The sequence below is a fragment of the Pongo abelii genome, chromosome 4, assembly GCF_028885655.2.
Source record: "Pongo abelii isolate AG06213 chromosome 4, NHGRI_mPonAbe1-v2.0_pri, whole genome shotgun sequence".
NCBI classification, from domain to species: domain Eukaryota; kingdom Metazoa; phylum Chordata; class Mammalia; order Primates; family Hominidae; genus Pongo; species Pongo abelii.
In genome coordinates, this window is record NC_071989.2 from 153868383 (window position 1) to 153940471 (window position 72089).

The window sequence follows — 72089 nt, forward strand, 5'->3', positions numbered from 1 at the left end:
AACCTTAAAGAGGCCTAGAAGAGCCATGGCAAGATGAAGGCATTTATAGCCCTATCTTATCCATATGGACGGGTGCCCCACATGCGTCCGTTTATAGGCTCTCCACAAGGGTCGCATTCCATTCCCAGAGCTATGAACACCTGCTTTTCTGGGATAGGAATCTTGGTGATGTGAAACCTCCCTGACTACACATCCATTCATAGGCTCTCTGCAGGAGGAAGCACATTACGCACTGTTGGCTCGTTCTGGCAGTCCAACCTGGCATTGTCTTTACACAATCCTGCATGCAATTTTGTATTTGCAATAATCAGGTGCATTTCATCTTTTATTCCATAGCAATAGTTTCAGGGGGTCTCCCTATATCTCTCTGCTCGGCTTCATGTTTTATACCCTGACAGATTACATTCCCAAAGGCAAAAAACTTCCCTTTCCCATCACCTCCCTCCATATAAACAAGAAATAAGTCTCATTGTCTTGGCCCAAGTCATATGCCTATCTCTGAAACAATTCATGAGGCCAACATGATAGAAGGCTCAATTGGCCAAGCCTGGGTCATATGATTACTTCTGGAATTTTAGAAAAAGACAACTGAGCTGTATTGACTTAAATAAAGGAAGAAACATTCTAAAAATGAAGCCTAGGGTCCTTTGCTAAGAATAAAAGCAGTAGAAATGACATTGGGCATGCAAAGTTAACAAATGCCTACAATGTAGAGCACAGTTCCACCTCTGTTTAGCATTTTCAGGATTCCAAAGTGCTTGAAAACAAATTCAATCCTTTGAGCTCTCAAAAATGCCATCAGCACAACACAGCTTTATCTTTACAGGCAAGAAAACTGAAGATCAGAGAGGGTAAGTGACTTTCCCAGGCTCACATAGTAAGACAATAGCAGAGCCAGAAATTAAAGTTGGAGCCCCTATTTTTGCCCAGTGTCTTTTTTCCTGGACCCTGGGAATCTATGAAAATATGAGAGAGTGGGAAATTATTAGCCCTCTTAAGAGCAAATAGTCTTTGAACTAAGGAAACTGTATTCAGGTAGCACATTTATTATGAAATGTTTTATTTTCCTTAAAATAATCCATGTCATTAATTTAGATCACCTTGTTAACTAAAGCAACATCTTACTGACTTCAACATTCACAGCCACAGTGCTGATTAGTGCCTTTCATATCCTATTTAGGAGAGGATGTCATATGTATTACCATGCCCTCTGTGTAATAAATTTGACATTTCAGATGGCAACAAATGGCTAGAAAATTGGCCCCTTGAGACTAATAGCCCAGCAGCATTTACATGTAATTATTCTGCCCAAGAATTTAATCTTGTTGGGCATAAAAGTTATGCTGAGTAGAAAGCCCCTGAACAGTGAACCCTGGACTCGAAAGATAGATATTAGCATGAGCACTGGATTGCGAACATTCATTCCCATGCTTGAAGAGAATTCCCCATGGCAAGGGGTATTTCTGCAACAAATGTAGATGTTTTGCTCTGTGTGATACTAATTACCCTCTAACAGTTATATGTGGGCTCTTTTTTTGGTCCCCACACTGTCATTTTTGCAATTTTTCTATAGCTCTGTGTGCCTGCCTCCTGAGTCATAGGTCATGAATTAATGATTTTCTCTGGATATTTGCACTGCCACTGCTCTTTCTAGTTAGAAGACTCGTGAACCTGCTGGTTCAGGAGGGCAAAGTGGTTACCACTAGCCCCCTCCCTTTTTTGGACTAACTAAGAGAATAAAACTCAAAGACACACAGATATTTAGCTAATGATATACAGCTACACAATGAGAGAGGAGGTTACCTGAGTCTCTAACTATATCATCCCTATCACTGAGTGCCCATTTGTCCACTTAGTTCATATTAAGTGCCTATAATATGCCAAGCATTAGATTATGTATGTAAATACAAAGTTCAACTAAAGAGATAAAGAATCTACTTTCGGGAAGCTTATGTTGTGGTGGGAAACACAGAAAATAAGTAAGCAAATTAATAATATAAAAGAATTAATATTATGAAAATGACCATATTACCCAAGCAATATATAGATTCAGTACAATCCCTATCAAAATGCCAATGACATTCTTCACAGAAATAGATTTTTAAAATCTTAAAACTTGTATGGAATCACAAGACAGTGAAAGGCCAAAGCAATCCTGAGCAAAAAGAAGAAAGCCAGAGGTATCACACTACCGGCCTTCAAAATGTACTACAAATTTGTAGTAACCAAAACAGCATGACACTGGTATAAAAACAGACACATAGACAAATGGAACAAAATAGAGAACCCAGAAATGAATCCAAGCATCCACAGCCAACTGATTTTTGATGAAGTTGCCAAGAACACTCACTGGGTAAAGGACAGTCTTCAATAAATGGTGCTGAGAAAACTAGCTATTCATATGCAGAAGAATAAAACTATACCCCCACTTCTCACCCTATTCAAAAATCAACTCAAAATGAATCAAAGACCTATATGTAAGAACTGAAACTATGAAACTACTAGAAGAAAACAGGAAAAATTCTTCAGGATATGGATCTGGACAGATTTTATGAATAAGACCTCAAAAGCACAGAAAACAAAAACAAAAGTAAACAAATGGAATTTTATCAAATTAAAAAGCTCTGTGCAGCAAAGGGAACAATCAACAGAGTGAAAAGACAATATCAAAAATGGAAGAAAATAATTGCCAACTATCCAACAGGGGATTAATATCCAGATTATATAAGGTGCTCAAGCAACTCAACAGCAAAAAAATTAATAAATAAATAATCGAACTGAAAGATGGGCCAACGATCTGAACAGGTGTTTCTCAAAACACACACACACACACACATCAACATCACTAATCATCAGGAAAATGTAAATCGAAACCACAGTGGAGTATCATCTCCAGATAGAATGGCTATTATCAAAAATAGAAATATTAGCAAATGCTGGTGGGGATATAGAGAAGGGGAACTCTTCAACACTCATATATGGAAGCTAAAAATAGTGGTTTTACAGTGGTAAACAGTAGAATAGAGGATACTAGAAGCTGAGAAGGGTGAGGGAAGGGGACATAGGGAGAAATTTGTTAAACAATACAAAATTATAGCTAGAAAGGAAAAATAAATTCTGACATTCTCTGTCAATGTGGGATGACTATAGTTAACAATATATTATAGAGTTTCAAATAGCTAAAAGGAGGATATTGAATGCTCCCAACACAAAGAAATGATAAAAGTTTGAGAGAATGGATATGCTAATTATCCTGCTCTGATCACTATATATAATATGTATGGAAACATCACTATGTACCCCATCAATGTGTACAATTGTTATATGTTCATTAAAAAATAAAAAAAAAGTTCATTAAAAAATAAAATATGTCTCAGTTTGAAATAAGAACTATAAAGACAATTATGTGAAAAAAAGTGACGGGTTGGGGAGAAGTGATTACTCAGACAAGGTAGTCAAGAAAGGACTCTAGGAAGACAGATGTTAAAGCTGAGAACTGAAATATGAGAAAGAGCTAGCCATAAGAGGAGCCAGGAAAACAGTATGGGGAGTAGTCGAAACCTTAAGGATAAATGTCCTCACGTGCAAAAGATCCTGGTATGTTCCAAGAACCTATGTAAGTTTAATGTGGCTGGTGGATGGTTTTCAGATATAGTTTGGATACAGAACTGGCAATTTGCCAATCGATCGGACATAGACCAACAGGGAAAGGGAGAGATTAACAAATTATCCCATATTATCATCTTGATGAGCCACATACCTGGAGCTTCCATCGATTAAAATGGAAATACAGCAAGAGGAACAGATTGCTGTGCCATTTGAAAATCAGAGGCCAGGAGCAGTGGCTCACACCTGTAATATCAGCACTTTGGGAGGCTGAGGCAAGTGGATCACCTGAGATCAGGAGTTTGAGACCAGCCTGGCCAACATAGTGAAACCTCATCTCTACTAAAAATACAAAATTAGCTAGGCATGGTGGTGCATGCCTGTAGTAATCTCAGCTACTTGGGAGGCTGAGACAAGAGAATCACTTGAACCTGGGAGGTGGAGGTTGCAGTGAGCTGAGATCCCAGCATTGCACTCCAGCCTGGGCAACAAGAGAGAAACTCCGTCTCAAAATAAATAAATAAATAAATAAATAAATAAATATTAAAAAATAAATAAAAAGAAAATCACAGACCACATTTTTTGATATAGTCCTGACATAGTTAATTTCAGATGCTTGTTGGTTATATAGGTCTGGAGCCAAAAGGAGAGATCTCTGTCTTCATTGAGTTTTCAGTACCGCATGAGGTTGAAAGATGTTTTTATAACAGTCAAAATCCATCAATGTTAGTTAGGGCCTTAAGTGGTGATAATTCACCTGGCTTAACCTAGGATAAATGAATAATGGCTTCTGATGCTGCTTTTTCTTCTCCGTTATGTGAAAGATACTGAACAAAGAGAGAAACTGATTATAATTCTCACTTGACCTTCTTTAGTATCTGTTTTAATGAAATCTTTTCTTATTGTTAAGAGGCAGTGGAGCATGGGCTCTGCAGTTAGGCTGCCTAGATTTGAATCCTAACTGTGTGACCTGAGGCCACCACTCTAAATCTGTTATCTCATCTGTAATTGGGGAAAATAATACCTATGTCACATGGTTGTTGGGAAGGTTAAATTTAGATAAAGTGTGTCAAGGATCATAGTAACTTACACATAGTAAGAGCTAAATAAATATTCATCATCATTCTAACTCTGGCTACTGATCTCAAATCATAGAGTACTGTATTTGAAAGCGCTCTCAGTTGCAAGTGACAGAAAACAAACTCAAACTCACTTAAATAGAAGGAAATATACTAGATTATGCAACTGAAAAAGCTAGGGACATATAGATCAGATTGCCCAGAAGCTCAAAGAACACCATCTGCTGCCTGGTGTGTTGCTCCCTTCTTAAGCTTATCCCCTCGTATTGAGTAACAAAATGGCCAGCAGCCCCTCCAAAATGACTATTGGTTCTGAAAGCCCCAGAGGAAGGAGAACATCTCTTTCTCAATAATTCTAATTAAAGTGCTGAGGCTGAGTCCCACGTGTTAGCACATGTTCATTCTAATGAGATGGCCAGGTGGGAAGGGCTTCCCGGCAAAACTCAGGTCATACACGGACTTGAAGGATGGTGAATGCGGGGGTTTTATTGAGTGGTGGAGGTGACTCTCACTAGGATGGATGGGGAGCTGGATAGGAGATGGAATGGGAGGATGATCTTTTCCTGGAGTTTAGCTGTCCAGTGGCTGATCTCCTCTCCAACTGTCCCCAGTTGAACTCCCCTCGATGTTCAGATGCTCCTTCTCTTCTCTCCTTCTCTGCTGCTCTTCTGCTCTTCTGTTCATCAGCTCATGGAGCCTGGGGCTTGGGGTTTATATGGGTACATAACAGGGGTACGTGGTGGGCCAAAATGCAACTTTTGCGTGCAAAAATCGGAATGCCTGTTCCCATTTAGGACCACAGGTTTCCAGCCTTGAGGGTGGGACCTTTGCCAGGGAACCACACTCTTCTACCCAGTATTTCCCTGTCTCCTGTCTATATCAACATGTTACTCTACTGCTTAAGTCTATTCCTGCTCCATACTCTGAAGGCTCCAATAGCTCCTAGCACTTCCCCTTCACAGTGATTATCATCATTATAATTCAAAAGTCACTCCTTCAGAAGCCTATAAACTTCCTGAGGGTAAGGACTGGGTTTTCTTAACACATCCCTGTATCTGCAATGCCTAGAACAGGGCCTGCTGTGCTCCACTTGCTGGATGAATATTTGTGGAATAAATACTTAATTTTTGACACTGTTCTGCCCCCCTCTGGATAGAGCAGATTGCTGTTTCAGGGTAGCCTCATTTGCAAATGCCTAAAAATAAAAAGGAAATGCAAACAGAATGTTCCTTGTCAGAATGAAGCTGCTGAGAAAGAGCAGTTTAAAAAGCTGCTCCTGAGCAAAAGAACATGGAAAACTAATACTCCTTAAATAGCTTCTTAAATACAGTCATCAATCAAAAGTCATGTCTTTGTGGATCTTCATTACATGGGAAACCACAGAAAAATGCACAGCACCTCATTGCAAAACACAGAGCAGTCCCTTGTAAAGAATTTCCAGAAATTGATAATTTAAACAGACACAACTGAACTCAAGAAGTTACAATCCTGTTGTCAATCAGAGGCAATCATCGAAGCCACCCAACTAAATACAATTTTTGATAACATCTTGGCAATCTAAAAATATTAGCAGAAAGCCATGGTGGAAAAGCTGCTAAGCCGGCAATTTTCAGCACAAGGAGAAGCAACAATCTGCCTCCTGGGCAGCCGGTCAGTGACTTGTGTAGAAAAGCCATTAGTCACTGAGGCTATGCAATGTCCTGTAGGGAACTCTAAAAGAAAGAAGACACAGGCCATGACCACAAAATCCCCAAACTGAGATTAAAAATTAAATATTAATTTAGATCAAACCACTTCACTGTTATAAATGCTGAATTCAGTTTACTGTTTGTTTTTTCAGGTTGTCTAACCAGACTGGATTCTGTCAAAGCAGATGTGTCTAAGATGCTAGAAATGAATGCATACCAAAGGACACAATTGATTAATGCTGGACAGAGAATTCTGCAAGACAGTCTGCCTAGCCAGAGTAGCAAGGGAAGGCACTGAGTCAGCTACTGAGACTGAATTTTGAAAAAGAGACTTGTCAAAGGCATAGAAAAATTGCGAAGGTGGCAACAACATTTATGGTAATTACATAGGATCCACAGAGCACTTTCACATCAGCTATCTCATTTAACCCTCAAGATGCCTCAGAGATGAGAGGAAGCACGGACATGCATTGAGTCACTTGACTTGGCCAAGATGTATTGGCAAGTTGAAGTATATTGGGAGCTGGGAAGGACCATTCTCCTCCATTCATATGGACATCTTATAATCATTTCTTAATACACCTTTACTGTGGAGACTTCACTGCATCCCCACTTCTCAAAATTTCTGTGTGTTGACTTCAAAGTAATTCATTATTGCCCACACACCATCTGGCTGAGTTTCTTTCCCACTGTTTCTTGGTACTTCCCCACCACTTTTCTAGGCTCCATATCAAAGTGCCACAAGCACTCCACAGTCATTCACACATGCGTCCTCACCACTCCAACCCCCTAGCCTACCACTCTGTCACCTCTCTTCACCCAAGACTTCGCTCAAATGCATTTCTTCCAGAAAGGTTGTCTGACTGCTTCGTCCTTACCGGTCATCTTTGTTTTCTGAACAACTAGAACACTAGCCTTTTAAGCATATAACCAGAACACATGCCTAGATATTGTTTTAAATGGCTTGATGTATTCCTGTGTGTTTGCTTTTGCTTTTGAAACTAGACAACTTCAGGGCAGAGATCGCACCCTACCTCTCCTCATGATCCTCCAGGGTGCTTCATTCTGTGTCAAGCTCACAATAGTGCTGAACACACTTGTTCTTTGATTAATCCCCCTTCTTTCGATCATGGGTGTATGTTGAGAAAAAACCTTAGGGAGACAGATTAAAATCTGCAGGGTTTGATACAGTAGAATTTCAGGAGTAAGTTCCAATCATTCCCTTGACAGCTGCCTGCATAATATCCCCTTCATTATTTTTTAAAGTCAGTTTATATTTTAATGCAGCAATAGAATATTGGACAGCTCCCAAAAGTAAAATTGTCATCAAAGAGAAACTCCTCACTTAAGACTAAAAAAAGCCCAAATTATGTGGGGTAGGTAAGGGGCCGCGAAAATAATGAGTGATGGTTGCTCTCAAAAACAGCTCTCACTGAAAAAGCCATCCCCAGATTGGAAGACCTGGCCCTTGTTCTTGCTTTTCCAAATTGTCCCATGACCCCAAGAAAATCAGTCAGCAGTTTTCTGAGTGTCCAATGAAATATAATATCTTGCTATATGCATGCATACTGTTGTAACTTGTTCACTCTACAGTATAATTCTCAGACACATCCTTCTATGTGGTCTCCTGACTCCAATCTTGCCCCTTTAATCCATTTTTCTTCCCGAAACAGCATCATTTCTCTAAAAGGCCCACATGACACATCATCTGCCTGTTGAAATCCCTCAATGACTTGTCGTCACTTTAAAGTCCATACTCATTAGCATAGTTTTATAAGGCTTTTTATGATCTGTTTCTACTTACCTCTACCTCTTCCTTCTCCTGTCCCCCAAGACTCAACATCTTTTATTTATTGCAACTTACATTGCACTGTCTCTTCTCCAAGCTTCCACACATGATATATCTAGCAAGAACACTCTGCTCATCTCCAAATCTTCAGCATAACTTCTTATTTTTTGGACCTCAACTTAGACATCCTTTCCTCCCTGAAGCTGTCCTGACTCCAATTTCATGTTAGCTTCCCAGTTTTTGTTCTCCAATACGCACTCTTTATTTCCCCCACTGTAGCACAGATCACACTGGATTATAATTTCCCAGTCACTTTTCTGTAACCCTTCAAGACTAAACGTCTTTTGGTTAGGGTCTGTGTGTATCTTTTTAATGGTGTTATTTCCAGATTCTAGCATAGTTCTTAGCCCATGGTATAGATAATTAGTAACTCGTTGTGAAGGGAAGCAAGGAAGAAAGAGAGGAGAGAAGGAAAGGGGGAGTCGGAAAAAAAGAAAAAAAAGAAGGAAGAGAGGGAAGAGAGAAAGGGAAATTATCATTTCTGGGGCAAACACATCCATGCCATTGCTTTTCCAAAAGATATAAAGGGCCATTTCCTGGGTGACAAGAGAGTGAACTCACCAGTTCCTCGTGCTGAAAACTCTAAAACTTCCTCCATGAATGAAGTACAGCTATGAAGTTCCTAGATTCAAAGCAGATGCTATTTTTAGCAAAGGATGTACAAATGGATAATATGTTAGTAATAAGCTCTGTAGGTGTGAACATGGAATCCTAATGCTGCCCAAAAATGGGGGGGATTTATTTTGATATCTGAAACCCCTGAGCTATAGGCATATGACTTATTTACTTCCCAAGCATGAAATTGTATTTGTATTAGAAAGAGAGAACCTCAATATCATATGACATATATTTTGCCACATAAAAAATTATGATGCAATATGGCCTCAAGAGATTCATGACATATGTTAATTAGAAGTCCAGGAGGAAGCTGTTGGCCAAATGGCTAGGCAAGCCCTGATTAAATGAGACTATTAAGTCAAAACTCACATTCATCAAACTTTATAAAATGTTTTCAAGTAATTAGAGCATCTGTTTATCTCAAAAGCAGTTCACTCTACTCTCCTGCTTAGAACCACCAACAGTTTCCCATTGCTCTTTTTTATTTTATTTCATTTATTTATGTTTTTATTCTGCTTTAAGTTCTGGGATACAGGTGCAGAACGTGCAGGTTTGTTACATAGGTATACAGTGCCATGGTGGTTTGCTGCACCCATCAAACCATCATCTATCTACATTAAATATTTCTCCAATGCTATCCCACCCCTAGACCCCCACCCCTGACAGGCCCCAGTGTGTGATGTTCCCCTCCCTGTGCCCATATGTTCACATTGTTCCACTCCCACTTATGAATGAGAACATGCGGTGTTTGGTTTTCTGTTCCTGTGTTAGTTTGCTGAGAATGATGGCTTCCAGCTTCATCCATGCCCCTGCGAAGGACATGAACTCATCCTTTTTATGGCTGCGTAGTATTCCATGGTGTATATATGCCACATTTTCTTTATCCAGTCTATCATTGATGGGCATTTGGGTTGTTTCCAAGTCTTTACTATTGTGAATAGTGCTGCAATAAACATACGTGTGCATATGTCTTTACAGTAGAATGATTTATAATCCTTTGGGTATATACCCAGTAATGGGATTCCTGGGTCAAATGGTATTTCTCTTTCTAGATCCTTAAGGAATCACCACACTGTTTTCCACAATGGTTGAACTAATGTACACTCTGACCAACTGTGTAAAAGCATTCCTATTTCTCCACATCCTCTCCAGCACCTGTTGTTTCCTGACTTTTTAATGATCCCCATTCTAACTGGCATGAGATGGTATCTCATTGTGGTTTGGATTTGCATTTCTCTAATGGCCAGTGATTATGAGCTTTTTTCATGTTTGTTGGTCACATAAATGTCTTCTTTTGAGAAGTGTCTGTTCATATCCTTTGCCCACTTTTTGATGGGATTGTTTGCTTTTTTCTTGTAAATTTGTTTAAGTTCCTTGTAGATTGTGGATATTAGCCCTTTGTCAGATGGATAGATTGCAAAAATTTTCTCCCATTCTGTAGGTTGCCTGTTCACTCTGATGATAGTTTTTTTTGCTGTGCAGAAGCTCTTTAGTTTAATTAGATCCCATTTGTCAATTTTGGCTTTTGTTGCCATTGCTCTTGGTGTTTTAGTCATGAAGTCTTTGCCCATGCCTATGTCCTGAATGGTACTGCCTAGGTTTTCTTCTGGGGTTTTATGGTTTTAGGTCTTATGTTTAAGTCTAATCCATCTTGAGTTAATTTTTGTATAAGGTGTAAGGAAGGAGTCCAGTTTCAGTTTTCCAACACCATTTGTTAAATAGGGAATCCTTTCCCCATTGCATGTTTTTGTCAGGTTTGTCAAAGATCAGATGGTTGTAGATATGTGGCATTATTTCTGAAGCCTCTGTTCTGTTCCATTGCTCTATATATCTGTTTTGGTACCGGTACCATGCTGTTTTGGTTACTGTAGCCTGTAGTATAGTTTGAAGTCAGGTAGCATGATGTCTCTAGCTTTGTTCTTTTTGCTTAAGATTGTCTTGGCTATGTGGGCTCTTTTTTGGTTCCATATGAAATTTAAAATAGTTATTTCCAACTCTGTGAAGAAAGTCAATGGTAGCTTGGTGGGGATAGCATTGAATCTATAAATTACTTTGGGCAGTATGGCCATTTTGATGATATTGATTCTTCCTATCCATGAGCATGAAATGTTTCTCCATTTGTTTGTGTCCTCTCTTATTTCGTTGAGCAGTGGTTTGTAGTTCTCTTTGAAGAGGTCCTTCACATCCCTTGTAAGTTGTATTCCTAGGTATTTTATTCTGTTTGTAGCAATTGTGAGTGGGAGTTCACTCATGATTTGGTTCTCTGTTTGTCTGTTATTGTTGTATAGGAATGCTTGTGATTTTGGCTAGGGGAGGGAGCTCCCTGACCCCTTGCACTTCCTGGGTGAGGCGACACCCCTCCCTGCTTTGGCTCACCCTCCATGGGCTGCACCCACTGTCTAACCAGTCCCAGTGAGATGAGCCAGGTACCTCAGTTGGAAATGCAGAAATTACTCGCCTTCTGTGTTGATCTCACTGGGAGCTGCGGACTGGAGCCGCTCCTATTCAGCCATCTTGCCAGCCACCTCTCCTACTGCACTTAAGATAAAACTCAGACATCTTACCTTAGTCTCAAGGTTCTGCAGGGCCTGACCCCTGACTTCTCTAACGTTGGCTTACGAATGCTACTAAAGGTGGCTGGTCTGCAAATTGTTACTGAGATATAAGGAGTTATGGACATCAGAATTTACACCAACTATATAACTAGGCGTACTGTTTAATTCAGCTGACTTTTGTTTTTCTAGCAAGACTTTCTTAATGACAGGGGCATTGCATTGATTTACATTTCTGTTCAGGCCTCTAATCTTGTCGCAGACCAGTAACAAACAATGTGAAGATGACCACTGGTCTGCAGACTGTATTTTGTGTAGCGACACTTATAGTCTTCTTGCTCTTTATCATTATCTTTTAGTAACCCTGGTTTTCACACTTTAGAGCCTCTGGATAGCACTTACCCAGCCATTTTTTGTGCCTTCTCTTCCTTTAGCTTTCAAGTCTCCATCATGTCCTTAGAGAGGCTTCCCCTGACTGCGCTTGCACCCTTAATCTCTGACCCTTGTACCCTCAACCTGCTACCCAAAATGCTTGTTTATTGTTTTCACAGTACTTATCACAATGGGCAACTATCAAATTTGCTTTTTCTACTTGTTTATCATATGTCTACCACCACCATCTCTTCCCTAACAATAAATAAGTGCATAATGCTAATAGATGCACAGTATTTGTTGAATGAACAAATTAACAACCCTGTGAAATAGGAATTATAATTTCAAATTTATAAATGTGGAAATTAAAGCTAAGGGAATTTAAATGTTTTTTAAAGTAACAATCTTTTACAGTTTTCTTTTACTTCGAGTTATGAGCTCTTAATACTATGCATCAAGTAGTGCAGCAGCTGTGGTAAGAAGAAAACTGACATTCAAAGAGAATTAGTGACTTGCCCATCATCAATCAAAAGCAAATGATAAAGGGCAAGAAAACAAAGTCAGGTCTTCTAAATGCAAGATTAATGTCTAATAAAGTAGATAATATAATCACCTAAGAGTGCCTCAGAAGGCCCTCCAAAAAGTAATATACTTTATTTTTAAGGGGATAGAGTGTGCCAGGGCAAAGCTTTTTTGGAGATGGGGGTAGTGGGGTGCTGAGGGAACATGGGGAAAGTCTTGATTCTTTTCCTCTTGAGTAGCACAGTGTAATAAAAAGAGCATGAGTTTACTTCAAGTTTACATGTCACTTACTCTCCATGTGACACTAAGACAATGGCTTAACCCATCTGAATTATTATCCATAAAATGATTGTATCAATCATCTCACAGAGTCGTTGTGAGTACTAAATAAAAGTATGGAAGCAAAGATCCTTGAACCGTCTTTGGCAAGGGAGTAGGTGCTTCATCTTGGTAAATGCTATTCAACTTCCCTTTTTCTCCCCCACCTTCTATGTTGGAAAGCAATGATTGTGACCATAGTCATTGCATTATAATTCATTCCAGGGAACATTTTTCAAAGACATGATTATGTATCAGTCTACACTGGGGAGTAAATTATGTTGAGCCTCGTGGTGAGGACAGATAAGTGCTTTCTGAAGCCTAGTGCTTGATATTGTTTTTATCTTCATGAGATAATGCTGGTGACCTGATGGGCTAGGTCAATTCAGGAAACTGAGACCCCACTAGACAAATACTGCCACAGGTCTAAAGGACCAGAAGAGTGTCTCACTTTTCTACCTCCAAAGCTTTTCTGTAAGATGATTCATTTTGGACATTTATAAATTCATAAAGCATCAGTGGACAAAAGTCTTCTGGTTCTGTCATGGACATGCCCCTTAACCTTGGTTTGCTTAGCTCTCTATTGGGTTTACATATTTGTAAAAGTTGCAGTAGAAACCAGGGGTCTTTATAGCAGGACTCCTTAAGGCCTATGGCTGTTCTTAACAGATCCACAAACCTCCACCTTCCAAAATTGTATATGGAATTGTGTGTGTGTATAATAGTGTGTATTTTTATTTATTCCTTAGCTTTCATTAGATTCTCAACCCTTTGAAACATTATTCAAAAGAGGTTCAGAGCAGATTTAGAGATTTTAGCCACCAACTTGTTTTGGGTGAAAGACGTCTATCACTCTACTAACACCACCAAAGTTCTGAACAATTATGCATTAGTTCAAAGATACTTTGCTACTTTGAAAATAATTTTCTGACTTTAGTAAGATACAAAAAAATTTCTAATCAATGATAGGGTCAAACATTTATGTATAAGGATACTCCTTAAACTTTTATTTATTTAAAAATGTATGAACAATGTAACTGGTCAACAATGAGAAAATAGTTAATTACATTTGATCTTTACATTGGAATTCAGCTAGTAAAAACCATCATTTCAATGCTGTTTAATAAAACGGGAAAATTTCCACTATGTATTGTTAGTTTAAGAAGCATATAAATAGCTTAAAAAGAATGTGAAATTGTACAGACAGTAAAATTCCAATTTCGTTATGATACTTAGTAGTGGTTTTCAACTGGGTGCAATTTTGCTCACAAAGGAATATTTGGCAATGTCTGGAGATTTTTTTGTGATGATTGGGTACTGAGGAAGGGAGGCTCTATTCTGCCAGTATCTAGTGAGTAGAAACCAGGGATGCTGTATATGTTCTAGAATTCGTAGGACATCCTCCAGAAACAAAGAATTATTCTATCTAAAATGTTACCTGTGCTGAGGTTGAGTAGAAACCCTGACAGGTACAGAAAATACTGGAAGAAATTATACTCCAATTGTAATAGGGTTATCAATGATTTGATTTATTGATTTCATGCATTTTGGTACATATTTTACAAATGTTCTACAATGAGCATTTTTTTCTTTTATTATCTGAAAAAATCAATTAAAGAAAAAAATCTGATTTGTTTTTATTCATTTTTGAAATAAGTCAATAAGTAATGAGGTCAGCTTAGAAACGGGTTGAAAAATTGATCACAGCATCAAAAGAAGAGGGAGGATCAACAGAGCAAGAATATGAATTATCATTGGAGTTTTATTTCTGCTATGAAACTCCTTGGGGAATAAAAGGGTAAATGCCATCAGCCACCTAGGGTGCTGGGAATAAAAAGCAGTGTGCTCTTACGTGATTCCGATTGATCTTCATCTTGAGTCAAGCACAGGCAATCACAAGAAAAATGGGAACAAGGACTGCTAGGCTGCTTTGAATGAATATCTAAAATATCCCCCAGAAAATTCTGATGTCCCCTGGGAGGTGTATCCTGGAATCTTGTGTCCTGGAGTCACTACACACTCAACAATTTGAAGTACATATAATTTTCAAATTATACATTCTTTATCCATTTTTCTCTAGGTGCTACATCATAACTGAAACCTCTTGAGATACTAGAATTTCCCTTTTAACCTGAGCAATTGCCTTTTTTATTTTCAATTGGTTAGATTTCTTAAGCTGACCCAGAAAAAACTTGCATATAGTGTACCTAGAAAAGTGAAAAAAAAAGAAATGTGTTATATTTTCTTTCCCCATAGAATCTATTCTTCCACATAATCTACCATTTATATGTACATGAAGTATGATTCCCAATGAACAATTTAAGGCCACTTAATTAACAATTTAAGTCACAGACACATATTATCTTAACATATTTACTTTATTTTTTCATATTATAAAACTTCCCCTATTAAATATATTTCCAGATTTAAAATATCTTCACTCTGAAATCTACAATGATTGAAACAAAAAGAAAAGGCACAATCATGTCCCCCCAAAAATGCCTCAACTATATCTTCTTACTTTTTCTTTATTATCTAGTTTCCTAAGTAGAATTTATAGAAAACATTTGAATAATTACAATTTAATTTTTTTTTTGACAGAGTCTTTCTCTGTTGCCCAGGCTGGAGCGCAGTGATGCGATCTTGGCTCACTGCAACCTCTACCTCCTGGGTTCAAGCAATTCTCGTGCCTCAGCCTCCCAAGTAGCTAGGACTACAGGGGCATGCCACCACTCCCAGCTAATTTTTGTATTTTTAGTAGAGACTGGGTTTCACCATATTGGCCAGACTGGTCTCGAACTCCTGACCTCGTGATCCTCCTGCCTTGGCCTCCCAAAGTGCCGGGATTACAGGCATGAGCCACGGTGCCCAGCCTGTTGGTTCAGCAACATAAAAAATGACCAAGAGTTATCACAATTCATGTCATTAACTAGTGAGACTGCTACAACCCAACTGCAATTATCTTTTATTTTTCATGCCACCTGGCCATACGTCTCAGGTTGGGCCAGTGATTTCAATAAAGAGTTCTTCATACCCTGGCTAATCACACTGCCACCATGCACACCATCTTATTACAGCAGATTGTTTTTAGTTGCTATAGTAGTAAGACATAGAACATGTATTTTTAGTGCGTAGATTCCAAAATAAATTATCCTCTATTCTATTATCATATAAACCTATGACACAAAAAAAATAATGCATTTGGATTGAAACACACTTATTAATTTCCATACTTGGCTTCACTTGCTGACTTTCTTTTCCTAACATACTCTACCCTGGCCCTAGATCCAACTTTACAATCATTTACTAACTTCTCTGTATCAAGACTTGCTTGGTGTATTCTGGACACCATTTATTCATTCACTTCACAAATACTTGGGGCACCTACCCTGTGCTATACTTCTTTAATCTTCACAAAAAATATAAGGTAGGCATTAAGTCGTTTTACAGATGAGAAAACTAAGGTCACAGGAATTTAAATAAGTTTCACATGGTCACATAGATACTAGAAGTATAACAAGGATTTAATTCACATCCTGAGCCCAAAGTCCATGTTTTCTATTGTGCTATACTGCCTCCTAAGATCACACTGTTGGCAGCTCCATGATATAATTTTAGGGATAACAATAATATGTGTTTGCTTAAATAAACTATTTCAAAGATGTTTTATATGCAACTAGAAATGTATTCTTCTTAGTGGCAGGATGATCTAACTTTAATAAGTAAGTAACCCTTAAAATGGAAAACAGAAGAGATTGAGTCATTTTTACTTTAATATGAGTGACTTCTCAGATTTTTGTGTGGGAGCAATTGATAATGGATGTAGATAATGAGAGCTTTGTGTGTATAAATACGAGACAGAAAGTAGTACAAATCAGAGGACAAGGAAAGAATTGCTGGGAAGGATGAAAAGTCAATTTGACCTATTTTCAATCTGGCCTTAGGTTTACCCTTTCTTTTATCCCATTTTTAGCTAAGAGATTAGATATATAGATAATAAAGAGCAATATGTATATTTAGAATTGATTGGTTCAAATCTTTATTGCTTGTCGACTGTATACCCTCAGACAAGATATTTAACTTCTTCTTCTTCTTCTTTTTTTTTTTTTTTGAGATGGAGTCTCACTCTGTTGCCCAGGCTGGGGTGCAGTGGCATGATCTCTGCTCACTGCAAGCTCTGCCTCCCGGGTCCACACCATTCTCCTGCCTCAGCCTTCCAAGTAGCTGGGACTACAGGCACCCGCCACCACACCTGGCTAATTTTTTGTATATTTAGTAGAGATGGGGTTTCACCATGTTAGCCAGGATGGTCTCAATCTCCTGACCTTGTCATCTGCCCATCTAGTCCTACCAGGGTGCTGGGATTATAGGCGTGAGCCACCGTGCCCAGCCTTAACTTCTAATCTTTAGTTTTCTCATCTATTTAAGGAAAATGATCATTCCTATCCCACTGGAGGGTCTTGGAGATTTAGAGTGTATGCTTAATTATTGTTATTCTATAAAAGGCTTTCAATAAATAACAAGTCATTAAAAGATGGAGAAATATAGGTAAGATTAGTATCAGGTGGATTCAAAATTGGCCAAAGGAATGGATGCAAATGATATTAAAATTTAATTCTCATCAAATATTTATGTATCCTCCCACATTTTTAACTCCTTTATGGTTAGACTAAGGACATATGACTAGGTTCAACCACTGAACTGTGAGCAGAAATACATGGACTATGTATCCAGCATAAGTAAAAAATAAACTTTGGTATGGAAAGTCACTGAGATTTGGGAGGTTCATTTGTTACTGCAGCACAACGTAGTCTAACCTGACTAATACATTATGAATTATTGCCATTCTGGAGTGTAGTCTATAGTAGTATGCTTCAGGGATCTACCTACGGCCATGCCCAATGTAGCATTGTTATCAACGATTGGATGATCATTGCAGCTTATAGTACGTAAGCATGAAAAAAAGCTACGGAGAGCACTGATACAATAAAATGTCAAACTCCAGAAAAATCTCAGGAGACTGAAACATAATCCAAATTGATTATCACAAACCTTAATTTAAATAAATGTCAAGTCTTATACATAGCTCCAAATACAAAATTGGAGGACATGATGTAAGAGCAGTATGCATGGGGAATTCTGAAGGATATTACCATGTCAATCATTGTTCAGTAAGAGTACATATTGTTGACTACAAAAGCTGATTTAACTTTACATTAAAATGTGTCTTAAATCAAGCAGTACAAGTCCTATTCTTTTAAGCTGTCCAAAAATTGCATGAATTCAGAAACATCTAAGTCATTTAAAGTTAATGTATTTCAAATAGCATGCTGGAATTTGTCATTTTCTCTTCCAGTTTTACTCTCCATCTTTCCCTACCCTGCTCTGTGACCAAGGAAACTGATCTATTTATACTCTGGCTTCCGGTTGGCTTTGGCCATTGGGGCCACTGGCAGGAGATCAGGGCTGAAAGAGAAGAAAGAAGAGCATTAGTGCTCTGGTTTCCTCCCTGTGTAATCACTGTGAGTTGGCTGTGCCCACTGTCTACTGAAGGCAACACTCTCCATACGGTTACTCTCTCTGAGTTCAAGTGACTGTTGTTTCTAGTTGGCTCCTTAATCCTAGGGGAGGTGATGACTTTCCACTTCTACTAGCCCCAGGTTACTAGATTATCCCTTGGTAGTTCCTTAAAACTTGTCCAGGTCTTTGAAAATAGTAAACTCTCTCCAGTGACTGCTTTGACTGTACCTTCTGCTTCCTGCCAAACCCTTGAGTGATATAAATTAGACAAAATTTTATAGTAAATAGTAAAAAATAAATAAAAACAGTTTGATTTGAAATTTTATGTTGAAAAATGAAACTGAACATAAAATGATTGTTTAATTATGTGGAACTAAGTTTATTTTATGATTTCAGCTTTGTATCTTTTTTAAAATAAACAAAGAATAATTTTTTGTTTTTTATTTAATTTTACCGACATAATTTTATGACCTGCTATAGAAAATCCTTCATTTTGGTCTAACATTTCTTCACAATTATAAATCTTTGCAAAACATTTTTAATATTTTTTAGTTTTCAAAAGGATGTCTCCTAATCATTTTTTAACTCAAAGCATCCTATCTGAAGCAATATTGTGCTTCAGTTTCTTTAGTTTTAATTGATATGGCCCTGTCTAATCCTTTTACAATAGTTTACCATGTGATGGGGGGAGTTCTCCACTTTCATTTTTAATTAATTTTATAGAATTCTATATCTTTGGCATAATTTTCAGTTTAACTTTGTAATTAATTTGCATTGAGCAAGTAGTCACATTAACTATACCTAATCATATTATGACCATTGTGTTCCCCTGTGCAACTTCATAACAGGAAAGACTCTGATATGGGTACTGGACAAATGAAAATCACTGTCTACTGGTGACCCATTCTGGGCATGAAACTGTCATAGAGACAATAACAAGCAGAATGCAGCCAGAAGCCTACAGGGGCCTGAAGGTATTGCCAGCATTAAGGCTCTACATCTTAGCAGTTAAGATCCCACAGAGACCAAAGATAAACCAAAAGAAAACAGAGTCCAGCTAAGAGAACACTACTGCCACATGGCAGTAACTTGGTATGTATGGAAGTCCAGTGATGATGTAATACTCTAAGCCTGATTCAGAGATAAAAGTTACCAAAGGTTTTATACACATTAATATTACAACAGCTTCCCAAATTCTAACTTGTTCTGATCAACAGCACAACATACATTAAAAGAGGATTATGGGTAGAATTCTACCTTTTTGAGGGGCTTTACTTTAGGCTCTGTGGTCCAAAGAGGGCAAAGTCAAGTACCCCAGTGACCTCCAAAGGCCTGTGTCACATATTAAAGATATTAAATCCACAGGTCTCATATATCAGATAGGAAACCATGCCCCTTCTGTACCTCTTCTAAAACACACGCTGAATTAAAGAGGGTCTTTAATTACCCCAAGCATGATGCCTCCAGATAGAGTTGAGAAAAGCCTAAGAGCTAATGCAGCAATTGAGCATCCCTTATGCAAATGTATAGTTATTTAAGGCCCTGGCACACTGAGGAAATAATATTAGAATAAGGGAAAGGTGGAACAACTATAATACCTCTCTTAGTGCCAATTTTGTTATGACAATAGAAAGTTAATTATTGATATTAGGACTCTGATACCACAAGATTAGGCCTTGACAAGCTTAATGTTTAAATATTTCTCAACACCAGGAAACAGAAATTTTTGCCTTAGAAAAAGGCAAGAAGTCTGTCTTCAAATATCTGCAGGTTTATCCCGTAGGAGGGAATTTGAATGAAACTCATTTCTTATAGGGGATAGTTAGCAAATGGTTCTTAATACTGTGTATTCATCTTCTACAGACCTTTTAATATGTCATCTCTTTAATACAGAGATATATGGATGTATTTGGACATGTGAAAGATGTATGGAATATCTTTTTAGATGTTACTTATCTGTTTTTCTCATTTATTTTATTAAACACTGCCAATTGATGTATCAAACTGGCAATTGGTTGGCATCTCGTTTGAGGTAATTAAAGCCTCTCTATGAATCAGCATGTGTATTAGAAGAGGTACAGAAGGTATGGTTTCCTGTCTGATATATGAAATCCATGGATTTAATATTTTTAATATTTGACATAGGCCAATAAGGGGGACTGGGGTACCTGACTTTGCCCTCTGGACCAAAGAGCCTAAAGTAAAGTCCCTCAAAAATGTAAAATTCTGCCCAAAATCCCCTTGTAATGTATGTTGTCCTATTGATCAGAACGGGTTAGAATTGGGAAAGCTATTGTAATAATAGTATATATAAATACATCACTGTATGTGCTTCTCAGAATTAATGTCTTCCACCTGTTCCCCCATAGTACTTTTCCTGGCTTTCCAGAGTCCTGGTCTCAGTCTACTTTATATTGAAATTAATAGTGTAGTTTTTCACCTTCTAATATTAGATGGCTAGCAGCATGCACATCAGAATCAGCAGAGAAGCTGCTTAAACCACAGATGCTCAGGCCCCACCCATCAAAGATTCTGATTTAGTTAGTCCAGACTGGAGACAAATTTTTATGTGTGTGCTCATTAGAGAGTAATCAGTCAGTATATCTGAAAGTCAATAATGATACAAATAAGGTATTCAAATTAAATGCGTAAGAGTTGAGAACCAGGCAATGAATTCCTTTGTGTGATATTATCCTAATAAACCCAGATCTTTCTCTCTGGTCATAGTCATGCTGAAGATGAGCAGTAGGAAGATACAGTAATTGAAAGCATTAACTCAGGAGTTAAGCGTCCTAATAGTGACTACCTCATAGACTTGTTGGAAGAACTCTATGAGTTAATGATAGATCTAAAGTGGATAGAACAGTGCCAAACAGTGAGTGAGTGCTGTGCTAGTTAGTATAATAGTAAATATTGTCCGAGAAAACTTTTGTTAGTGGCTGAATTAAATTTTAGCATTCAAAAGCTCCACAGGTGATTCTAACACAAAACTAGATCCCAGAGCCAGAGATGCAGGCAAACCCAGGCAGCCTTGAAGGTTTCAAACTTTTCCTTTTCCAAAGTCAGATATATTCCCCTCCAGTATTATGATACCATTTATAAATAAGATTTCTGACAATCTGACCATCATGAATTCAGCTTTAGTGACATCTATAATTATCCTTTGGAAATTTTCCCTGAGCTGAGACGTGTCAGAATGTGTGTGAGCAGATTCTGTCTCAGAGATTTTTCTTTCTGCTGCTGTTCCAAATAAGTTAGTCATTAAAGACATGGAGGAAAAAAAAAAGTCCTTGGAAGCTGAACAGTTTAACAGTTGGCAATGATTAATAAAATGAATGAGAAAAACAGATAAGAACATCTAAAAAGATACTCTCCATAGGAAATTCACTTTACTATAGAAACCAAAAGTATGAATACAAACATAAGCATACCAATTTGGCAAAATTAATATCTTGATATAAATGATAATAATTAATACCATTTTTCATTATGATTAATAAAAGCTCTTGAAAAATAGGTGGCTTTGTGACAATTTAAATGAACAATTATGCATTTAGTTTACTACTTGGAAACAGTGATCAAACTAACATGAATTTAAATCATGTGCTGGTAGCTAAAGTCAAATTAGAATATATATTACATGATATATAATGTATGTTTTTGTATGTCTATCTATTTACCTACATATCATATATCTATCTATAACTATGTAAAATGCTTGGATAAGGCAATAGATAAATAGTTTATCCACTAAGTAAGAATGTAAAATTTCCATTTTATTTTAATATTGGCTGGTAATTAAACCACTGAGTAGAAAATCCAAGAACACATTGTCCCTTGACAAGCTGGGACAAACATTTTGGTAACAAACAGATATAGGGCTTTTTCCAGGAAATGATAGTTTCCTGGCTAAGCAGGCCACTAAAATAATGAAGTCCAATACTTATTTCAGGGTAGGTATGTAAAATTGCTCACCCAGGCCTTCTTAACCCCAACCCACTCCCATTTAGCAAGCCACACTCAACCTAGAACAAGCATTTATGCCTCTACCATTACAACCTCACTCCTACCACCCACCCTGAATTCATCTGTCCATAAAAATGAAAAATTAATCTAGTACCAAATCTAAAGAAATACATGTTACCAGCACTAGATCAACATTCTCATTAGTCTCAACCAGGGTCACTGGTAAATTTGAAAGGTCTCCAATGACCCTTTGATGATACTATAATGCCCACCAGCATCTCCCAGGAGTATCTTCCCTGAAGTTTGTAAAACCCAAGAAGACCCTTTCCACATTAAAACATACTTCACAGTCCTTCTGGTTCAGTCCACTACCCCAGTGGTTACCATGACAATCCATAACTTAAAATAATCTGGAGAATCACTATTATAACAAAGAGTATTTGTCCTTAGGGACAGAACACAACACTAGCTCACCAGCACTGGAAGCCTCCATCTGCATCATGGAATTCCCAGTGCTCTAGCACCTGATATACCACATAGAGTTTTCTGGGCCCTTCACAAGTCCAGTCATAAAACGACAACACTGAAGGATTTCATAGTGGCTCTCCAGGAAATAGGGATATGGCAAACCATTCCAAGTCTACATATATGCTAATCCTAAAAAAAAGAATGAAAGGATTATAGACCTAAAGTATATTTCATATTTTTAAAAGAAAATGTAGGTCCATTTTACATTTTATGTTACATTAGCTAATATATATTTAGTACCCACCACGTATCAGAGACCGTGCAAAGTACTTTACATACATTTTATCATTTAGTCCTCAAGAAGGAAACAAGTTACCCTGCTGGTAGGTATGTCTGATGACAAAGCGCTGTTTCTTAAGGGGAATTCCTAGCAATTCATGGCCTTAATTGTGACCATCTCATCCTGAGCCATTTCTATTCTCAATCATTCTACCTCCTGACTTTACAGATTTTTTTTTTTTTGACTTACAGGTGGTATCAAACCAGCAGATATATTTCAACTGTCATGCCATATATGCTTTTTTTATTTTTAAGTTATTTATTTTTAAGTTATTGTATTTATTTGTTTTGTTTTGTTTTATATATATATTTTTATTATACTTTAAGTTCTAGGGTATATGTGCACAATGTGCAGGTTTGTTACATATGTATACATGTGCCATGTTGGTGTGCTGCACTCATTAACTCTTCATTTACATTAGGTATATCTCCTAAAGCTATCTCTCCCCACTCTCCCCATCCCACAACAGACCCCAGTGTGTGACGTTCCCCTTCCTGTGTCCAAGTGTTCTCATTGTTCAATTCCCACCTATGAGTGAGAACATGCAGTGTTTGGTTTTTTGTCCTTGCGATAGTTTGCTGAGAATGATGGTTTCCAGCTTCATCCATGTCCCTACAAAGGACATGAACTCATCACTTTTTATGGCTGCATAGTATTCCATGGTGTATATGTGTCACATTTTCTTAATCCAGTCTATCATTGTTGGACATTTGGCTTGGTTCCAAGTCTTAGCTATTGTGAATAGTGTTGCAATAAACATACGTGTGCATGTGTCCTTATAGCAGCATGATTTGTAGTCCTTTGGGTATATACCCAGTAACTGGACGGCTGGGTCAAATGGTATTTCTAGCTCTAGAACCTTGAGGAATCGCCACACTGTCTTCCACAATGGTTGAACTAGTTTACAGTCCCACCAACAGTGTAAAAGTGTTTCCTATTTCTCCACATCCTCTCCAGCACCTGCTGTTTCCTGACTTTTTAATGATTGCCATTCTAACTGGTGTGAGATGGTATCTCATTGTGGTTTTGATTTGCATTTCTCTGATGGCCAGTGATGATGAGCATTTTTTCATGTGTCTGTTGGCTGCATAAATGTCTTCTTTTGAGAAGTGTCTGTTCATATCCTTTGCCCACTTGATGATGGGGTTGTTTGTTTTTTTCTTGTAAATTTGTTTGAGTTCTTTGTAGATTCTGGATATTAGTCCTTTGTCAGATGAGTAGATTGCAAAAATTTTCTCCCATTCTGTTGGTTGCCTGCTCACTCTGATGGTAGTTTCTTTTGCTGTGCAGAAGCACTTTAGTTTAATGAGATCCCATTTGTCAATTTTGGCTTTTGTTGTCATTGCTTTTGGTGTTTTAGACATGAGTCCTTATTTTATTTTTAAGTTAATTTATTTTTAGTTGCAGACTTCTAAATCTTGGGACAGTTTTACCTACAGATGTGTATGTCCACCTTCTTTTAGAAAAGTAAGGTGTGGCAGCAATTTGCTGGGACTAAGTAGCAGCCCCTCTCTTCAAATGAAAAACAAGCTTTCAAGTTCACCATTAACATTATCTCCTTGGCCCCTTAGACTTTTGCGTTTTAGGTGCCCTGATTCAATATAACAGTTTGTTCTCTGAAAATACTATCTAGATATAGTCAGCTAATCTCCACAATCTACTAACCAATATATCATAATTTTGTATACTAGTAGTAAATCCTGAGCCATGTCTTTGCAGGCACAACAATTTGAGGCGTGTCAAAAGTAAAAAACAGAAGGGTCCTTTACCTAAGGATAAAATGTTTGTTTCCACCATCAGATATTCTGATTGAGGCATGTTTCACAAAGGAGTGGTCTTAGGAATAATATCACCTTGTATGAAAGAATAATGTAACTGCTCCCTTACTCAGAGTTCATAAGCCTTTTTAAGGTTAACAGATGCCATGATCCAGATGGAAACTTCCATTAAGCTTGATAACTCTAACCACACAATCTATTCCAAAGCAAAAAGGCAGCAACACCGAACTGATAGATGGAAGCAATGACCAGCCATAAGATTACTTGTGATAGGTAGGAATCTTGATAGTTAACTTCATCTGACAAGTAGTCAATTTCTTGAGATTCAGTGTTGTGTTTTTTCTTTAGGGACTGCAACCTCTGGCTCGATCAAAGCAGCTAATTACTGATAAACTCTTTACAGGGAATTAGAACTGACAGCTTAATTCTGTACTCAGTTCTGACATCTTTGGTATTGAGAAATTTCACAATGTCCCATCAGTAAATCTGCAAGACATCAGCTGAGGTGTCCCAAATAATTCCCCTAAGTATTTCACATGTAGGAATCTATCCTACAGATATATTCACATATATATTATGTCATTTATTGTGGAATTATTTGTGAATGAAAATAATGGAAACCTGCTAAATGTCTATTAATCACCCAAAGGGGAAAAGTTAAGTAAATTATAACACATCCAATCTATTACTAAACGTAAATTACATGAAGGGCAGGACATTTGTCTGTTTTCTTGATGATCCCCAGAGATTGGCTGACTTTTCGTCTAAAGGGCCAGATAGTAAATATTTTAGGATCTCTGTTTTAACTACTCGACTCTCCTTCTGTAGCAAAAAAGAAGCCATAGACAATACATAAACAAGAGAGCATGGCTGTGGTCCAATAAGACTTTCTCTACAAAAACATGTGACAGGCTAGATTTGACTCAGGGCTGTAGTTTGTCAAACTCATGCTAACAGGAATCATAAAACATCTACATTGCACCCATCAACAAATATCTTCAGGCCCATCTACTAAGTAATGGTAGCTAACATTTACCGAATACTTACTCTGTAACCTGCTAAGCCTGTCAGACACTAGTTAGAGCAATTTTTATAACAAAATGATGATGAGATGGGTTATTATTATTTTCATTTTCCAAATGAGGAAATGAGACATAAAGAGTTGCATAACTGCCCTTGCTTATGGAGCTGGGAAATGATAGAACAGGGATTCACCACCTCATTAAATCTACAGCCCATCTGTTACAAGCTGGGTCATGTGAAGATGCAGCCCTAAATCACTTAGCATGATACAAATGACAGTCAAATTATGAATAATTGCTCTTGCTTTATAGATAGGGAGACAGAAATACAAATGGAATTGCAAGATCTGCACAAGTCAGTTTTGAGTGACTAACAGGCCCTCTCCTCTTGATCCTGCTGCATTTCATTTTCACATCTTCCAATGAAGTCTCTGCCACTGTCAAGTCAAAACAGCAGCATGGAAAATTGTTTCTTGAGGGCATGTCTTTGTCTTCATTTAAAACAGTCCCAAATCCTCACACCTTTTGTGGCTGCTTGAGTGTCACCCTCACCTAATCCTAACCACGGAGGTAAATTTATAGTTCTTCTAGGGACACAATGACAATTACATTGTAGGGAGCAGTGATCATTAATCTATTAATCAAGGCTGCCAGCTCAGACTTACATGCCTTAGTAATAAATGGATAAAACACCTGAGAATTAACTGCTTAACAAAGTTGAGTTTGATAAGAAGCCAAATTGACAGGCTCCTCCCCCAACATCCAGGCTAATTTTTCACCAGCTATATGGAGGAAGCTATAAAAATCTCTCTCATAGATAACTGCCCATTAGCTGTACATTCAGAACAACTTCAGAGAGCTTCTCCTTACTGCTGCACTGCTATTTTCTTACAAACCTCCCACTCACAATAAACCATAACTGCCTTCAACTTCTGGAAATTAGCTGGCAGTCAAAACCAGATATTTCTTATACCAAAAGGGGAATAAATTAAGAAGTTCTCAGAGAAGCAATCAAGAGAATTTTAGAATCAACTCCTTTGTCCTTTGGCCTACTTCCCTGACTCCTTATGGGTTCTAGGTACATAAAATACTCGGTTGTCATAACTACTATTCTAATATAATTTATTAATAATGATGATATGGGTACCATAATTCCTCAATTCTAACACACACTTTTTTTTTTACATTCTACTTCTCATGTTTCACATTTCTTAAACCAGTATGCCTCTTGCCTATTGGTGTATATATTGAATATAGTGTGACTGCTTCTTCCTTTTTCCCTGAAAAACTTAATGATGCATATTAAATTTGTGGCATTTTAAAGTTAAGGAAATGCGTTAAAAACTGACATATGTAATACAATTCTGTGATTGCAATCAACATAATCCAACTTAGGCCATCCAAAAAGAGAAATCACTGGAGAATGATTCCCATAGAATTGCTGGGAAAGCTGGAGGAGCCAGCTCCACAATGGGACAACAAAGAAGGTAAAGGAACTGCTTCCCAGTCTCATGAAGGAGCTGATGTGGAATCAAAGGATCAATTCATTTGAGTCATCGTTGTTTAGTCTTTCTTTGTCATTCTGCTGAGGATTCAGTTCCAGAAGAAAGAGCCCATCTGACTGGCTTAGATCCAGTGTTTGCCCTGTAACTATGCCAGAGGGTGAGGAGGGGTCTGGAGGGAGAACCTTGCAATGGCCTCCAGAACATTTTTGACAACTGTAGTAGGAAGGCAGAAAGACCCTGATTCACAGCCCCTCCAAGATCACACATAACGGAAGATAAGCAATTCTTAAAAAGAAAATTATGGTATGATTAAGAAAGAAGAGGTTATGCTGGGTGGCTAGAGCTTGTCCAGGACTTGAATGCTGAGACCACTTTCTTACCACCTACAGTCTCCGGTTAGATGCTCTCCACAGCCCCATAGGACAAGAATGATAAGCACTATTATCTTCATTTTTCACAAGAGGAAACACAGCCCCAGAAAGGCTAAGTGACCTAGTTTATCAGTTGGTATGTAACAGAGCAGGACTGAAATCCAGCCTTCTGACTCACAGTTTATACTCATTACATTAAAGATGAATACAGGAGGAGAAAGCTTTCCTATTATAATCCTAAGGCCTAGGAGAAAAATAAATCTTTATCCACAAATTAGCTTGAGGAATAGCCCCCAGCCCTTTGTGCCTACTACCTTAAGGTCACAGCAGAAAATTGTCTGGAGGTAGAAACAAGTTCCCCTAGTTATGTGATCTTCAGCAGAAAATGTAACTCCTCTAGACTCAGTTTCCTCAGTGGTGAAATGGTACAGAACACTTTCCTTGTCTTCCTGCTAGATTTACAGAGGAGACACGATATAAGAACCCAGGTGTAAATCCCTCAAAAACACTCAAGCCTCTTTAGTTATAAGCCTGAATCATCATTCTCTGGTCTGATAAGTACAGAGTCACAATTCTGTGGGCCACAACCTAGATTTTCATTAAACTATTATTTTCTAGAACACAGTTTCTTTGGAATCTGACCTACCTTTTTTTAAGGAACCTAGGATAACACATATAAACTCATTAGCACAAAAAGAAATATTTTCATTCACAGCAACCAACTATCTTGCTAAATTGTGAAATTCAAATTTCTTTTACTGTGTGTACCTTAAGTACACTAAAATATACCATGAGTATAACATGGACTCGGTATTCATGGGAGGTCAAGTGTTTGAAGAAATTAATTGATTTTGAGTGAAGAAGGCTTCCATCTTTTTCAAAGAATGCTTTGCAACAACTTACCACAGTAAAGAACATGGGTTTTGGATCCACGCCAGATGTTAACACAGGCTCTTGATTTGTTGAGCAAATCACATACATTTTCCAGTCTTTGTTTCCCCACTTATAAGCTGGGAATTAAAATGCATATTTTACAACATTATTGCAAGGCTTATAGGTAAAACATATAAAATAGCTAGCATTTAGTAAACACATAGGATTCCAAAACAGTAGTTGTCATCATCATCATCTTATTATTATATGGATGACGTCATTAATCCTCACAATATTAAGAGATGCTTACTGTTTTCACAGACGTGTAGAGTGAATCTGAGAGAGAATTTAAACCACTTATTAAGGTTAGAGCAACACTGTTAACACCAAATTATGCTATTATTATTACTATTACTCTTGCATTTTACTATCTTTATTATTATATGTCTTCAAAGACAGTGCAGAGTAAAATTTGGGGGGCACATGACACAGCAGCCATCTCTGTGAATGGCATTCAGTGCCATGGGAAAGGAACAGGATCTTAAATTAAGAAGAACTAGTTCTGAATTTAGGTCAATATCTTCCAGGTCGTGTGACCTTAAGTCTTCAGATGAGCCTTAATTTTCTTATCTGTAAAATAAGTTTAATAACAATCACCCCTTGGGATGGCTTCAAAGATCGAATATAAAAATATATATAACAACAGTTTACATAGTGTAAAATATTCAGTGAGCATATTTATGTTAATTTTGTTGATGCTATTGCAATTACCAGGAGCTAAGTTACAGTTAAGCCTATGGAAGCCGCCTTAGTTTGTAACAGATGCAAGAACAGTGAAGAAAAGTGGTTTTGGCTCCACTAAAGGAAAAACCAATATCATCTTCAACCCAATGTTGATAGCAAAGAAAAGTACTCAATCCAGAGTGTTACGCCCACGTGGGCAGGATGTGATTCCAATACCTATGAGAATACTAATAAGTGACAATAAATGGCTGAATAAATCTATCTCCCAAGATCAGAGGATCCAGAAAGAACAATGTAGAATGTAGACGTGATCAGTTTTGTATTATTTTATTAAAACATTCGTTACATGCAACTCCTTACAGTGTTCTCATGGCCTCAACATTACCACCAATTATCTCTTGCCATAATCATTTTATAAAACTAGAAAAGACAAAGAGAACTCTCTCAGGCACTGACCCCTGAAACTACATCTTCTTTTCCATGGAAATATTATTACATAGAAATCTGGGGATTAAGGGAGATTTATCAGGCCTTGGTTAGCCATCATGACAGTCATTTGGCAGCCCTGCAAATCACTGAAGAGTTCTGTGTTAGCACTCACACCTTCAGAACCCATGCTCTGGAGTGGCAGGCAATTACTCACACCTGTTTGGCCTGGTCCACTTATCCTCCTAAGCAGTCCTGATCATAATTGCTACATTGGCTGATAGAACCCAACAAATGGGTTCAAGTCACAGCTGACCTCTCAAGACAGATTTCCTGATTATATAATTATTCGGGGGGTCAGTGTGAATGTTACACTTCTTTCTAAAGAAGTAAGTTGGGATACGCATGCTACAGATTGTAGTAGTAACTTAGTAAAAAGTACAATCATCTTATACTCTATCTGTGGCAGGATCATTGGCAAAAAAATAGTCTAGTGGTGATAATCAATAGATTAACTCATTTATTCCTCATGGGGTACATTGGACTGAGATGGACAGGACTTAGTGTATAAAACGGGATATCACCATGCATATTAAATGAACTATCTACTAAGCCAATAGGTCTGTTATTTATGGAAACTAAAATAAAGTTCTTCTGAAAATTATGAAAGACTATTCTCTGGGTTCCTCCACATAGGACAAGACACACAGATAAGTAGAGTCACCAGATGATAAGATACATGAGGACAGGGTTATGTGCATGTTATTCCATCCCAAATGCTTAGTAGAGTGGCTGGCATATTGCAGGCACTTTACGAACTCTTGTTGAATGAATGAATGAATGAATGAATGAACTTAATAAAAGTAAGTTAGCTAGCCAGAATTAGAGGCCAACATTCAAGTGATCTAACATTTCTTGAAATAGAAACTCTTCCCAGTTGCTTTATTCAGTTTTAATATTTTATCCAAGTATAAACTATGTGGGAATGTTACCAGGGCCCAGAAAGTATTGTGGGCATGATAAGACTTCCACTTAGCTTATGAAACTGAAAAAATAAGCATCCTATACACCCACTGTGATCTGAGCTTCTCTTTTAGTCCCCTCTCCAAATCTCAATTTCAGGTGGCTATTTCTATTTTGCAAGATCTCATTCTCATACCCAGTTCTTACTACATGAATGCATTGTACCAACCATTTCTGCAAGGCAATACAAAATTTAAAATAAATGTCAAAACTCACAACACAGGCTAACGTAAAAAAAAATTGACCAAGGTGTTTTGAGTTTGTATAAAATATATAAGAATAGAGTTTAGGAACAAGATTTATTTCTTGTTTGAAAATAATAGTATTAGCCCAGCTTTTCCAGCTTAAGTTAATATTGGTCAGCTAATCTCTCATTAGACAGAGTTCACATGCTATAATTAAATTAAACAAATAGTCTCTATGATCTATAGTATTTACCTGTGGCTAATAAAACTCTGTTCATACGTTAATAGGTGAATAATAGTTATAAAATATTTTCCCATGTGAAATGTTTATAATCATTAAAAATAATTATTTGCTGTCAGGTGGACTAAAGTAGATAAATAACATTTAAATGCTAGTGATCTAAGTCTCAAAGCCAGTCCATGTCCTCACTCTATCCTGCAATGCTTATGGATTGTTTTCCTAAGCAACAAAGTAATTCTAAAACTTAATTGTGCATGTGATTCTCTAAAGCATCTGGTTAAAATATAAATTAAGGACTCTACCAAAGACTCCAAATTAGTATCCCTGAACAAAAGGAGCCCAGGAATTTTCATTTCAAATAATCATCCCAAGTGATTCTGATGCACTGGGGCTAAGGTCTAGATGTGGATTTATTTTTGAACTGCCCATTTATTCTAGTCACAATTTTGGGAGACAACCAATTCTAAAGTTCTCCAAAATTATAGTTAGAAAATTATGTGACATATGTAAAGTAGAAGAAGATAAATTTGAAAGAATTAATTGTTCCAGGCCAGGAGCGGTGGCTCACGTCTGTAATTCCAGCACTTTGGGAGGCCAAGGCTGGTGGATCACCTGAGTTCAGGAATTCAAGACCAGCCTGGCCAACAGGGTGAAACTCTGTCTCTACTAAACATACAAAAATTAGCTGGGTGTGGTGGCATGCACCTGTAATCCTAGCTACTCAGGAGGCTGAGGCAGGAGAATCGCCTGAACCCGGGAGGTGGAGGTTACAGTGAGCCGAGATTGCGCCACTGCACTCCAGCCTGGGCAACAAGAGTGAAAATAAAAAACTCCATCTCAAAAAAAAAAGAAAAAAGAAAAAAGTATTAATTGTTCCTTCTCAAAGAGTATGAGACTTGCAATCTTAAAAAAGAATGAAAGACTTTTCACATTCATAGATCTTGCTTCTATTTTTATTTGCAAATTCGCCTTTTTATGTGGTGTTGGGCAGGAGTATTCTGTCCCCAAAAGCTCACAGAGGAATGAGAAAAACAATCAGGTAAATAATTGGCACAATATAACACATAAGGCGGAACACAGTGCCTAATAAATCGTATATTTGTAATAAATGTTGAATAAAATGAGCAAATGCCTTAATTCGTTAATAATTAGTAGTAGCTCATAGAAAGAAACATATTTTTTCAGGCATTAGAATTTGTATTCAATGATGTTTTTCTATAATATAATTCTGGAGCCCATTCTGTAAAACTGTTTCAGTTGACAATAATCTTATTGAAGATTTATCCAGTAATCTTTTCATGGGAAGTGGTAGAAACTCCAGCTCAAAGAGGCTTTATCCGAATAAGAAAGAGAGAGGATACAGAGATTTATAAAACTAGAAAGACCAAGATTGGATCTTTGGACTTCAGGTACAGCAGGATCCAGGAGCACAAAAGACTTTTTCTCAAAGCTCTGCTTCTCCCATCTCACTGCTCCACATTTTTCTGTGTTTGCTCATTCTCAAGCAAGCTCTCTCCTCATAGAGACAAGATGGCTGCCATCCACTCCAGTCCACATCCTATCCTATCCTGCCAATAATTTTACCAATAGAAAGAATAGAATATACTTATATCCCAATAGCTCAAGAAAAATTCCCCAAATGAGCTCTGGTTGGCCCTGATTCATATGATTTATGCAACAGGCCCACGAGTGAACCAATCACTATGGCCAAGAATGCATGCATAGGCCTAAGACACACCTCTCCCTGGACTTGGAGCATGGCTAGCCACACCTGGACAACATTGACTTAAAATGGAGGACTGAATCACAGTTCCCAAAGAAAACTGAAAGTGCTATCACCAGAAGGTAAAATCTACTATATAAAATTCTACTATAAATCCTGTCAAATGGAAGCCCTACCAAATGAACCAAGAGAAATTAGCTTTAAATAAAATTTTATGTGAGAGCAAGTATATGCATTGTGGCATTCCTGGGTCAGTGGCATGTATAAATACCTTTTTAGTCAAAAGAATAAAATGAATAAGAAGGAGAAGGAGGAGGAGAAAGGGAAGGAAAAGAGGAGGAAGAGGAATAGGAGGGAAAGGGGGAAGTGGGGAGGAAGAGAAATTTGAGATGTTACGGTGAGAACAATGAGTTTGGGCTATTTCTTACCACTCCTACATTAAGATACACTAGCGGTTCACTGAATTTTAGGGCTAGAAGAACCTTAAAGACCACTTTGTCTAATTAAATGGGTTGCAAATAAATAAATAAATTTCAAGATTTGGTTCCTTTCTACTTGTTCATTTCCATCTCTCACCACTCGAGCCCTTGTTCTACTGTCTAGGCCCTGTATTGTCCAGGGCAGTAGCCATGTGACTTTGGACACTTGGATGTGGCTAGTTCAAATAGAGTTGTGCTCACGTGAAAAACACACAGAACTTCAAAGACTTAGTATGAAAAAAATAATATAGGTCGGGTTCAATGGCTCACACCTGTAATCCCAGCACTTTAGGAGGTGAAAGTGGGCAAATCATGAGGCCAGGAGTTCGAGACCAGCCTGGCCAACATGGTGAAACCCCATCTCTACTAAGAGTACAGAAGGTTAGCTGGGCATGGTGGTGCGCACCTGTAATCCCAGCTACTGGGGGATTTCCCTGAGGCAGGAGAATCGCTTGAACCAAGGAGGCAGAGGTTGCAGTGAGCCAAGATCATGCCACTACTCTCCAGCCTGGGCAACACAACAGGACCCCATCTCCAAAAAATAAAGAAAAAGAAAAAAATATATAAAGTGTCTTCTTAATATTTTATACTGATTACACATTGAAATGACAGTTTCTGGGACATTTGTGGCTGAATAAAATATATTATTGAAATTAATTTTATCTACCTCCTCTTACTTTTTTAATGTGACTGCTATAAAGTTTAGAATCACAAATGTCATGTTTACTTGTATGACTCACATTTGTAGCTCATGTTAGGTTTTATTCCACAACTATTCTACCCACGCTGTCTTTTGGTGGCTGGAACATGTGTAACTGTGGGACCAGCCCAAACTGGACCTACTCTGTTGATAACAAAATGTCCGGTTACCTTTTAGCCATAACAGAGCCAAAAACTGCAAGTCGTATAGCCTGGGCATGTGCAATAGAAAAAGCTTTGACCTCTAACAATACCCAGAACTCACAATTCTTCCCCTCCGCCTTCAGAATCAAGAAGATTGAGACTTGACCAGAACCTGAACATCAGAACTCTTTAATAAGTAAGGATTCCATTGGCCAGGATGATCCAAGGCTAAAATCTGCCTCAACATACTTTACTGTAAATGCTCAAATCTAAAGCCCTCCAATCAGACCCTGCCAAACCAACGTTCCTAAATCCTTTCCCTTGCTCTCTGATCTCTTAAAACTTGCCCCAGATCCCAAATCAGAGAGACAGATTTGAGCCTGCTCCTGTCTTTTTACTGAAAGAAAGCTTTCTTTTCTCAAAAGCTGGTGCCAAAGTTATTGGCTTCTGTGTGCATCAGGCAGCGAGCCCATTTGCTTGACAACACATACCATACTCTTTCTAATTTCCTGGCCATTGTACACGTTGTTTCCATGGCCTGGAACACTCCTACCTCCTGTTCATCCTGCAGAGCCCAGCATACATCACTCATCAGGAAGGCAGTCCCTGAACTTATGGTCTCTGTGTATGTGTGCTCACAGCTTCCTGTCATCACATTCCTCACATTGTGTTATTACCATTCACTTAATTGTCTGCCTTAAGTACCCTGAGTTCAGACACAGTGTTTTCTTGTTCATTACTGCATCCTGAGCACTGCGCCTGGTGCATAGTAAGAGCTCAGTAAATATTTGTTGGGCTAATGTTGAATAATTATGGTTAAGTTACTCTCTTATAGTTCCCCAGAAACTCAGGTCTTTTGCCTTCCAGAAACAGAAATTTTGTCCTGTATTCAAATTTCTGGTCTTCCAATTTTCTGAAACTTATGATCCTTTCCTTAGCTGCTACATGGCAAGAATGGTTCATTGTCATTTTCTTCCTCATAGATGACAAAAAAGGGGGGTAAGATATCCCCAGAGAACTGAAAGAGGATCCTCTGAAAAATCCACAGGAGCATGTTTCATAGCTAATGGATATCTACAATCAAAAGACTTGTGATTTAAGTATCAAGATAAACAACTATCACAACATTTAAAACACTCACTATATTTCCTTTCCAGCTTTTTAACTATAAAATCAATGGTGTGTTAATGACTCAAGCATTAGCTTGCTCACTAGGAATTCCAGAACTTCTGTTTTTGAAGCATAAATTTCTAAGTTGCTCAACTTACCCAATTTGTCAGAACAATTTCCATTAGTAAATATAAATATTTAATGAAAATGAAAACTGTCATAAGCAACTTCTCTTAAGCATCTAATGACTTACTGGAAGAAATAAAAAATATTAGTGAATTATGTCATTTACTATTTTCCATCATATAGCAATCATCTGCAGATGTCTTTGCTTATTGTATCTTGCTGTGTTTTGGAGTGGGTTTTTGTTGTAATATATTTATTGGGTTGTGGATTTTTGCTTGTTTATTGGGTAACAAGGGAATATCAATGATATACAAGGTGTTTCCTAGATATTAACCACGTGCAAAATTTTTTAAAGTTTTCTCAAAACCTTCATTGTGCTATTTGTTCCTGCCAGAATCCACTGTAAATAAAATAATTAGATATGTGTATGTCAGTGTAAAATTACATTTAAATTACATTTACCCTACACTTTGTGGCTTGAAAAATGCCTTCACATATTTTATTTCATTGATCTTCAGTGGAGGATATCATTATATCCAGTTTACAGATGAATAAAAAGGACTGTTTGACCAAGTGCCAGAACCGAGACTTCACCTAAGACTTCGTTAAGTGATTTTTTCCTCTACTCAAAGCCTCCCTGAGATCTGCTACATTTTAAAAATAAAAAAGAGGAAAATTTGCTTTCATAAAATTTCTGATTTCAGCTTGATTTTAATATTTGCCTCTTTCTAATTCAACTCAGAGTTCTTGGCAAATAGTATTCATTAAATGTCAACTATATTATTCTTCTTTCAAAGCGAGGTTACCGAATAGAAATGGAAATGTTTTAAAAGTTAAGTTCTATTTCACTGAGATTCCATTGTATGCTAATTGTTCTTCTTCTAAGGGATGTAACTAGACCTCTTACTCCATGGCTCTAAATTTTTATAGTCAGCCTCTATAATTCTTTGGTCCTGTAAGGCAGAAGATACATTATTTGAGTGGGGTCAACAGCAGAGGTTTCATATAATTATCGTAAGATAAAAGCCCTACTTTTCACCTAGAGCTTCTATAATGGTACCAATTAGTATGAATTCCTCTTTCTGGGCCAATGGAAATGTAGTGTAAATTTTTTGCTCATTGGCTTCAAATAGGGCTGGATTACCTTTGGTTTATTTGGTTTGTTTTCAGTAGCTTTTTTCCTACCTTTTTTTTTTAACTTTTAATTCTTAACTCCTCTCCTCCCACAAAAGAGTGCTTAAAACCTACTTTCAATCCTCTTAGAATCTCCCTGACCCCAGTTGTCCTCAGAATTGAACACAGAGACCCTAAAACAAATATTTCCAATCTATAGAAAAGGTCTTCAATATTTTTTCATTTTGCCTGAAAATATTATTTGATTTTGTTTATGTAGATAAAATGGATTCTAATAATGGTACTCTAGAGAATGGGATCTTCTGGTCCAAATTAGCTGTCCCTCAACCTGTTAAGTCCACTTTGACCAAAAAGGAACAAATTTCTCTGGGTGATAAGAAAGCAAGGAAATCATAGGCAGAAAGGAAGTACCAATAGAATTAAGTGACTAGAAAGCTTATGTTTGGCTCTGAAATCCTCTCATTTCAACAAACATCAGAATGCCTCATATATACAAAATACTGTCTAGGAAAGGTTTAACTATTCTAAATTGTATAGCATAGTATTTTAGAAATTAAATTCTGTATCGGTTCGTTCGTAATAGCTAGTAAAATCTAACTGCAATTAATGAATTTGTTACAGCTGGTATTAGTTTGTTAGAACTAAACTGTATTAGTTATTGATGTAACAAACTCCAACACTTCATTGGATATTCACAATAAAACTTAACTTCTGGCTCACTAAAATCCAAAATCAGAATTCCAGTTCTGCAGGGATTTCTCTTCCACATGGAGATTCAGGGACCTGGACTCCTTTTATTCCATGGCCCTGTCATCTTTATCACATAACTTCTAAGGTTCATGTAGCCGTTGTGCTGTGTGCTTCAAGCCGTGAAAGGGGAAAGAACATGTAAGATCCCACAAAGAAGGATTTTATGAGCCAGCAGGGAAGTACATCATAGTAATCTGTTCCCCATTTAGAATCTTATCACGTAGTCACACCTAACAGCAAGGGAGAATGAAAAATGTCTGCTTGTGTGTTCAGAAAGAGAAAACAAAACAAAACAGAAAAGAAATCTGTGCTACAAGCTTTAAGGTGAAACAAACTGTCATTTGAATCCTGGCTCCATAATCTTCCTTTGTAAGATGAGGATTATAATAATATCTCTATATGGTTGGCTGTGAGGATACATGATATAATAATAACAAACTTCCAACATTTACAGTTATTCTTAAGTGCCAGGTAACAATCCAGCTTTTTCCACATTATCTTACACAGCAGCGGTCCCCAACTTTTTTGGCACCACGAACTGGTTTTCTGGATCACAGTTTTACCACGAACTGGGTTGTTGGGAAGCGGATGGTTTTGGTATGATTCAAGTGCATTACATTTATGGTGTAGTTTATTTCTAATTATTATTACATTGTAATCTATTATGAAATAATTATACAACTCACCATAATGTAGAATCAGTAGGAGCCCTGAGCTTGTTTTCCTGCAACTAGATGGCCCCATTTGGGGGTGATGGGAGACAGTGACAGATCATCAGGTATTAGATTCTCATAAGGCTTATGCAACCTAGATCCCTCACAGGCACAGTTTACAATAGGGTTCTTGCTCCTATGAGAATCTAATGTGCTGCTGATCTGACAGGAGGCAGAGCTCAGGCGGTAACGCATGAAATGGGGAGCAACTGTAAATACAGGTGAAGTTTCGCTGGCTCACCTGCCACTCACCTCCTGCTGTGTGGCCCGGGGGAGGGGGGTTGAGGACAGCTGTCATACAGTTTTCGCAATTCACCTATAAAATGGGGACTATTACTATCATCTCTATTTTGCAGACTGAAGTTGTAGTAGACGAAGTCCAAAAATCGCCCACAATTGTTGATGTCTCCTTGTGTTCACACCCTGTACCATGTGACTTTGCAGCAATGCCCATCAAAATATAGAATCTGTTTCCCACCTCATGAATCTGGGCTGGCCCTGGGACTTGCTCAAGCAACAGAATTAGACAAAAGTGACACTCTGACCATTCTGAGCCTACATTACAAAGAGCATGTTTTGGATCCCCAGAGCCACCATCTGTGGAAGTGCAGGCTTGCTATGCAGAGGGTGAGGCTATTCTAGACTGCACCATTGTCCTGGCTGACTCATTAGCTCATCACAGACAGACTCATGAGATAGCAACAATGAGACAAGCCTGGTCTAGTCCAGACCAGAAGAGCCATCCAGTCAATCCACAGACTCATGAGCCTAATAAATTCTGTTTTTATCTGCTTTGGTTTGGTTTGTTATACAGCATTATTTGTCATAATAACTGAGGCAGAAACTCCAAGAGGTTGTATTACCAACTTAAGACCACACATCCGACAAGTGATAGATCCAGGAACTAAATCATAATCTATGGAGTTGAAAACCTATGTCCTTCAAGACCACACATCCAACAAGTGATAGAGCCAGGAACTAAATCATAATCTACGGAGTTGAAAACCTATGTCCTTACCTATCACAATATGCTAAGATAATTGTCTTAAATTGGCCAAAGTGCTCAACATATAAAAGCCATTAATACTATTCTCTATTATTAAACCTTATAATACAGGGCAAGTGAGTGTTTCCCTTGTCTGTGTCAGTTGCTCACAACTGTTTCTCCAAAATGAGCACTGTACCTGACATGTAATAAGTCTTCAGTAAAGATTTATTGAATAAATTACTGAAGGTTGGCTACTCAGATATATCAGCAATGAAGCCTGCCCTTGAAGAGCTGAGAGTCTAAAAGAGAAAATCAAATGCAGACATAAATAATGGTGATTTAACATGGGAAGGTTAAGTGCCACAGGCAAGGAATCAGTAGAGCATTCTCGGAATTCAGAGGCAGGAGAAATTACTTACTACAAGGGAGGCAATAAAATATTTCACAGAAGTGATGAAGTTTAATTTTATCCTTAGTGCCTGGACTTTGAACATATGGAGACTAAGAGGAAGGGGCATTACAGGCACAGGGACACCGTGAGCATCCCATGGGGTAAGAAACAATGCTATGAGCACAAGGAAACAGTGACTTCCATTGGGTGAAAAAATCAATGTAGCCTATTTCATGAGTCAAAGACTTCATGTAAGCAGATCCTCCTACTCTGACTCATAGACTGACTCATAGACAAATTGGCTGTGTTTTGTTCCCTTAGCTCTTCTATTTCTTATTGGTTCATTGATTCCTTATTCATTGATTCATTGATTCATTCTTCAACAAATATCATTATGTCTAAGAACACAGGTAGCCTCCATTTACAAATATTAGAAAGGAGAAAGCATTTCATTGGCTCATTTTAAAACAGAGTATAAGATCTTAAAAGGCAAGGACACTTTTACCTTTCTTCACTTCTAAAAGCACCTGTCACATAATGGTACTCAACTGGACACTAAACACACAAATACACATAAAAAAAAGCTGATTTTAAATTAACTTAAAAGTTAAGAAAAAACTAGCTCTTTTAGCCAACAAGGAGTTCACTTAATGTTATCTGTTACTTCTATAAGGTTTTACTGTATTTCCCATTAGAGAAATCTAAATATTAATGAGCATCTTTATGTTCACTGACTGTGCTGGACATAAAGTTCAGGACTTTGTCTGAGATACAATTCTTGCCCTTAAGCAACAGAGAGGAGCTACTACCAGGGGCTCTTCTAGCTTCTGAGGGTACAAAGGTGAATGAGATAGAGAAATTCCTTGTTGTCATAGAGCTTCCAGACCAGAAGGAAGAATACCTGCAACATAGCAATATCCAAACATGCCTATAACAAAGAAATAGTCAATTATAAAATCTTTAAGATAACTTCAAACAATCATACATGCTACAAGATAATAAAACTAAAATATAACAGAAAGCACTGGTTTGTCTTTTTAAAATGGATTCAAGAAAGAATTCTGGAAGAACTAATACTGACACTGAGAAGAGATTGACAAAATAAGTGTCAGCCACAGGACAATCTGAGGACAGTGCAAGTGGCAAGTGCAGTGGCAGTGCAAGTGGCAACTGCCAAGGACTTAAGTCTGGAATAAATTTGGCTATCACATATGTACAGCTGACAATTTAAAGTGAGGTAAGTACTTCCAAAGAACATACAAAGAGATATTGGCATACTTCCAGTCAGTGATTCCAGTTCAAAGCTAGCCACAGAACTTGAGATAATCTTACCTAGAGCACGTTCAGAATGAGTGCATGTATGTAGAGCGTGTTTGCCTGCTCTGTTAACCACAAGTTACTCTTGGCTGTCAACCATGAATTGGAGGCCATCCTTAACTGGCTTGGCTTCCTCACTCACTATCTGTCATGCTTTCAAGTTCTTGGCACTCCTGCGTGCCTGTGCTAAAATGGCAGTCTTAACCACTGCAACCCACCCATCCATTCCACTCCCACCAATGTCTGTCCCTGACCAGAGACTCCTCAGCACCTGAGTCATCAGGTAGCAAGCACCCTTTTATCCGTAAACATAAGGTACATGCTCATTCTCCTGCCAAATTAAGCTGTTTATGGTTATCACCCAGGGAAGTAATTTGTTGATCAAGACAAATGCAAAGAACTTCATTTAGGAGTTATGTATTAAATGCCTACTGAGATCTTAATTGAAACTTTAATGTTATCCATGAAAAATTATTTATATAGGTCTAATCTTCACCTATAACAAGAACACAGGGATGCATGCTTTCATTGTCAGACACATTTCCAACTTTCATATGTACACCTATTACCACAGATATAAAGTTTAAAGTGGAAATAGGAGGACCTATGTTCTTCTGTGAGTTCTCTCATTGTTTTCACCTAGAAATTAGTTTAGGAGCCTATTAAAGCACTGTGCCAAAAAGCCAATGACTTCACTATAGGGGGATGGAGCCAAGTCAAAAGCCAGATTATAACATCTTCCCAGAACCCTAAAATTAGATGTTCATTCTGTTCATTTCCATAAATGTCTGTCATTTTTCTATCACAGCATTTATCACACTTAATTGTTATAGTTTGTGTGGGGGTCTATACTTTTTTCATTAGAGTCAGTAAGGATAAGAATTTTACCCATCTTGTTCATCACGTTATCCCCAGTGTCTAGCCAGTGTCTGGCATATTTATATTCATAATTTGTTAAATTAATGAATAAATGAGGCTATTCCTCAGAAACACTTTTTCAATGTAAAACAAAATTCATGCAATGCATCCAGTGCTCTTAAACTCTGCCTGCCAGTCACAATACTGGCCACCACACTCCACAACCTCCATGTAAGAACACCAGCTGTATCTTGGTGCATTTTTCTGTAAGACTGCTCTTGGGGAAAATTCAGTCTGGGCACATGTACAGTGTAAGGTGGCATGTGCTGTCAGTACATATTTCATAAAATTAAGGAAATAAAGGATTGAAAAGCAAAGAAAATCATAAGCATAGAAATCATAAGCATAGAAATCATAAGCAAAGAAATCATAAGCAAAGAAAATCAATAGAATGCATCTTCTACTACCTTAGTCATAGTGGTAGTTTCTACCAGTTGTGCTCAAGACTAAGTTGTCAGGGGGCCACAGTCTTCCTTCAGGCCACAGTCCCCAAACAGAGCATACGGGATTCCCACTGTATTCAGGAGAGTTATGAAGTATATAGAACTCTGTAAAGTTGTAAAGGTGGAAACTATCTGATACCAAGGGCACTACTTACTTTGTAGATGTCGTAGGTTTCTGTATCCATTAGGACAATTTTAATACTGATGCGAGTAGTGTCTTCATCCAATAAAATCAGCATAGAATGTCAATTTTCCAGTAGATGGAAGTAAATAACTTGAGGAAGGGTTGGCTGGAGGGGTTCCTACCAGGACAGCTGATCTCAGATGATGAGTTGGAGAGGGTCATGTCTATGCTTCAGGACAGTCCATCTTCTAACTTCCTTTCACATCACATCCTAGAACAGGAAACTCCCTTTGTCCTTCCAGCTTTGAAGATTTTTCATTCCATTTCTCTGTCTTCCCCATTTTTTAGAGATGGAGGAAGGAAGGGTATCAGGTTTAGTATGCTAATAGAAATAGGATTTTAAAACTATTTTTCTTTTTTTTCTTTTCCAACAGCAGACATAAAAATCAAGAAATGGAATTGGAGGCCGGGCGCGGTGGCTCATGCCTGTAATCCCAGCACTTTGGGAGGCTGAGGTGGGTGGATCACGAGGTCAGGAGATCAAGACCATCCTGGCTAACAGGGTGAAAACCCGTCTCTACTAAAAATACAAAAAATTAGCCGGGCATGGTGGTGCATACCTGTAGACCCAGCTACTCAAGAGGCTGAGGCAGGAGAATCGCTTGAACCCGGGAGGCAGAGGTTGTGGTGAGCCGAGATCACACCACTGCACTCCAGCCTGGGCGACAGAGTGAGACTCTGTCTCAAAAAAAAAAAAAAAAGGAATTGGAAAAACAAAACTAAACTCACCTTTCCATCCTTTCTGTTCTGATTTGGAGACGGGGTGCTGGGAAGACTGGAAAGTTCAAGATGCTAGTGAGCTAGTGACTATTTCTCCACCATATGGAGAAGATTTGTCTGCAGTAGGAAAGAATTAAGATTATCAGATACAAGCAAAGGGAGAGCCTGATGGAGAGAGAGATTGACCTGGCAGTATTGACTGCAAGGCCCTCGTTCCTGCAGCAACTCCATGGAATTTGAGGGCCACTCCTGTGTTTTTCCCACTGGCATAAACTAGTCAATTTACTGTTTTTGTTTAGTTCAGTTAGAGTTGGGTTTCTGTCACCTATAAACCCAAAGACTCCTGATTAATTCAATAATCATAACAACTTCCTATTATGAGGACTAAGATAGAAAAAAAGAAAGCCACAATTATTCATAAAAATCAAATAAAAACAAACTGTAAATTCGATAAATTTACAATTTGTCCATTATCTGGCATTCAGTATTATATAAGTAATATATTTATGCACATTGTGTAATCTGCTTAGTGGGTTTAGCACGAGTCCTAGCACATAGTAAACACTGAATAAATACTAGGTAGTAATAGTTTTTAAGCCTCTATACAATCAAGTTCATGGCCTTTTATGGCCTAGTAGTTTTTTATTCACACATTTATGATAGTTGGTATAAAAGACATTGTTTGTTGTTTTTATTCTGGGGAGTTAGGAAACCTGTTTTCAGAATTTTTAGGCTGTGAGTGTCCATTTACCATTTCTAACAGAGTCTTGATTTCCTTTTGGTAACAACATTGTTAAAAGAGGTAGCATGTGACCCAGGGGAGACTAGTTTGACATGCATTCATACCAGGAATTTGAATCTCAAAAATAAAGAGGAAAAGAGAGTTCAAAAAAGGTGGAGCCCAGCAATTCAGCTGCAGTACCCTATCTATGAGTGATGGCGTCATTCTCCCAGACTATCCTGGTTTCTTCCAATTCCCAAGCCTGGCTCACCAGCCGTCCATTGAATATGTATACCATGAATATCCTTTCTGTAAATTCCTTTCGGCTTTAATTGGCCAGAGTCAGTTTATCTTAATTTCAACTAAAGGATTCCACTGGATAAACGAAGCATCATCATTAGCTATTTGATTCAGCTTTCAATAACAAATAACTTCAGTGTTTCCAATTAGCCTCCAATAACAGCAAACTTTATCCATTTTAGTGATAGTAATACTGTTAATATTAAAAATAGTTGCATTTGTGTATTTTACATGCATGATATTATGTAAGATTCCTGACAACTTAAACAGTTGAGTACTAAGTTTATCTCCATTATACAGATGAGGGAACTGAGGCTGTCTGAATTCAAGGAACTTTCCAAGAGCCACAATCAGTACCTGGTAGAAGTGAAATTGTCATCTTATATCCAGCATTCTTTCCCTGTAACAACAAAACCCTTTCTCTTGGAACTGAGCCACCCACTATTGCCTACTCAGCTTAAAAGCGAGCAGGGATCATAATACAAAATCACCTGTACCTTCAGTGTTGGTATGCCATGATTATTCCTCATAATCACCAGGTTACCAGGCAACAAGCTGTAAGATGAATAGCACATTGGGAAGATAAAATGATTGCAGGGAGAATTAACTGATCTCTTTTATCTTCAGAATTATGCCTCAGAATTTGCTCTCTGTCATTAGCTTTCTTTCAGTCATGAAATACATACATTTATTTTTTCTAAAACCTTAACAGATTATATTTCCACCAAAAATATTATCCATTATTTCAATGGCATCAAAACTTGCTATATAAAGAATGACTTTGCATAAATTTGATGTGAATTCTTATATTGAAAGATTAGTTTGATTTTTTGCAGATGATACATCTGTGCTATCTTACACCAATTTCTTTCTCAGTACTTCTTAAAAGATGTTGCTTAAAATAAAATCAACTGAGCTATCATCACACCTCCATATAGAAGATATAGAAATTTTGTATGATTTGATTGATAAATCAGCTTGTTAATATTCATTTAAAAGCTCTTTTACCTGGATCTTATTTCTTTCTTTGTGCTCTTATCTAGACTTTTAAAAATTTCCTTTTTTGTACTCCTACATTTTAAGTCCCAGAAGCTCAGTCTATTTAAAAATGCTTTGTCCACACTTTCTCTTGTACCTGAAACTAAACACATAAACACATCTGTGCACACACATATTCCCCTGTCTAAAACCTCATCCGCTTATTTTAGAATTTATATTATGAATGTATTGATTACTTCTTCTCAAGCTCTCTTGAAACTAATATATGTTGTAGAAGAAACACTATTGTGGAAAAGAGCACAAAAGGAAAAGAAGAAAAGAACCACTACTTGGAATGTGTAGTAATAGTAATCAGTTAAGTATGAATCATATCCATTCTAAGGCAGTTGAAAAAATGTGTGTAAATGCTAAAGGGAAACATAAACAGTACTTTAAGCAAATGTATAGATGAAAAATATCAGGAAATTATAAAAATTATAAATTTATCATAAGTTTTCAATTCTCATCTTTTGTTTTGTTTCACCTATACAGTGTTTAAAAATAATTAAATCTAAAGAAAATAAAACAGGATAAATTACTTTAAAATTTGAAAATTCGGTTTCTCTTGAAAACAGAAAGATCTGGTATTATTTGACATGAATTCTCCATGACAATGACTAACTAAAGCTGAATAGATGCTTCCTTTGGTATACGGGACAGTTTCCACAGTCCCCACCCCCCCCCATCAAATCCCTAATCTAGCCTACTTCATTCATTCCCCTTACTTGCCTGGTCCCTATAAGCATGAGATTTTTCTGCTCCTACCAACACCTGTCTTCAAAACTTCTTCTGTATCTCCTACATTTTGAACCTTGATGACAGCTTTTTTTTTTAACAATTACAATTTAATGTATTAAACTGATAAGACTTAGGTTAAAATGAATCTATAACCAAAGAGACCATGCACAATAAATTGTCAATATTTTATTTTTAATATATTCTTAACATATTAAAAACAAGAATTTATTTCTTATAGTTCTGGGGGCTGGGAAGTCCAAGATCAAGGGGCAAACAGATTTGGTGCCTGGTAAGGCTATGCTTTCTCATAGATGGTGTGTTCTGTCTCCACTCTCACATGGTGCAAGGGCCCAGGAGCTCCCCTGGGCCTCTTATATCAGGGCACTAGTCCCAATCAGGAGAGCTCTGCCTTCATGACTAATCACTTCCCAAAGGCTCTGCCCCTTTTTTCCCTTAATTTATATGTTTTAATTCCCAGATAAAATTGTATTTACTGTGTACAAATATTTTGAAGTATATACACATTGTGGAATGACTAAATCTAGCTGATTAACATATGCATTACCTTACATAGTTATCATTTTTGTGGTAACACTTAACATACACTCTCTTAGTGCTTTTCAAGAATATAATATATACAATATATTATTAACTATAGTTATCATATTGTACAATAGATCTCTTAAACGTATTTCTCCTAACTGAAATTTTGTATCATTTGACAAATATCTCTGTAACCCCCCAGTACCCCCTGCCCCTGGTAACTACTATTCTATTTTCTACTTCTATGAGATCAACTTTTTTAGATTCTCGTATAATGAGATCACGTGGTATTTGTCTTTCTGTGTTTGGCTTATTTCACTTAATGTAATGTTCTCTGGGTTCATCCACGTTGTCACAATGACAGGCTTTCTTTCTTTTTAAGGCTGAATAGTACTCCATTTTGTGTATATACCACATTCCTTTACCCATTCATCTGTTGATGGACACTTAGGTTGATTCCATGTTTGGCTATTGTGAATAGTGCTGTAATGAACATGGGAGTGCAGATATCATTTGACATACTGATTTCACTTCCTTTGGATCTCAGTAGTGGAACTGCTGGATCTTATAGTAGTTCTATTTTTAATTTTTTGAGAAACCGCCATACTATTTCCATAATGTCTGGACTAATTTACATTGCCACCAACAGTGTGCAAGGGTTTCCTTTTCTCCACATTCTCTCCAACACTTGTTATCTTTTGTCCCTTTGACACAAGATGTGAGGTGGTATCTCGTTGTAGTTTTGATTTGCAATTCCCTGATGATTAGTCATGTTGAGAATTTTTTCATATCTACCTGTTGGCCATTCGTATGTCTTCTTTTGCAAAATGTCTATTCAGGTCCTTTGCAAAATTTTTAATCAAGTCATTTTGTTTTCTTGCTAATAAATTCCTTATATATTTTGGATATTGACCCCTTATCAGATGTATAGTTTGCAAATATTTTCTCCATTCTGTAGGTTATCTCTTCATTCTGTTGGTTGTTGCTTTTGTTTTATAGACGCTTTTTAGTATGATATAATCCCATTTGTCTATTTTTGTTTTTATTACTTGTGTTTTTGAGGTTATATCCAAAAATTCACTGCCTAGGTCAATGTCATAGAGCTTTTTCACTATGTTTTCTTCTAAAGTTTCACACTTTTGAGTCTTACATTTAGGTCTTTAATCCATTTTGAGTTGATTTCTGAATATAGTGTGAGATAGGGTTCAGAAGTCTGGGCTGCTTGAGGGCTGCCTATAGCTAAGGGCTGTCCAGAATCCAGGGCTGCTGATGTTGGCCCAGTAGTAGTGCAGGCCAGAGATTGAGTCCACCACACAAGGCTGAAGCTTTAGGACTATATGGTCCCACCTAGCACCAGGGTCAGTCTAGAGGCTCAATCCATGGATACTAGTCTGTAGTTTGGACTGTGGGGATCTGCCTGGTGCTGGGTGGTAAGCCCAGTGTTGGGGTAAAAGTCAATGTTCTGAGCTCACTTCCCTCTCTTTGCCCCAAGGTGATGGTATCTCTCTCAGCCACCATGCTGCCTAGGGTTGGGGAGAGGTGTCTTGGGTAATATAAAATTGTTCTTCCTACCCTCTTCAATGTGCCTTTTATTGAGCTACAGCCACATTTTCATAGCTCTTGTGAAAGTATTTTCGTATGTGGGTAGTTGTTCAAATTGATATTTCTATGGTGGGATGAGCCCTGGAGAGTTCTACTCCACCATCTTGCTCCCAGATTGTCCCTGAAGTCAGATTTAATACTTCCTTCTCCCTCGCTGCCTGTGTCCAGATGATCATCAGATCATTTCAGGCCCACCTCTAAAACAAATCTCTATTTCTGTCCTTCTTTCATCTCCAAAGTCCTCATCCAGTTATTTCACTTTGCTCATCTAAATGGCTTTCACAGACCACCAACTAAATGTGATTTTCAGATTTCCCTGCAACCTCTGATCTATTGCTTCAGTGTCCTGATTGTGTGATTCTTTTGCCTAAAATTGTGCTTCCACCATTGCTTATGATAAACACTGTAGTATGGCTTTTAAAATCTTACATGGTCTTCCTACCTCTACCCCCAATTCATCTGTCAGCTCTCACCTCCCAATTCTCTGCACCCATCACTCTGCTCCAGCTGTGTGAATGAGTCATCCCTCCTTGCTCAAGCCACTCTACCTGCTCTCTCTACCTGAAAAGTCTATCTTTTTCTTTCCTTCTCCACCTCCTCCACTTCCTCTCTTTTCCTTTTCCTTCCCCACCAGACAAAATCGTTACTCCTTCCTAGAATATCATATCCATGATGAGGCTTTTCCTAAAATCCCAAGCTGGAAGTATTTCTTCTTCTGGAAGTAGTTCTGCTTTTGTATTCCCAGAGTTCTCAGCTTTTATATTTTTAAATGACTCTTAAGAATTTCCTTGCACTTAAACTATATGTCAGATGCTTTCATTGGAGTGTAAATTCCTTGAGGCTAGGCACCATATCATAATATGTTTTAACTCTTTTAAAACTTCGTAAGTTGCTTGTTCACAGTGATAATAGATTCCTGAACATTTACTTAGATTCACACACTGTGCATAACATTTTACAAGCATATCTCATTTGTCCTTCACAAAGCTCAGTGTCTCTTATTTTACAGAAAAGGAAAATGAGGCTTTGAGATGTCTATTAACTAGCAAAATGTCCTGACATTAGCAGATGGCAGAACAAAGATTGAAAATCAGATTTTCCTAATCCAAAGACTATGCCCACTAAACTATATTCTGTGCTATTCTGAAAAAGAAGTAGTTCATTTAAATATAAATATAACTTTGACCAAAGTATCAAATAACTGTGCACACTAAACAAGTGTGAAAATAGGCACAAATCAGTATTCAGTCCTGAAAAAAATACTTCTTTGAAATATTTTCCATATGTTGGACAATTTTCTAACTGAAAGCAATATAGGATTAATAAAACGTTTCAACTTTAAGGTCAACATTTATGTCATAGCTAGTTAATGGTAGTTTAAATGAAAAGCCATCCTATAGAGGCAAATCTTGACAAGATCACACGTTTAAGTTAATAGTAACTGACATGTCATATCCAAGTAATAAGGGAGTTCCCTCATCAAGTCTCCAGAGGTCATTAAAGAAAAGATCTTGTAACAGGTTAAAAAAAAAAATAAAAGAGAGAGAATAGAACATTTTATTCTTATTAAAGATATTGACAACAAATGGGTATGTATTATGTACCATGAGAAGAAAAGAATATTAGATCTTACCTGAGGCAATTCAAATTAATCTTCTTGGGGAAATAATGAAATCTAAAGCTGCAAATCTCATTGAATAGATAAGAGAATGAGAAAATGGGAGATAACTTGTTTAGGGCCAAAAATCTAGTCACATTTTAAGCTCAACCTAAAATGCAAGTTTTACAATTCCTAATTCAGATGTCATGCTGCTGTTCCTCTCTGATATTCTTATATGTTAAGTGTGCCGATGACAATATGTCTTCAGCAGTAGAAAAAGATGTGATGTAAGCTGTTTGCATTATTTAAGTGGTGAAGGTAGCTATCAAGTCATTCATAGAAGTGGTCTGTGCTCACTGTCTCTCGTTTCCTTCCTCCCACTATCTCCTTAACTCATTTCAATCAAATGTTTGCCTCCACCATGCCACCAAAGCCATGTTGCTCAATCCAGTAGTCATTTCTCACTTCTCAACTAACCTGGCCTCTCTGTACTTATGGGCACAGTCTCTCAGCATCACCATTATCAGGCACTCTGCCCCTGCCTCTTCTGGCAGGCTGGACATTGAAGATCAGGCTGGTATGCAAGAGAATGATGCAAGGATATAACACAGTATGAATTGAGCATCAGCAGAATCTGCTAGAACTATTTTGGGATGGAATCATTTAGGCAAAAGGCAACTGAATTTTGCATTTAGTCCATCCAAGCTTTCTTCCAACACAAAATTGTTCCAAGACTGACATCTCTAACTTGGTCTCATCTTGGCATTAAATAACCTAAGTGCTAAACCCCTTTTCTTTTTGGCTTCCCTCAAGGAAACAATTCCGTCATGAATACACCCAGCCTGACTTTCAGAATTTAAAAATGTTTCATATTAGTCTCCTAGATTTTCACTTACATCTTAGAAGATTCTTTAGAAATTCTCATAGTCCTGGTTTCCTCAGCTAGAAAACAGAGATAATGTTAGCATGTCTTTCATATAACTGTTGTGAAGATTACATACAGTGATTTATATAAAGCATTTAGCTTAATGCATTAATAATGCTAGATTTAATTGTACTCATTAGACTTTGCTGGGATGGTAGGTTAGTTATCTCTTTTAAGGTAGTACGTGTTCTTTAAAGCTCTAAACTCTTCACTTCCCCTGGGTTTTGCACCAGTTCTTTGCTCTACCTCGTTGAATAAAAATTGTCTGTGTCCATTAGCTTAGCTCAGAGTGTGAGTTACCAGAGAATGAGTCAGGTGTTCCATTACCATGTGCCCTTTATGTAATGCTAAGTTCCTTTACAGCTTTAGCTCAGACACTGGTCAATCTCACAAAAGTTTGTCTGTCTCAAGGGCTAAGAAATATTCTTTATTATATACTGTAGTAATACTATGTGCTATTCTCAGAAATTAGAAGCATGAAAAAAGACAGACAAAAATCTATCTTTACATCTTTATAGGAGCTTACATGCATATAGAGAAGAAAGACAATTAAAAACACAAATAAGGACAATACACAAATTTGACTTGTGTTTTGGCTCTATTTTAGACTTGTTAAATTTGAAGTGCCCACTAGACATCCAAATAGGCAGTTAGATATCTGAACTGATGAGCAGAAGTGGCTGAAGAGCTCAGAGGCAAAGTCTGGACAAGAGATATAAACTTGTAGGTCACAAATATATACATAACATTTAAAGCTACGACACTAGTAGGAAACTTAGGAGGTAAGTATATATAGAAAAAAAGAGATAACCTGGGAAATCCAATACTTGGAGATCTGAAAGTAAAAGATAAACCAGCAAAAGGAACCAAGAGGGACTGGCTAGCAAGTTACGAGGAAAAACATGTTGCCATTCAAGGACAAGCTTTGCCTGGACTGCACCCAGCCAATGATTGGGCATGGTCAAGGCTCCACTTGTGACCACCAATCATCCTGCCTGAACAGCCTACTCTTGCTTGAAGACTCTCCATTGGTCTAGCTGAGATTTTCTCTGAACTGTGCTATGGCCTGAGGTTTCTCCTTCCTTTCTCCTTTCACAAGTGCCAAACCTACCTTGTAGTCTGAAAATTCTTTCTTCCTACTCCTGTTCACTCCCCCTTGATCCTTCATAGGTATTGGCCTGTCTTGGTGTCTGCTTTTCATGCTTTTCAGACCAGACCCAATAATTTGGTTTTGTTCATTTTTTTTAGAGTCGGGGCCACACTCTGTTGCCTGAGCTGGAGTACAGTGGCATGACCATGGCTCACTGTAACCTCAAATTCCTGGCCTCAAGTGATCCCAGCCACCTCAGCCTCCTGAGTAGCTAGGACTACAGGTGTTTGCCACCATGCTCAGTTATTTGTTTTTAATTTTTATACATACAGGGTCTCGCTACATTGCACAGGCTGGTCTAAAACTCCTGGCCTCAAGTGATCCTCCCACCTCAACCTCCCAAAGCTCTGGGATTACAGGCATGAGCCACCATGCCCAGCTCAGTCTAGGAAAATTCGAAGGCTTTTGTTTTGCATTACATTTTAGAGATTTCCCAGGGGATTCAGTTCCAGTCATCCACTGTGCTTTTGTAGTACAGTATTGCTGGGTCATGATCTTTTCAAAATATAAATCAGATCATACGACTTTCCAGCTTGAAATCCTCATAGTTGGAATAAAATGCAAGAACTACCACATGTAACTTTATGGCTATATGTCTTTATTAATCATCTCTTCCCTTTTCTGTATCACTTCCCCCTTAACTACCCATTTCCTTTGTGCCTTCCAATAAACTTCTTGCATTTAAAACTTTGTCTCTGGGGAAATTTCTACTAAGATATTACAGAAAGAATAATGATCAAAATGTTTACAGTATTTTTCAGCAGTAACTTAGGAGTGTTCTTGTTTTCAGGGTTCCAGGTAAGTAGAAATGCCTGCATACTAGCCATTAGACAAGTAAGTGGAAATTTCTAATGGCCACTGATCCACATAGCCATAAAGTTACCTGTGCTCACTCAAGTAGTTTCAGGAATTTCCATGTTTCCAATCCCAGGAGCCACTGGGACAACAGATGGCTAAAATATTTTGAGGTTTATTTACCTGCAGAGACTGTGCAGTTAATGAAAAAAGGTTAGCAAGTGAACCTAATGCTGGAGTGCACATCTGGATGGAAGCTTTGGACAGCTGGGCATAGATCAAGAGGGTTATTACTGTTGTCAAAGAATTGAGGATTGTTGTAACTTTCCCACAAGGCATCTATGGAAGTCCCCTGTTTCCAAAAGTTTTCGCCCTAGCCTTAGATCCTGCGCTCTTGTTTGTCAACATTTGCCCTTCCCTAATACTCTCAAACCACTGTTAGGTTAAACTAGGATTCAAAAGCCTCCCTCTGTGGGCACCACTGATAACTCTCTAAGACCCTGAGTTTTAATCAGCTCTTCATAATCCAACCATGCACTCTCTAGAGAGAGAAACTTTCTCATACCACCCAGCTCCATCTTGGGTCCCTTGTTAAACTATAAAATAATTTAAAACAAGGTCCAAAAAAAAAAAAAACTAAATTAGGAAGCTAAATCTTCTTAAGAACCCAGCAATTCTACTTCCAAGAATTTATGTAAAGAAAATAGAATCAAGGAAGGTCAATATTATTTGTATAGCAAGAAAGAGCAACATAAAAGTTTAAAAATATGATATATGTTAACTGAATTATTATATAGCCAAATGATTAAAATTCTACACAGTCAAGCATGGTGGCATGCATGTGTAGTCCCAACTACTCTTGAGGCCGTGGTGAAAGGATCACCTCATTCCAGGAGTTTGAATCCAGTTTGGACAAGGCAGTGAGAACTTGTCTCTCTCTCTGTTTTTTTGTTTGTTTTGTTTTGTTGTTGTTGTTGTTGTTGTTGTTTTCAGAAAAGTCTCGCTCTGTTGCCTAGGCTGGAGTTCAGTGGCACGATCTCAGCTCACTGTAACCTCTGCCTCCCAGGTTCAAGCGATTCTCCTGCCTCAGCCTCCTAAGTAGCTGGGACTAGAGGCATGCACCACCACGCCCAGCTATGGTTTTTTTGTTTTTTTTGTTTTGTTTTGTTTTGTTCTGTTTTTTGTATTTTTAGTAGAGACAAGGTTTCACCATGTTGGCCAAACTCCTGATCTCAAGTGATCTGCTGGTCTCAAACTGCTGACCTCAAGAGATCTCCCTGCCTTGGCCTCCCAAAGTGCTCAGATTACAGGTATGAACTACCGCAACCAGCCTGAGAACTTGTCTCTTAAAAAAACAAAAATGAGAAAAAAATACTACACCATTATTGAAAATCATGAAATAATATTCATGATATACTACTGAGTTAAAAAAAAGATAAAATATAAATAGAATTCTAAGGAAAATATCTTTTAAAGTATATTATATAGAGGCCAGGAGTTTGAGACCAGCCTGGGCAATATAGCAAGACTCCATCACTAGGAAAAGCTAAAAAATTAGCCAAGTGTGGTGGTGTTACCCTGCAGTTCTAGCTACTTGGGAGGCTAAGGTGGAAGAATCTCTTGAGCCTGGGAGGCTGAGGATGCAGTGACCTATGATCATGCTACTGCACTCCAGCCTAGACAACAGCGTGAGTCTCCATCTCATAAAAAAAATTAAATGTTAAAAGTATATTATATAGTTATATATCTGCATGTTTATTTCTGCATATGGAGAAAAAAAAGACTAGAAGGATATCACAAATGGTATTTCTAAGTTGTAGAACTCTTAGTGATTTTCCTATCTTTTTCTGAAGTTCTCAATTTTTTGATGATGAATATGATTCTTTCAACATAAGGCAGTAAAAATGGATAAATACTAGTTTAAGAGAAGAGAAAGAAATTCTCAATGTGCTCCAAAGGCAACTGACATGACTTTGATCTGGATGGGGTGGGGTGGGGCCTGGAGCCAGGGGTCAGGCATCTCTGCCAGAGAAGCCAAAGGAGAGAGGTTTCATCAGCATTTCCTTTCTGTGTCCTGACATCTGCAGGGCCTGAGGGAAGCTGTGGTTACTCTGCCCAGCGATAGAAGAATTTGTGACAGATGCAAGGGATCATCAAGTACCTTCTGTGTTCTAGGAAAAACAAATCTGCTAAAGGGAGCTTATGTAAACCCCTGACCCCAAAATGAAAGGACAGCAGAGAAAGATTTCAGTCAGCTCCCCTGCCACTTTCTTCAGAATGAATGAGATTAATTCTTTTAAAATCATATAAACAAAGGCTTTGTGCTGTTACTCCACAAACAAATGTGAAATTCCAGAAGCTGAGCTTTGCGCAAACCTACCTGTAAACCGCACACTTGGCTTTAATCTTGGATTAAGAACTGTCAGGCTTGGTGCTCTGGGCTAGTCATTTAACCTCCTGGTGCTTTCCAGTGTGATGTTTGGAAAAGTCCGGCAATTATTCTGCCCTTGCTCTCGGAGAAGTTGTGTAGCAAGGTGGAAACATAGCTGCAAAATGTAGAACTGTCTGATATGGTCTGGATCTGCGTCCCCGCCAAAATTTCGTATGGAATTATAATCCCCAGTGTTGGAGGAGGGGCCTGGTGGGAGGTGATTGGATCATGGGGATGAATTTCTCCTTGCTGTTCTCATGAGAGTGAGTCTGTTCTCATTAGACCTGGTTGTTTAAAAGCGTGTAGCACCTTCCCCTTCACTTTCTTCCTTCTTCTCTGGCCATGTGAGACGTGCCTCCTTTGCCTTTGCCTTCCGCCATGATTGTAAGTTTCCTGAGGCCTCCCCAGAAGCAGAAGTCTGTATAGCCTGTAGAACAGTGAGCCAATTAAACCTCTTTATCACTTACCCAGTTTCAAGTATTTCTTTATAGCAGTATGAGAATGGACTAATACATTGTCTCAGGCCTAGTCAACTTTCTGAGCTCTGTAAGAAAGGGCTTTCTCCAGAAAAAAATATCTGAGCTGACATTCATCAGCCCACAGAATGACGGAGAGCTTTTGGCCCAAGGGTCAGTTAAGGTTTTTGGTTGCAAGTAACAGAAATTGATTTTGGTTAATTTAAGATAAGCATGATGCGTTGGAAAATTACCAGTGTAGGAAAGAGAGGGAAGAGCAGCTTGGGCACGAGGCATCAAAAGAAGCATGGATTGTGTTAAGTTTAGATGTCCAAGAGGGATGACAACTGCCTTGTAGCTAGGACAGCTATCAGGTGAGACTAATTTCACTGCTGCTGCTGATGCCACCACCACTTCTGCTGCAATAAATCATCTCTAACATTCCCTCTTGTCCTTGGGTCATTCGCTCAAGTTACAATGCTCCAGGTGACCGAGCATAGATCATGTGCCTGTTTGATGATTTTATGACTGCAAGCAGAGGGAGGACCTGGCCTCCTGGAAGCTGCCGTGCAAAGTGGCTTCCTGGAATTACCCTTCCAACAGTCCCAATTATGGTGATGGAAAGGTAATTCCCCTTAATCTGGGCATGTCTCTTTCTCACAATATAGAAAGCCAAACTCATAGTCCAGGCCACCCCACCATCAATTCAATTGAAGAAGGAAATATTGTGACAAAAATCCATGTTGTGTTAAGATCTGGTTCACTGAATTCTGACCTCAACTAGCTTTTCTGGTCTTATTTCATTACTGCCCTATAAAACCCAGACTACTTGCAACAGTATGTCCTAAAGACAATAGTTCCACTCTGCTACTTGATTTAAAAGGTGTCCCTTACCCAGAACACAACACCTCTACTTTTACTGTGTATCAAAATCTGTCTATTGTGTAGGGGCTTGATATGGTTTGGCTGTGTCCCCACCCAAATCTCATCTTGAATTGTAGCTCCCATAATTCTCATGTGTTGTGGGAGAGACCCGGTGGGAGGTAATTGAATCATGTGGGCATTTTCCGCCATACTGTTCTTGTGGTGTGAATGAGTCTCATGAGAGCTGATGGTTTTATAAGGGGAAACCCCTTTCACTTGGTTCTCATTCTCTCTTGCTGCCTCCAGGTATGAAATACCTTTTGCCTTCCACCGTGATTGTGAGTCCTGCCCAGCCACGTGGAACAGTGAATCCATTAAACCTCTTTTTCTTTACAAATTACCTAGTCTCGGGTATGTATCAGCAGCATGAAAACAGACTAATACAGACCTAAATTTTTAAGTGTCACCTCTGTGACATTTTCCTTGGCCATCCCTGTTGGAGCAGCTCTCTCTGCCTCTTCTGAACTCCCATGAGATTCCATGTCCATAATGCTCTGAAGGCCATGACTCAGTAGTTCACCCCCAGAGTGATGTTACTTTGGAAAAATATTCTTTTTGTCCTCTATATATTGTTGATTCTGTGTCTGTATTAATCTCTCTCACTCTCTCTTTCTTTCTCTCTCACACACACCCCTAGAAACTGTCTAGCAGAGGCAGACTTTCCAGGGGATGTTTATTAGTTCATTCTTACACTGCTATAAAAAACTACCTGAGACTGAATAATTTATAAAGAAAAGAGGTTTAATTGGCTCACAGTTCTGCAGGCTCTACAGGAAGCATAATGGCATCTGCATCTGGGGAGGCCTCAGGGAACATACAGTCATAGTGGAAGACAAAGGGGAAATGGCACTTCACATGGCTGGAGCAGGAGGAAGAGAGAGAGAGGAGAGGTGCTACCCACTTTTGAACAACAGGATCTCATGATAACTCACTCCCTATCATGAGAACAGCCGTGAGGGAATTGTGCTAACCCATTCACGATAAACCACCCTCATAATCTAATCACCTTCTACCAGCCCCACCTCCAACATGAGGGATTACAATGGAATACGAGATTTGAGTGGGGACACAGATCCAAACTGTGTCAGGATGAAAGGACAGAAATTAAGCTAGAGAGAACAGAAGCTATATGAAAGGGGAAGAGGTGTTATAACGATGGCCAGGTTAATAAATTTTGTCTGCCACATATCCATTACTCATACGGAAAATTACTTTGAATTAAAATTATTTATATATGTGCATTTTCTTCCCAACTAAATGTTGAGATCTTTGAGGGCAGAGACCACATCTCATTCATCTCTTTTGCCCTCGGAGCTTAGCCCAGTACCTGACACATAGCAACCACTCGATATGCATATAATGAATTAATGAGCACATTAACTAGTTAATTAATTACAGGCCTCCAGTAGCCATGGCTATGCTGCCCAATAGTTATGCAAGAAAGCAAATTAATGATTTCCTAGCTCTTGATCCCCAGAAGTTTTTTTTTTTTTTCTGCCATGTCTGTATAGATATCACTAATAAGGACTTCAAATAAATGAGGGCTATCTGAAAGATAGGCTGACTACTAGGATCCCAAAACCCATTTTGATCTTTCACTGAAAGAAGGGCAGCTATGAACCACACAGCACACACTTTTTAAAAATGAGATTTAATTTCCTTGCCTCTGGCAGTAGCTTTTAGAAGCAATGGAGTGGATGGCTGGGAGAGTATTCACAGGGGGTGGAGGCCAGGGGTCGTCAAAGCTGGGAGATTAGTGATAGCAGGGCCCTTGTCAGAAGACGTAGCACAGAACCTAACTCTCCCATCCCGTAGGGTCTGAAAGCTCCATTAGGAGTGATCATAACTATTTCATCGCTGTGGTTCTGTCTCCTTTGCAAAGTTCATGAGCTATTCTAATCCCTGAGCAACTGTAAGCCTCTCTTTCCTACCCCATGTCTCCACACCTCATCCACTTAATTCCACAGTTTAAAGCCACATAGAGTGAAAGAGTACACACTAAAACAATGGTGATAAAATTAAGAGAAAAACAAATATTTGGACCACAGAACGTAATATCAGCGTTCAGACGTGTAAAACAATAGTCATGATAATATGAGCTCACATTTATTAAGCTCCTACTAGATATCAGTCATTTTCTATGCATTTCATCCTCCAAAATGCCCTATGAAAAAAGCACTATTATTATTTTCATTTTACAGATGAGAAAACTAAGGTATAGAGAGGTTAAGAGGCTTGACGAAGATAAAACCACAATGGGCTACTGTGTGACCCCAGGAGTTTGCTGGTCCTGTGCATTGAATCACCATATTAATTGTTTCCATGATCAAATCAATTTGGGAAATCATTATCTGAACAACAGTTCTTTAGTACACGACTTTGCAGCTTTTAACATGCTGGTTTGCATTGGGATTCTGTAAGAGTTGTTTTCTAAACTCATTTGATCATGAATCATTTGTGCTACTTTGGGAAATATGCCATAGGTTTACCCCTTATCTTGAATTCAAAGTCTCTGGAAAGCTATTTGATGCTTCTAAAGAAGGGACTGGGAGCCTCACAGCACATTGTGAAAAGTAAGAAAAATTACCTTCCATTTACACTGGACCAGGCTCTGTAGTAAGTTGTTATTCCCATATTTAAAATGAAGAAACTGAGGCTCAAAGAGGCTTGCTCAATTTGCCCAAGTGCTGGAGTCAGAATTAAAATTCAGCCAGGCTGACCCTAGAAGCAACACTTTAAACTGCTAGACTATAATGCCACTCAGACTGGTGAGCAACCAAGAATCTCTGAGCAGCAGCACATGACCATGGAACAGCACAAGCTCACAGGGCAGTGCCTGGCTGTGACCTTGGGCTGGATCAACTTAACCTCATCAAACCCCAGTTTTTACATCCGTAAAATGGAGGTAATAGAACCCACATTCCAGAGGTTGATATGAAGATTGAAGTAGATAAGGCATATAAAGGACTTTTATTAGAGTAACCGGCCCATAGTAAATGCTTAGTAAACAGAAGCTACTAATTTCCTTAACTCCAAACAGAGCACATAATATTTTCATTTGATCTTGGCCAAAAGGCTGAGAAGTGATACACATAACATTTTCTAGAAGCATTTTATCTTTCATGTTCCAGATCATGTTGTTTTCCTTGAAATTTCTTTCAGTGGACAGATGACCACAGGCAGAACAGGTAAGGCAACGTGGGGTCATGAACACTTGATTCATCTATCTGGTTAGGATAATTGCCACACGGAGACATACCTGAACTTATCAGCTAAAAGTACCTCCCTTTTATTTAGTAATTGAACCCTTCCTCATGTGATCTCATTTGTTGTCTTCTAATCACCTTTTCAAAATTCCATTTAGATTTTCCTTCATAGAAGAGGCGGCTCTCTCTTCATGCATACTTCATTCTACCCTTGATTATTGTCTACTTCATTTGCATACAACTTATCTAATTATATGGTTACCTAGTAGGTCCCTGTAACCTAGTTTCCTGGAAGTGGTGCCTACCCAGCTGAGAACCACACAGACTTTCTCCAAATGGTTGAACACCAATATATTCTTGTTCACTTCACATTTTGGACACAGGACTATAAATACTCTGCAGTCTCTTTGGCCCTAACTGGCCTCTGTCTTCACATACTTAAGCAAGCCCATCCTATTCTCCATAATCCACTAATTTGATATATTCTCATTCTATAACACAGCATACAGAATGTTTCCAAGCATACATGACCGCAGAAGTATACCTTTGCAAGCACACTAGCTCTATACATACTGTATACATGTATATTTAAACTTATACATTTTCTTCTCTGATTCAATAGATTTCCATTCTGATCAATACTATTCATCAAATAGTCAGGAAAGAGAAAAAACACGTTTACTACCATCCAAGTGCAAGCCATCATCAATGACAAGGCCACCACTAGTTCATATGGTGGTTTCTTACAAATTAGAAAAATACACTCCCTCTGAGTAGCTATGGCCTTGTGACAAAATTTACAATAGGGAACATCTGAGTTGGACTGTAGCTCTCATTTTCCCACTTTTCTGGACACTCTCAGCAGCACAAATCCCAAATAACTATACATGGTAGCCCTGAACATCTTTTTCTTGATTACCATAATAACCTCTCATCTGATCTTCCTTCTTTTTTGTTCTTGACAACCTATATTTTATTCTCAACATTTTGATCTTTTCAAAATATAAATCAGATCATATGACTCTCCAGCTTGAAATCCTCATGCTTGGAATAAAATGCAAGAACTACCACATGACCCAGCAATACCACTCCTGGATGTTTATCCAAAAGAATTGAAATTAGGATCTCAAAGAGATATTTGCATTCCCATGTTCATTGTTGCATTATTCACAATAGCCAAGATGTGGAAAAAGCATAAATTCCCATCAACAGAAGAATGGATAAAGAAAATATGGTGTATACATCCAATAGCATATTATTCAGTCTTACAAAGAAAATCCTGCAATATGTGACAATATGGATGAACCTTGAGAACACTATGCTATGTGAAATAAGTCAGTCACAGAAGGACAAATACTGTATGATTCCACTTACATGAAATATCTAAAAAGTCAAACTCATAGAAATGGAAAACAGAATGGTGGTTTCCAGGGGCTGGGAGGAGAGAAAATGTGGAGTTACCAAGAGGATTCTAGAGGTCTGATGTACAACATTGTGCCTATAGTTAACAATGCTATGTTGCATTTTTAAAATTTAAGAGAGTAGATCCCATGCTAAATGTTCTTGCTACAATTAGAAAAATTAAATTTAAAAGAAAATTCTTGACCCACAAGAGCCTGTATGATTTGGCCCCTCTCTTCATTACTTTGAATCCTGCCCCTTTTGCTCACTCTGCTCCCATCAGAATGGCTTTCTTTCTGTTTCTGGGACATTCCAAGTTTATTCCCAGTTCAGAGATTTTGTTCCTTCTCTTAGTCAACTAAGATACATAACAAACCACTCCCCAAATCAGTAGCTTGCTACAATAAGCCTTTTGTGCATATTTGTACATGGGTCTGCTGGTCAGTTCTAGATTTGCAAGGACCAGCTCTGCTTCAGGCCATAGGTCAGCTGAGCTTGGCTTCAAACTATGAGTTCAGTTCATATTTGCCTTGTGTGTGCCCAATTCTGCTTAACCAGTGCTACCCAGCCCATGTTCCTTTCATTGTGCATGGTAGGAGTACAAGAGACCAAGCCGAACTGTGAAAGCGCTGAATTTAAAACCTTGAAGAACTTTCCATTGGCCAAAACAAGTCATTCAATCAAGCCCAACATTAATGGGGCAGGAAATGACACTCTGCCCACAATGGGAGGATACTGCAAAGTTATCTGGCAAATGGGGTAGATATATAATCCTGTTAAGGACAATGAAGGATTAAGACCAATAATTCCATCTACCAGGCCCCTGCTGCTACCAGCATCTAGAATTTTCTGTTCCCACATTTATTCGTGGCTGGCTCTATCTTTGGTTTCAATGCCACCTCCTCAGAGAGGCCCTTTATGACCACCTGTGTTCACATCACCCTCAACGGCTCTCTAATTCATTATCCATTTTTGTTTTGTTTATTGTATGCATAAATTTCAATTAACTCATTTGTTTGTTGGCTCACTTGTTCATTGTCTCCCTCCTCTGGAAATATACACAAGGATTTTCTCTGTCCTATTCACTATTTAAACCACAACTAGAGCATCACTTGGCATACAGTAAGGGCTCAATAAATCCTTATAAGATAAATACATTCTAGAAACCTGCATTCTTATGTACACTTGCATTTTTGCTTTTCATTTCAATGTTAGTCCCTCAGCATATTTTCAGTTATTCTTTGTAAAATATAAATAAATGTCTGAATGTGGGGTGGGAGGGTCAGGGAGGAAGACTACGTACTATGTCATATAGTTAAAAATAAAGGATTTGGAATCGAGTTCTAGCAGTGTGTGACCTGAGCCTTGGTGTTATTATCTATAAAATGGGGTAAAAAAACTGCAGATTTGGCCATAGGGATTAAACTAGGTGATGCCTGTATAACACTCACCTAAAGTTGGAGAGAGTAGCATGTAGTAAGATGGGAAGGGTAGACACAACCCAGTTAGTGGAGCCAATGTAGAGTCTCTTAATGGACGATTCAGAAGGGACATGTGTTTTCAAGCTTTTCAAACAGATTTCCCCTGTGTTTTTTCTAGTATAAGTGGATCCACAGATTGCCAGTCCCCATTGTCACCCAGGTCCTTCTGCTGGGGCTGTGGATGGATGGCTGCATTCCACCATGGCCCTCTAGTGTTTGCAAGTGCTGAGGGACTTTTGGTGGCCTTTTTCACTGGCTTCTGTTTCCACAAGAATTGCTTCAAGCCGACAAGACTGTCTCCAAATTAACCCTAAATGATATGGCCACACCTTTCTATCAGACTCTAATAAAATTCTGTTTTGGAGACTTGGAGCCAGATTGAGTCTTTTTATTGCTCATCGTTTCTGAGCATTCTCCTTCCTTGAAAAACTGTATTAATCAATTAATTTTCCCATGAGGTAGGTAAGAAATGAACTTGAAGAATTAGCATTTTGTTAGAAGGGTAAATTAAGGGAAAGAGTAACAACTCACCCTAATGTTAGTTCTCCTAGTTGAGCTAATATGTAGTTAATTCTCTTATTTTAGCATTAACTTTCCATTAGTATTGTCCTCCTATGTAGTCAAGCCTCCCATGTTCATAAAGATTACCAAAATTTAGTAGTTTAATAATGCTTTTGTGGCAATAGTATAAGAAAACAGTCACTCTTGTTTAGCAATAGTGCGAATCTATAATCTTTCCCAAGAGAAATTTGGCATTTCTATCTATTCCATATTTAAAATGCACATTCACATTGGCTGAAAAAATCAATTTCAAGGATTTAGGCTGCAGTTACTTTTGCATAGATAGATAGATAGACAGACAGACAGACAGATAGATAAAAAAATATAAAGATTACCTATTAATACATCTTTTTTCTCCACATTGTTGAAGTTGAAATAAACAGGCATATAGCTGTATATGCTTAGAAAAGTTTTGGAAGGCTGCACAAAAAACTACTCAGAATGGTTAATGGAGGTAAAAAAGCCAAAGTGACAGAGAGTGAGCCAAGTAGAAAGAAAAAGCTTTTATTTCCCCCATTTAATGGGATAGCGACTGAATTCATTAAAGATTAGTATATTTTATTTTTATTTTTAAATATTTAATTAATAAAATTATAAAGAAAGAAAACATTGTGTCTGTCCCTACAGAATTGTGGGATCTAGATATTATAGGGCACCTATCTTCTCCTCTTGCTCATGTTCCTGACTCACTTGCTCCTAAATCAGAGACAGGACACACATTCTTAATAAAATAAGAGAACTGTTTTACATCTCAAGAGTTTGCCCTCAAATGATGCAAGGCAAAGGAGAAAACAAACATGCAGGAAGTCGCTGGCTTGAGGGGTGGGAACAGAATGGTGGGCCAAAAATAACTGGTCTGGCATAACCAGCAAGCAACATCATCCTGTGAGAGGGAATCAGGGATGCCCTTTGAATCTTTTCTGAACTGAGGCTTGACTCTCCATGTTGAAAGTAGTAGAGCAGAATTGAAATACTGGTCTAATGAGTCCAAATTCATAATCGTAGTCTGTAAAAAGCTGAAATGAGAGTCACCTTGTCAAAGTCAAACACTGGAATTCAGTGGTTTTAATTGAGAGGGTCCATGCAAGAGATAAGAGATAGAATAGGCATTTGCATCCTGGGCTGAAAAAATGAAGCGCATGTCATAGGAAAATTGGCTGTGAGCATCCGTGATATGGGTTAACAATTACAACAGCAATGACAACTGCTATGTGTTGAATATGTACTGTGAGTCAGCCATTATGCTAAGCATGCTACATACACTTTCTCATCGAAAGCTGCAACAGATTTATCAGGTTTATTTTACAGATTAAATACTTAGTCCTACAGTTTATAAGTGGTAGAGCCAGGAATAAAACTACATTGGCCTGATTTTCCAAACCCATGCTCTCAACTACTCTATGACAAGATGCTTTTATTTAGAATTGCCCTGGAATTCTAAGTGGCTTTTTAGAGAGGCAAGGTCACCCAGGCTGCCCTGCACAACAGCAGAAAATTTCACACATCTGAGCACCCTTTATCCAGGCTGCCTGGGCCAAGACTCAGGGCAAGGGCCATGCTGCCTTTCCTTTTGCCATCTCTGAAAGAGGAGTTCTGCCAGAACCATAAGTAATAATGATTCACAAAGTGCACAGTCATTACTGTGTTGATAATTTCCCAAGCTACTTTGGTTTTCCCAAGCTCTTAGGATAGAAACAAACTTTTGCTTTTCTTAATCCTCCTTCATTTTGTTCTTTAAAACAATGTAACACTGTAAAGCAGATGCTGTTTTCTCCCTTTTATTATTGAGGAAATGGATGCTCTGACACATCAAGCATCTTGCCCAAAGTTAGTTAACAAATTACCTAACCTCTCAGAATCTGTCTTTTCACTGATAAGTTGGAGATAATATCTAACCCTTAGAGTGGCTGAGATCATATTTCCAAAGTTCAGAGCAGAAAGTAGGCATTTGATAAACTGCACCTGCTCTCGTTGTTAAGTAATTATATTACTTAATGTGATACCATTGTGTGAAGTTGCATATAACATGCATGACCTTGAGCAAGTTACATAACTTCTCGGAACACCTTTTTCCAAGGGGAATATTATCATTCAACGTGCTTGGCTATTTTGAGGACTGAATGAAATAAATGCTCTACATAAAATAGCTACACTAGTGACTGGTTCACACTCAAACCTCAATAAATAATCATGTCCATAAAAAAGAATGCTGTTGACGTGTTCACCTATATAACTCCATGAACTTGATTTATCATGTTTGAAAGCAACATCTTTGCTTTCTTTGCTCTTCCCTCACCACACTTTTTCCCAGACTCTTTAGAAATATATAGAATATTAAACAGGACTTTTCTCTCCCTTGACATTGTTTTTTAATGGGACTAGACAGCCTTACAACATGCTTCAACTTTTTTTCTCATCCTTCAAGTCATGGAGGGCTCTTCCTAGTGGCCTGCAGTAAGAGGCCTCAGAGGAGCGGGCATTCTGGCCTGGATCTTATTCAGAAACACTGACGATGCAATTCTTGGCTCTGGCCACAAGCTTGATTGATTTCCAGTACAGCATTTGATGTGAAGGGGAGGAAGAAAGAATCCCTCTCACCCACGGCTAGAAATAATTTCAGAAGGCTGGAGGCAAAGCAGAGGTGAAGCTAGCTATCTCCTGGAACTGTTGATAAACCAGCAGTCTCCTGCAAGCCAATTTTATGCATTTGCTTTTCTATCTTTTTGCTCCCCCTACCTATGTCCTCTCACTGGGCATGCTGGGAAAAGCCTCACAAATTTAACTAAGGAAACTCTGGGTGTCCTGTCATCTAATCTTCAGCCTGAGGTTGTAGCTGCCTTTTGCAATGTCTTCTCTCCAAATCAGCATACCTGATTAGAAGACCTGTTCCCTCATGCTCAGCCTTCAGGTGCCTAGTTTTGGAATTCAGCATCTCTACATGAAATATGCCAGATCTGTCAAGAGGCCAGATGGTTCACAAATGCCTGGAGGGCAAAGTAAGCTGACTGAGGTATGTGGTGTAAGATGCAGACAAACAATATCACCAGGAGGCTGGAAACTCAAAGGTGATGTCAGTCATGTCGCCTCTTGATTCAGAAGGGTAATGATGTCAGTCTCTAACTGCTGTCCTGAACTCCAGTTCAGTGAAAGCTATCACTAACCACAGTGCCTGTCTTCATGGGAACACGGGAAGCTATTTTTTCATCTGCTGTTTGTGATGTGATGATCTTCAAGAAATACACATGCATAGCTTTAATTGAGACCTACAAACGCCAAAGAGTTCAAATGTTTTAATTAAGAAATAGTACCGTTATATATTCATTACCTGTCTGGCATTATCTCTTCTAAATCTCACACTATTATATCAGCCCAGTCATTACAAAGTTATCCTTATTATACAAATGGAAAAATCAAGGAATGGAGAGCACTCTTAAATACCTTCTTCAAGACTGAAAAGCTAATGTATTCACTAGGAAAGCATCTGAAGGGAACAGAATACCCAACAGACAGTGAATTCCACAAGTGGGGATTGTGCTGTTCTTACGTGACAGTATGATGAGAGATAGGCAGCTACGGCCATTCGTTTCATGGTTCAAAAATGTCCAGCCAGCATCTCTGTGGATTTCAGTAGCCTTTCCTTCATGGTTACAGAATGACTGTTTCAACTCGGGGCATGAAGTCTGCATTCAAAATGGCTGAAAGATATCAAGGGACAATGCCAGCATCTCTGTGCATTCTATTAGGAAAACACTATCTTCCAGGAACTCTCTGAAGACCCCGTGGTAACAACTCAATGGTCAGAAATAAATCACATGAACATCCTCTATCTGCAAGAGAAACTGGAAAATAAAGTATTTTGCCTTTCTAGCCTCCATAGTGGAAGCTGACGAGAGAGAGATTATGCTAGTTTGGACTGGGGCTGCAGTGGCAGTAAAATTAGTGAGAAGTAGATGGCCTTAAGAGATATTTTGTGGTAAAAAAATCATAAGGCAAATCTTGTAGACTGATTGCATGTGGAAAATGAGCAAGAAGAGGGAATCAGCAATGAATCGTAGATCTCTAACTTGGTACATTTACTGAGATCAGGAGTCATGAAGAAGGAATGAATTTTGTAGATGAAAACTCATGAGAAGAAGCTGGTGGCTGGCAAGATGGCCGAATAGGAAGAGCTCCGGGCGGTAGCTCCCAGCGAGATCAACACAGAAGGCAGGTGATTTCTACACTTCTAACTGAGGTACCCAGTTAATCTAATTGGGACCGGTTAGACAGTGGGTGCAACCCACAGAGTGCGAGCCAAAGCAGGGTGGGGAGTCGCCTCACCTGGGAAGCACAAGGGGTCAGGGAACTTCCACCCCTAGTCAAGGGAAGCCCTGAGGGACCGTGCCATGAGAAATGGTGCTATCTGGCCCAGATGCTATGCTTTTCCCATGGTCTTTGCAACCCACAGACCAGGTGATTCCCTCAGGTGAATACACCACCAGGGCCCTGGGTTTCAAGCACAAAACTGGGCAGCCATTTGAGCAGACACCAAACTAGCTGCATGAGGTTTTTCCATACCCCTGTGGAACCTGGAATGCCAGCGAGACAGAACCATTCAATCCCCTGGAAAGGGGGCTGAAGCCAGGGAGCCAAGTGGTCTACCTCAGCGGATCCCACCCCCACAGAGCCCAGCAAGCTAAGGTCCACTGGCTTGAAATTCTCACTGCCAGCATAGCAGTCTGAAGTCGACCTTTGATGCTCGAGTTGGTGAGGGGAGGGGAGTCCGCCATTACTGAGGCTTGAGTAGGCGGTTTTCCCCTCACAGTGTAAACAAATCCACCTGGAAGTTCAAACTGGAAAGAGCCCTCTACAGCTTGGCAAAGCTGCTGTAGCCAGACTCCTCTCCAGATTCTTCCTGTCTGGGCAGGGCATCTCTGAAAGAAAGGCAGCAGCCCCAGTAAGGGGCTTATGGATCAAACTCCCATCTCCCTGGGACAAAGCACCTGGGGGAGGAGGTGTGGCTTCAGCAGACTTAAATGTTCTTGCCTGCCAGCTCTGAAGAGAGCAGCAGATGTCCCAGCACAGTTCTCTAACTCTGCTAAGGGACAGACTGCCTCCTCAAGTGGGTCCCTGACCCCATGCCTCCTGACTGAGAGACACTTCCCAGCAGGGATCAACCGACACCTCATACAGGAGAGCACTGGCTGACATCTGGTGGGTGCCCCTCTGGGACAAAGCTTCCAAAGGAAGGAACAGGCAGCAATCTTTGCTGTTCTGCAGCTTCTGCTGGTGATACCCAGGCAAAGAGAGTATCGAGTGGACCTTCAGCAAACTCCAGCAGACCTGCAGCAGAGAGGACTGACTGTTAGACGGAAAACTAACAAACAGAAAGGAATAGCATCAACATCAACAAAAAGGACGTCCACACAAAAACCCCATCCGAAGGTCACCAGCATCAAAGATCAAAGATAGATAAATCCAAAAAATGAGGAAAAAACAGCTCAAAAAGGCCAAAAATTCCAAAAACCAGAACGCCTCTTCTCCTCCAAAGGATCATGACTCCCCACCAGCAAGGGAGCAAAACTGGACGGAGAACGAGTTTGACGCGTTGATAGAAGTAGGCTTCAGAAGGTGAATAATAACAAATTCCACCGAGCTAAAGGAGCATGTTCTAACACAATGGAAGGAAGCTAAGAACCTTGAAAAAAGGTTAGACGAATTGCTAACTAGAATAACCAGTTTAGAAAAAAACACAAATGACCTGATGGAGCTGAAAAACACAGCACAAGAACTTCGTGAAGCATACACAAGTATCAATAGCCGAACAGATCAAGCAGAAGAAAGGACATCAGAGATTGAAGATCAACTTAATGAAATAAAGTGTGAAGACAAGATTAGAGAAAAAAGAATGAAAATGAATGAACAAAGCCTCCAAGAAATATGGGACTATGTGAAAAGACCGAATCTACATTTGATTGGTGTACTGAAAGTGATGGGGAGAATGAAACCCAGTGGGAAAACACTCTTCAGGATAACATCCAGGAGAACTTCCCCAATTCCCCAACCTAGCAAGATAGGCCAACATTCAAATTCAGGAAATACAGAGAACACCACGAAGATACTCTTCAAGAAGAGCAACTCCAAGACACATAATTGTCAGATTTACCAAGCTTAGAATTAAGGAAAAAATGTTAAGGACAGTCACAGAGGAAGGTTGGGTTACTCACAAAGGGAAGCCCATCAGATTAACAGTGGATCTCTCTGCCAAAACCCTACAAGCCGGGAGAGAGTGGGAGCCAACATACAACATTCTTAGAGAAAAGAATTTTCAACCCAGAATTTCATATCCAGCCAAACTAAGCTTCATAAGCGAAGGAAAAATAAAATCCTTTACAGACAGGCAAATGCTAAGAGATTTTGTCACCACCAGACCTGTCTTACAAGAGCTTCTGAAGGAAGCACTAAATATGGAAAGGAAAAACCAGTACCAGCCGCTGCAAAAACATACCAAATTGTAAAGACCATCGACACTATGAAGAAACTGCATGAAGTAACGGGCAAAATTACCAGCTAGCATCATAATAACAGAATCAAATTCACACATAACAATATCAACCTTAAATGTAAATGGGTTAAATGCCCCAATTGAAAGACACAGACTGGCAAATTGGATAGTCAAGACCCATCAGTGTGCTGTATTTGGGAGACACATTTCATGTGCACAGACACACATAGGCTCAAAACAAAGGGATGGAGGAATATTTACCAAGCAAATGGAAAGCAAAAAAAAAAAAAAGCATGCGTTGCAATCCTAGTCTATGATTAAACAGACTTTAAACCAGCAAAGATCAAAAAAGACAAAGAAGGGCATTACATAATGGTAAAGGGATCAGTGCAACAAGAAGAGCTAACTATCCTAAATGTAAATGCACCCAATAAAGGTGCACCCAGATTGATAAAGCAAGTTCATAAGACCAACAAAGAGACTTAGACTCCCACACAATAATAGTGGGAGACTTTAACACTCCACTCTCAATATTAGACAGATCAACAACACAGAAAATTAACAAGGATATTCAGGACTTGAACTCAGCTCTGGACCAAGTGGACCTAATAGACTTCTACAGAACTCTCCACCCCAAATCAATAGCATATTCATTCTTCTCAGCATCACATCACACTTATTCTAAAATTTACCATACAATTGGAAGTAAAACACTCCTCAGCAAATGCAAAAAAAAGAAAGAAAGAAAAGGAAATCATAACAAACAGTCTCTCAGACCACAGTGCAATCAAATTAGAACTCGTGATTAAGAAACTCACTCAAAACCGCACAACTACATGGAAACTGAACAACCTGCTCCTGAATGACTACTGGGTAAATAATGAAATTAAGGCAGAAATAAATAAGCTCTTTGAGAGAGTGTATGTGTCGAGGAATTTATCCATTTCTTCTAGATTTTCTAGTTTATTTGCGTAGAGGTGTTTGTAGTATTCTCTGATGGCAGTTTGTATTTCTGTGGGATTGGTGGTGATATCCCCTTTATCATTTTTTATTGCGTCTATTTGATTCTTCTCTCTTTTTTTCTTTATTAGTCTTGCTAGCGGACTATCAATTTTGTTGATCCTTTCAAAAAACCAGCTCCCAGATTCATTAATTTTTTGAAGGGTTTTTTGTGTCTCTATTTCCTTCAGTTCTGCTCTTATTTTAGTTATTTCTTGCCTTCTGCTAGCTTTTGAATGTGTTTGCTCTTGCTTTTCTAGTTCTTTTAATTGCGATGTTAGGGTGTCAATTTTGGATCTTTCCTGCTTTCTCTTGTGGGCATTTAGTGCTATAAATTGTGGAAGTCAGTGTGGCGATTCCTCAGGGATCTAGAACTAGAAATACCATTTGACCCAGCCATCCCATTACTGGATATATACCCAAAGGACTATAAATCTTGCTGCTATAAAGACACATGCACACGTATGTTTATTGCGGCACTATTCACAATAGCAAAGACTTGGAACCAACCCAAATGTCCAACAATGATAGACTGGATTAAGAAAATGTGGCACATATACACCATGGAATACTATGCAGCCATAAAAAATGATGAGTTCATATCCTTTGTAGGGACATGGATGAAATTGGAAATCATCATTCCCAGTAAACTATCACAAGGACAAAAAACCAAACACCGCATGTTCTTACTCATAGATGTGAATTGAACAATGAGAACACATGGACACAGGAAGGGGAACATCACACTCTGGGGACTGTTGTGGGGTGAGGGGAGCAGGGAGGGATAGCATTAGGAGATATACCTAATGCTAAATGACAAGTTAATGAGTGCACCACACCAGCATGGCACATGTATACATATGTAACTAACCTGCACATTGTGCACATGTACCCTAAAACTTAAAGTATAATAATAATAAAAAATAAATAAATAAATAAATAAGTTCTTTGAAACCAATGAGAACAAAGATACAATGTACCAGAATCTCTAGGACACAGCTGAAGCAGTGTTTAGCGGGAAATTTATAGCACTAAATGGCCACAGGAGAAAGCGGGAAAGATCTAAAGTCAACACTCTAACATCAAAATTAAAACAACTAGAGAAGCAAGAGCAAACAAATTCGAAAGCTAGCAGAGACAAGAAATAACTAAGATGAGAACAGAACAAGGAGATAGAGACACAAAAAGCCCTTTAAAAAATTAATGAATCCAGGAGCTGGTTTTTTGAAAAGATTAAAATAGACCACTAGCTATCCTAATAAAGAATAAAAGAGAGAAAAATCAAATAGACACAATAAAAAATGATATAGGGGATATCACCACTGATCCCACAGAAATACAAACTGCCATCAGAGAATAATTTAAACACATCTATGCAAATAAACTAGAAAATCTAGAAGATAAATTCCTGGACGCATACACCATCCCAAGACTAAACCAGGAAAAAGTCAAATCCCTGAATAAAACAATGACAAGTTCTGAAATTGAGGCAATAATTAACAGCCTACCAAACAAAAAAGCCCAGGACCAGACAGATTCACAGCTGAATTCTACCAGAGGTACAAAGAGAAGCTGGTACCATTCCTTCTGAAACTATTCCAAACAATAGAAAAAGAGGTTACTCCTCCTAACTCATTTTATGAGGTCAGCAGCATCCTGACACCAAACTTGGCAGAGACACAACAACAACAAAAAAATTTCAGGCCAATATACCTGACGAACATCAGTGCAAAAATCCTCAATAAAATACTGGCAAACCGAATGCAGCAGCACATCAAGAAGCTTATCCACCACAATCAAGTCGCCTTCATCCCTGGGACACAAGCCTGG

At 38.4% G+C, this 72089-nt stretch overlaps 1 long non-coding RNA gene across 2 annotated transcripts; it reads right to left on the bottom strand.

Moving 5' to 3' along the window:
• Nucleotides 1-28479: 28479 nt before the first annotated feature.
• Nucleotides 28480-55174, bottom strand: LOC129054189 (uncharacterized). 2 transcript variants are annotated; one of them, XR_008518895.1, is made up of 6 exons: nucleotides 54698-55174; nucleotides 50344-50389; nucleotides 44424-44481; nucleotides 42915-43022; nucleotides 42157-42457; nucleotides 28480-28584 (listed from the first exon to the last, which is right to left on the bottom strand). It is a non-coding gene; the product is annotated as an uncharacterized LOC129054189 (long non-coding RNA). The 2 variants fall into 2 exon arrangements; XR_008518896.1 differs by lacking the exons at nucleotides 44424-44481; nucleotides 50344-50389.
• Nucleotides 55175-72089: the final 16915 nt, after the last annotated feature.